The sequence below is a fragment of the Salvia splendens genome, chromosome 1 (genome assembly GCF_004379255.2).
Source record: "Salvia splendens isolate huo1 chromosome 1, SspV2, whole genome shotgun sequence".
NCBI classification, from domain to species: Eukaryota; Viridiplantae; Streptophyta; class Magnoliopsida; order Lamiales; family Lamiaceae; genus Salvia; species Salvia splendens.
In genome coordinates, this window is record NC_056032.1 from 32,085,432 (window position 1) to 32,157,520 (window position 72,089).

Here is a 72,089-nt window from a genome sequence, read left to right on the forward strand (position 1 = left end):
AGGTACCGGCTAATTTCCATTTTGGATCCAAGACCTTTGCAATAAAAAACACCGTTGGAATCTCACTGAAATACTTAAGTCATTTCTCAATCATATAATATAAAACACACATCAATTCAGGTGAAGAGTAAGCATTTTTCATTGCAGTTTTAAAACCAAGTGATATATACATGCAATGCTCTAAAACACGAACAACAGTGCAATAATAAATACCCGATAATTCAACAGTTGCATTTTTGAAATATTTGAACAATTTAAATAAAGCCACGCTATGTTTCCAACAACTATGCAAAAGATATTAATCATTAAATGGGATAGGTTCTAAAAAAATCACATAAAGAATCTTTATGCGTCAAAGTAGAATTCAGACAATCATATGTCGAATTTCATCTACGAGACACATCCATAGTAAAATTCGTATATCTTACATTCTTTTGATGGCAATATTTCTTCTAAGCTTTGCCAATAGCTGGCTTTTGATGGATTAATCTAACTGCAGTTCTAATAGGACTAACATGTTTTTGCCATAATTTAAGAGCATCTTGTACACATAAATTTAAAATATGACATATGCATCTTTGATGAAAATACTTACCTCCAATAACCGGAGCACAAGCCGCAATCAAATCACTAATACTTGCAGTGTTAGCAGTTGCATTATCAAAACCAACAGAAAATATCTTATTACATAATTGAAACTCATTCAAAACTTGATTAATTAAAGAAGCAATTTCGGGTGCAGTGTGTGGTGTCTTAAATTCTCTAAAACCAATTAAACGCTTGTTCAAAGTCCAACTATTGTCCACAAAGTGAATCGTAATACCCATGTATGAATGCCGGTTAAAACAATGAGTCCATACATCTGAGCAAATGTTCACTTTGTGGCCCAAGTTAAGTAAATAACGTGATAATTCAACTTTTTTTCTCTAAACATTATCTAATGGTAGATCGTTGAACGGTCATTCGACCAACTCTTTTGATAGTTACGTTTAAACCACTTTGCATAGTAACCTCAAATTTTTTATCATCATAAACATTAAAAGGAAAATGCTTCATTGCAGCCCATCTAGTCATAACGTCAGCAAAAGTTTTTTGATCATATTTAAAAAGAGGCGTACCTGACGAACCCGAGCCACCGGGTTGGAAGTTTAAATGGGTTTGGGTAGAGGTAGTGCCACATTCTACCGGATGCTTTGTCACCAAATGACGACGGAGGGTGCCATATCCCCCACCACTCGCAAATTTGTAGACTTTATCATAATAGTTACAATATGCATGAAACGCCGATGTCTCTTCTTGAGAGTGCGGATCATGAGGACTTGGAATCACCACCTGGACCTTCTTGTAGTGTTTAACAAAAATATCAGATTTTAAAGCTTTTGTAGTGTTAGTGGGTGGGGGGGAGGAGGCATCTCCTCATTTCCACCGGTGCTAGACGGAATACGAGAATGAGATCTATCATCATTGTTGTCCGAGTCCGACGATATAGACACGTCGTACTCGTCATCCTGTTGTTGGGAACCACCGCCCCCGCCCCCACCTTGATGCATTTCAGCTTGTAGCATGGCCATCATATGATCTTCTTCTATCTATAAATATTATATAAGTTGAAGTTATAAGTGGGAACACAAAAAAATTTAAAAACTCAATCTTATGAAATTATGAATTGTAAAAATAATTTTTTAGAACTTACTTGCATGCGTTCAGCCGCCACTCGGGAAACCTCTTCCATAACTTCTCGACGACTAGGTCACCTAGATTTTGAGGGATGACTACTTTGATCTTGGACAATTCCTTTGCCCCGATCACCATGTCCCGGTCACCACGAGAAGAAGACATAGTGATAAATGAAAGTAGTATGGATGAAATATGGAGTATTGAACAAATGGTAAATTACGAACATAACAACAAATATAGTAGTAAGTAGTAACTAGTAAACAACTTGAGCAATTAGAGAGAATGATGAGAGAATAGAGAAATGAAGATTGAGAAAGAAATCCTTGTTAACACAAGAATGGGGTGAGTAAAAATAATGGGGGAAGTGGGGTATTTATAGGAGTAAAATTGAAAGAAATAAAAAAAATTCAAATTTCAAATTCGGCTGGTTTACTGCCTGAACCGGCGGTTCAGAGCAAAAACCGGCGGTTCAGTCCACGGTTTCTGATGGAAACCGGCGGTTTCTGGCAGAAAACCGGCGGTTTCTGACCGGTTTCTGACCAGTTTTCAGGCCTATACACTGCCACCTACGCTCTGCCACTTGAAAAAGCACCGGAACCGTCGGAAACCGCCGGTTTTTCTGCACACCTCGCCTGCAACCCTATGCCCTAGCCGGAATCTGCCCGTTGGGACCGTTGAACCGCCGGTTACGGTTCGTCATATTCCCGAACCTGAACCGGCTCGCTTGAACCGCTGAACCGTCGGTGCCGGTTATGGTTCCGGTTCATGAACCGGAGGTTCCGAACTGCCGATTAACCGCCGGGCCGGTTCGGTTTGTGCATGCTTACATACCAGAATTATACTACCGACACCATTCAATATATAGTACTACTAGTGTTAAAAATGATATTTATTCATTTGTAGTGTAGATGTGTTAGGGCATCCAATATAAGGTGGACACTTCCAATAGCCCCGCCCATTTTTGTCCACAGCCTCAGTTTATTTGTCCGCACCCACAAAAAAAGTGTCTGCGGCTATAAGGTGGACACTTCCAATAGCTCCAAAATTTTTATCCACTTTTCATTTTATTTTTTTTCATTTATTTTAAATCAGTTATAATTAAAATTATCGGAATGTAAATAATTAGAAAACGAGGTAATTGGGACCGAATATTCGTTGTACTGGAAACGGTAAAATTATACAACGAACATTTAAAAATAATACAAATAAAAATGCCGCCACCCGCCGCCACCGTCTACTCGGTGGCGGAGTCGGATTCCTCCTCCTCTTCCCCGCTGGCTCCCCCGCTGCCGCCTGCCGCCCCTGCCAAATCCTCATCAGACAAGCCTAGCCGGCGCTGGATCCGACTTATGAGTTTCCAGTATATACCCTTGATGACCGGGTCGGTTGCGGTCTCGTAGAAAAGGCGGGTTTCCTGCAGTTGTTTCATCAACTGCACATCTAGGTTCTCCCTCAAGACCTCGTGGGGACCAGGGGCCATGGGTTGCGGTATAGGGGCGGGCTGCGGGATGCGCGATCCAGATGCGGCCGACAATTTGCGGGAGGAACTTCCAGCCACTCTAGCGCTTCGGATAGAGGCATGTTGTCCCGGAGGGCGTGGGCGCCTAGAGTGTGTAGCGGAGGGCTCTTCGGTTTGCTCGTCGTTGAGGTCGAATGATTGCAAGCCGCTGCCGCTGCTGTAGTCCCCGGTAATGTTGTGTCTAATACGCTTCGCCCCAGGAGCTCCTGCCCGCTCTTGCGCACAGATGGCCTTGTATTTCGGACAGTGCTCGAGAACAAGATATTCCTCCCACATGGTGAACTTCGGCCAGCCTTCCGTGTTGAATTGGGTCATAGACAACGCCTTCACGTTGGCTTCGCTTCGGCAACTCTCAGCACTGAGCAGGTTGTTCTCGTATATGCCCGCGAACCGCTCGGTGGCATGCAGAATCCTATACCACTTTTTGCGAAGCTGTTCCCCGTCACGCGGTTTGGCGCCTCGAGGTTTGAACTCGTTGTATGCCAACAGGGCGCGCTTCCAAAAGCTCCACTCGGTCTGATCGGTGCCCACTATGGGGTCCGATGCGACAGCATCCCACGCCCGTGCCACAGCAATGGACTCCGCTTTGGTATAGTGTGTGGCCCGTCCACCACCGGCTATCGGCGCCGCTGCCCTCACCGCCACCGCCACTACCTGCGCCGCTGGCACAGCGGCTGCAGCCTCTTCCGCCGCCCCCGCCGCCATGTTTCCACCCGCCCCACCGGACCCACCGACTCTCATCGAAACAGGCGTATCCACGCGTGCAGCCGGCGTATTCGGTACGCCCGGACTGAGCAGACCCATCATCGTCTCCAGTGCATCTCAATCTGCATCGGTGAAAGGAGATTGGCTGGAATGGAAAGGGGTCTGCGGCCGCGGATGGTTAAGCTTGCCACGTTGGGTCTGTAATCTCCAAACGCCGAGCAGCTCAAATTCCTCTGAAAAGGTTGGGGCGTGGGACTCGACCTCCACGGCTGAGATGGAGGAGGAGTTGGATTCGATCCCCACGGAGGTGGAGTTTGACTCCAACCCTACGGCTGGGAAGGATAGCCGCAATATCCCGATTCGTCAGTGTCTGGTGATTCGTCATCTCCACCAAGCATATTTTGAGAGTGAAAGTGTAGAGAGTGAATTAATGGAGAGTGTTTGAAAATGGTGTAAAATGGGTGGTGGAGGAATGGTGTTTATAATACAATTTTAAAAAATAATTCAAAAAAATTTCTGGGGGCGGCTGGCGCACTGATGACCGGCGCGTCCTCGCACTGTTATTGCCGGATGGCCTTCCGCCCCAAAAATGGCGTCCGCCTCGGGGCGGATGCTCCATGCACTATAGATCGGTGGGGCGACGGCGGATTGGGGGCGGCCGGCGCGCCGCCCTATTAGTGGATCCCCTTAGAGCACCCGCAACGCATCCCGCGGGTGTCTCTTATCTCGTCCCTCCGAGACGAGACGGACGCGAGACGCATAAGAAAGAAGTTAGAGGATTCCTAGGTCATGCGGGTTTCTACAGAAGATTCATTAAGGATTTTGCGAGGATTGCCCAACCACTCACCCATTTGTTACATAATGAAGTTGACTTCGTTTCGACGAGGGGTGCAAGGAAGCTTTTCATCTACTGAAGGATAAACTAGTCTCTGCCCCTATTATCAGGGCGCCTGACTGGAGTTTACCATTTGAAATAATATGCGACGCGAGCGATTACGCAGTGGGGGCAGTGTTGGGTCAAAGAATTGATGGGAAAAGCTATGTGATTTTTTATGCATCAAAAACACTCAATCAGGACCAGAAGAATTAAGACACCACAGAGAAGGAAATGCTGGCGGTAGTATACTGGTTTGAGAAGTTTCGCCCGTACTTGCTGGGGTCGAGGGTGATAGTCTTCACTGACCACGCAGCTATCAAGTAATTGCTGGCGAAGAAAGAATCCAAGCCAAGATTAATCCGTTGGGTGTTGCTATTGCAGGAATTTGATTGGGAAGTCAGAGACAAAAAGGGGACAGAAAACAAAGTAGCTGATCACTTGAGCAGGATTTTCCAAGGAGAGACAGATGAAGCTATACCTGATGCATTCCCGGAGGAGCATTTGTACTGTATAGGAACATTTCCTAGACCCATCTGTTGGGAAATGGTGATGGAAACAACAGGTCTAGGAGATTCTGAGAAAGGAAAATGTCATCTAAACGCTGAACCTTGGTTCGCAGACCTAGAAAACTACTTGGTCACTGGAGAGGTACCAAGCTCTCAATCAATCACCCGGGCCCAGAAGATGAAACTGAAAAGCGAAGCCAAGTATTATTTTTGGGAAGACCCATATTTATGGAGAATGGGAGTCGACCAAGTAATTAGGAGGTGTATTCCAAAATGGGTGCAGAAAGATGTGCTTAATCATTGCCATGCCCTAGCGTGTGGAGGTCACTTTGGACCGAGGAAAACAACAAGGAAGGTGTTAGATAGTGGCTTTTATTGGCCTACGTTACACAAGGATGCCTTCGAATTCTGCCAAAACTGTGAAAGATGCCAGCAGACGGGAGGAATTTCAAAGAGAGATGAAATGCCGCAATTCCCAGTAATTGTTTGCGAGATTTTCGACGTTTGAGGAATGGATTTTATGGGTCCATTTCCATCTTCATATGGGAATACTTATATACTTGTGGCTGTAGATTATGTTTCGAAGTGGATAGAAGCAAAGGCCACCACGTCTTGTGAGGCCAAAGAAGTGGCCAAGTTCCTTAGAGCCAACATCTTCAATAGATACGGAGTGCCGCGTGCCATTATTTTTTACCAAGGGACGCACTTCCGTAACAGGACAATAGAGGCTCTGATGAGGAAATACGGGGTCCACCATAGGCTTTCTACCCCGTATCATCCTCAGTCTAATGGACAGGCCGAGATCTCCAACAGGGAGATAAAGGCGATATTGGAGAAGACGGTGAATCCGTCAAGGAAGGACTGGAGTAAGAGGCTAGGAGATGCATTGTGGGCCTACCGGACAACATACAAAACGCCTATCGGAATGTCACCCTACAGATTGGTTTTTGGCAAGATGTGCCATCTGCCAGTAGGAGTTGAGCATAGAGCATACTAGGCGGTCAAGGAGATTAACATGAACCCTCAGGCTTGTGAGGAAGAGAGGAAACTACAGCTTCAGGAGCTGGAGGAACTAAGGCTTGAGTCTATGAATCTGCGATGTGGTATAAGGAGAAGACTAAGCTTTGGCATGACAAAAATCTCCGGGTCAAGGAACTACAAGTGGGGCAGAAAGTTCTCCTGTTTCAATCCAGGCTCAAGCTGATGCCTGGGAAACTGAAGTCCAAATGGGTTGGGCCTTACACTATCGTGAGTCTTCGAGCAAACGGAGTTGTGGAGATCTAGGGAAGTGCCTTAAACTCTACTCATTTTCTTGTTAATGGTCATCAGGTGAAGATTTTTAGGGATAATTCTGAGTTGTGTGTAGCGGAGGAAGTGCCACTACGCGCACACCCTATTATCGCTTAATTGGTCTGGGGGGAATACTCTCGATGAATTCCTTGGTCAGGTAAATTGAAATGTTTCTTTTCTTATCTTTTCACTGAACCAGGGAATATAGAGAGTGCTCAATTGAAAGTGTAAATATTCAGCTGTTTTTATAAAAGAAAAAAATACCAAACAAAGAGAAAAAAATTAATCTTCCAAAAATATTTTCGAATCACCAGACTCCTTAGGGAAATTGTTTTGTCACGTTTTGAATCCTTGACCTGGGAGACTGGTGTTTCATTTTCGTTTGTTTTTGCCTAAGTGTGGTATCGCGGAGAGTAGCATTTACATGGGGCAGAGAAACTTAGGTTGGGAGGGAAGTGGTACAGTTTTGAAATTCAAGTATTACTTTATGGGAAGGCGAACGGTTTCTTACATCACGCATGCAACCGTCTGCAAAACCGTACGTGCCCTTGCCCATTTTTACTTCTTTCGTCCCATACGCTTATTTCTTCTAAAAACAAATTCTCTCTCTCACAACAAAAAAATCCCTAATTCTTCTCTCTCGCGATACCTAACATTCACTAACCCTAACCCGTAAATTCTTTCAAAGTTTTTGAGGAATTTTCAGATTCAGGCAATGGAGAACACATCAAATGCAGGAAGCACCGCCGGATCTGCCGATTCTAACTCGGCGACTTTCATGGCAGAATTGATGCAGAAATTTGGCGGTCCGGATGAGGCAATGAAAGCTTTCGCCCTGCTCACGACAATGATGGGGAAGGCCACGCCCGCCGCATCGACATCCACCACGACCACCGCACCACCACCGCCGCAAGTTCCAGAGGATACGATTTCCCGACCATCTACCGTACATGCAGAAGTCGACCCGTTTACTGGCGAACCGGAAAAAGAAGTCGTGGTGGGCGAAGAGCAGGAACAAGGGGCAGATCTAGTTGTGGAAATGGAACAGATGACGGTTGTTGAGGGGGAAACCCCTGTTGTTTCTGCTGTTGGTGATCTTGAGGAGGAAACCCCTGTTTCTGTTGCTGGGTTGTCTGAGGGGGAAACCCCGACTGATAAGGTTGAGGGGGAGATCCCTGTTATTTCTGGTGAAGTTTTGGAGGGGGAAACCCCGACTGATAAGGTTGAGGGGGAGACCTCTGTTATTTCTGGTGAAGTTTTGGAGGGGAAAACCCCGACTGATAAGGTTGAGGGGGAAACCCCTGTTGGTGAGTTGGAGGGGGCGACCCCTGGTATTTCTGAAGAATTTGTTGGGGGGAGAACCCCGGAAAGGATGGCGGGCGGCGATGCCCTAATTTCTGAGAAGGAGGTTGCTGAGGGGGAAACCCCTATTTATACTGAGGGGACAACCCCTGGGTTGTCTGGGGAAGCAGATGCCCCCATTACTGAAGAAGTACACGAACCCGTTGAGGACGAGGTTAATCTCATTGTGGATCTTACAGATGTCCCGGAGGGGACGGAATTACCGTTGGACAGACGTGAATCCAGGAGACAAGCTCGCCGGAGCTTGTTGGACGAAATTGATAACTCCGACCAGCAAACTGCAAGGGAAGTGCTGGGTCCAGCAACCACAGCAGCCGAGAAGGGAAACTTTCCTAGACCCGGCGAAGAAGAGAGTGCCGAGGAGGAATGCCGTCTGGCGGCCTAGCGGAAGAGGAAGGGAAAGGGAAAGCAAGCCGCTGCTTCCCGGGTCAAGAAAGCTAAGCCTACCACAGGAAGCAAGTCTGAGGCAGCTTCGCTCCCAGACCCAACTAAAGTTCCCTTCACCAAGGAACCTACCGCCCCTCCTTCGTCTAGTGAATCTGAAGAGGAGCAGGAGGAAGAACTAAATTTCGAACCTGCGGAGGTATGGATTATGAAGGGTTTGCTTGACGCGATGCGGAAGTTTGATGACCCCAAACAGGCGGCGACCTACAAAGAACGGAGTGGCCCGGGTAAGCTCGCCAAGTCTGGCAAACGATATGATCCCGAGGAGTTAAAAGAGATTGGTTCTGATGAAGAATTCTGACAGTTCATTGACGCCATTGGTTTCGATTGGTTGTTGAAGCACAGTTCTGTGGAGGTCCCGACGGCGCTGGCACCGGAGTTCTTTTCTACATTCCGTTTGAAATCAACCACTCACTTGGACGCCGATTCCATCACCTTCCGTCTGTTCACCGAAGAGCACGAAATGAGTATCCGCAAATGGTCCCTACGAATGGGACTGTTTACGCGTACGGAGGATGATGAGGGGCTATGGAATGATCGGGTGGTTGGAGCGCCGAAATTTACGCCTGGGTTCAAACCGCAATCAGCTTGGGAGTTCATCACCCACCCGAAGGTGGGACAGTTTAAGACAAGTATTTCAAAGGGGTTTCATATAGAGAATCGTATACTTCGATTTTCTTAGACCTTCATCAGCTACAATCTCATGGGGACTGCCAACTCGGCCTTGACAACGACGGATTTATACTTTACTTGGTGCATGTCTAAGGGAGTACGGGTGCATTTAGGCTACTGGTTAGCCTAGGAATGCCATCAAATGACCGCCAACCCTTCCCGACACATGTACACGTGTCACCTTTTAGGGGCTTATCTTCAGCGAAACACGATACTGAAGATCGCCAAATCGGCCCCTGAGGTGGTTATGTGTGAGCCTCCCGATATCTTCAACGTTGACTACTTTTTTAACAAGGGATTGTTGTACACGCACGGGAAGGAGGTGTGTTTCTACGAAGTCGGCCGAGTGGAACCCCAGGTCAAGCGAGAATCGGAAGTTGTCGAGTCTACAGCCAAGATTGAAGTTGAGGAGATGAGAAAGGAGATGAGATGGATGAGGTCAGAAATCAGGATGGTCAGAGAAGAGATGGTGGCCCTACGAGGTCGTGTGACTGAATTGGTGGGGAAGTCGTCGGCTCACAGCGGTCAGATGAAGGAGGTTGTCGAGTTAATGATGATGATGTCAAAATGGATGAAGGAGAACTTCTCCGAGCCCCAGGCGAAACTGCCTACTGGACCCAGCAAGGTGTCCACCCAGCCAGGGCAAGGAAGTGCACCTCCCCAGCATCCTCCGCCCGCGTCTAAACCCCTGCTAGCCCCGTCGGCATCAAAGACCCTGATTGTGAAGAGGACATTTACCAAGAAACCGAGTGAGGACGTGACAGAGAAGCCGGATTCGCCGGCAAGGAAGAAAGCAAAGGTGACCCGACCCTACGTACCGCCCCAGTCTGGCTCCCGCGGGGGCCAGACTCCGAATTGAATCCCCCATGATCCAGTAACTTTTACTTTTATGTTTTTCCTTTCTTCTTTCTTTTCGTTTATATATGTTCTTTTTCCCAGCATGCCATATTTTGTATATATTTGCCTGTGATTATGTCTTCTTCCACTTAGCCCAATTTTTGGTCTAAGTGTGAGATGTTTGTGTTTCTTTTCTGGCATGTTTTGGTTGTTATGCTGTTGTACTTTCTCCCACTTAGCCTGGTGCTCGGTCTAAGTGTGAGAAGTGTGTTTGTTTTTTTTCACGTTTGTTGTTCCTGATGTTTTTTTTATGTTTTGTTGTATTTTGTTTGTTCTTCCCTGTTTCCTCCCTTCACTGGAATTGCTTGGGGACAAGCTTGAGTGAAGTGGGAGGGGGAGGGAGTCGTATAGTTGTGTTCTTATGTGATTAGGTGTCTTTAGTTTAGGTTTAGTTTCTTTATGTGTGACGCATGAACCAGTGAATATAATAAGGCAAGATCCCCTTAGTGAGAACAATTGAAGATAGGATGCATATCAACTTTGAGGTCTTTTCCCTTAATAAGCTGAATTCGGTTTGAATGAAGTAAGGACGATAGAGGATGCCTTAGATGACCTAGTTGTAAAGCCCTACCATAAATGTGAGTTATAAGCTTATACATTGTGAGCTAACTTGTATAAAAGGGGCCACCACTTGATGCTTAGGGAGAAGAGTCGTAAGGAGAAAAATAAAAATTGGGTTCTAGAGGTATAAGCTGGACGAAGTCCAGAGGAGGAATTTAATAAATAGAATTCAGAGGTATAAGCTGGACGAAGTCCAGGGGAAAATATAAAAAGGGGGGAATAGATAAAGAAAAAATTACCTAAGGGCAGGAAGCAATAGTAATCTGACCCAGGAATTTAAAGAGAAAGGAGAAACTCTCATAACCCGACGCATCAGTGGTGTAACATTGACTTAATAGTGATTCGATCCTAACATTCTTGGTGAGGAATGAATGATCGAGTGAATCTAACAAGTGGGAAATCAATAGGCTATCTTGACGAACTGACAGACCGATTAGGTAGAAGAAGGAAAAGGGAGGATTTGGAGATTGTAGACGAATCAGATAGACCTTAAACTTTTGGGGATGGCTGCTTAAAAGTTGAAGCTAGTTCATGCCTTTGTGTTTTCTTTGTGTTTTCTTTAAAAGTTTGTTTTCTCTTTATGAGTCTGTAGTATGTCTAGGTCTAGTAGTTTGTGTTTCGTTCGTGTCTTGTTTGTAGAGTCGTTCATGGGAACTGTGCATTGAAATTCGCCTTATATATTTTTTCTTGTCTTTCATGCTTGAGGACAAGCGTGGTTTAAGTGTGAGCAGTTTGATAAGGCTAATTTCATGCATAGGTCTAGGGGTTGAATTAATACAATTATAGGGCCTAACACATGTTTTAAGCCAGGTGTGCAGAAGAATTCGCCAGGTCGAGGAACAAAGAAAATGAATTACAAGGACCATGCAAATACGACGAATAAGTGAGCAAATTCGGAGGAAAATGACTAGACGGAGGGATCGTGAAACTGAAGGGCTGAATGGAGATTTCTGCGAAGGTTTCTAGAAGATCCTACCGCATCTATATAAGGAAGAGAGCATGCAATGCTCGGTGACTTTTGGCACTTAGGCCTCTGGTTCTTAGCTCACACACTTCTGCATACTTAGGGGATTTTCAGAGTTTCGAAGGGGGTTTCATTTGCCGTCACTGTTGCTTTCTAATTCTCGACATTTGTGGTGTAATACTGTCCTTGCAGAGGGCGAAGAAACAATTTCCCGTTTTTATTTTAGGGACTGCTGAGGATTTCACCGAGCTTCGTCGTTCGAAGCTCGGCTCTATTTTCGGTTAAATTTCCGTAGTTTATGCAATTTCTATTTTCCGTATTTGAGCTGTTGTTGAGTTTTGGTTATGGATGTTCATTATTTTGAGTTTGTCGTGATTACTGAGTTGGATGTTTGTGTTTCGTGTTGGTTGCTGAGTTTGGGTGGAATCGTTGGAATCTGGGGTTATCGAAGTAGATCTGGGTGAATCGGGAACTATGGAATTAATTTTGGTTGCTGTTGGGTTCGGTTTGCTTGGATCCGGAGTGGATTGAGTTTCCGACGTTGGATCTGAAGAGTGATTGAGATTTATGCCTAGCTTTCGTGTTTTCATTTCATTCCGCCTAGTATACGTAGATCTGTTTTATTTCCGGTTGTTTGCAAGTTTCCGACGTCCGAATTTTTACATTTTGTTCGAATCCCGGTATGTGCTCTGTTTTCTTCATCGTCGTGTTTGATTCAGTTGAAGTTATGCATGTCATTGTTAGTTAGGTTCTTAGTTTGTTAGTTGCAGCTTTTCTTCCGTACTTGATATTTCTGGAAGTTGGTCCCCATTTCTATTTGCGTTCTGTTTAGCTATAGTTGGTAATTGTTTGCTTGGTCTAGGAAGTAAGTTTAAAATTACGTAGATCTAAGGATGTTCGATGTCTGCATGCTGTTTACAGTTTACTAGGTCTAGTGTTTAATTTCGTGCTTAGGTCTAGAAGTAGTTATATCTCAACCCAAGTTTGCGTGGCAGCAGCCGTTTTCTAATAAAATATCTCTAGATGCTTTCTTACGTGTCCATCTTCGTGGGATCGACCCCTTGCTTCTATATACTAGTCTATAGTATAAGGATCTTTGAACGCGAGAGTTTGTGTGTCCATCGACAGAGTCTTCCGCGTCGCCTTGAGTTCCTAGACCTAGTGTTTAGTGGATTCATTTGACTTGGCAGCTCGATCTACAAGTTTATTATACACACACTCACACTAACGACAAGCGTGTTTCACCGCGCCGCCCCAACGACGCTCCCGTATGTACATCCATCGTAACCGGGAGGAAGCCGCCGCAAGGTTAGTACGTGACTACTTCTGCGATAACCCGGTTTGGGGAGATACGTAGTTCCGCCCATACCCAACTCCAAGAGGATCTAATTGAGCACATTTGGGCAAACTTTGGCAGATGAAATTATTAAATTGTGTACTTTTATTTTTTAGGAAATTATTAAATTATGTTTTTGTTACGAATTTTATGTTGTAAGTTTATTTTATTTAATGAAGGGTGTTTTTTAATTGAATTTGGTTGGAAATAAAATTAAAAAATGAAATTGAATGAATAGTAATTTAAGGAACGATTAAGGGACGGATAAGGAACGGAGGGTTGCAGGTTCCGTTCCTTAGTTAAGAAATGGAGTTAACCGCAAATAGTAGTTTAAGGAACGGTTAAGGAACGGTATAACAACAGCGTTGTGGATGGCCTAAGAGATGAGACGGTTAAGAGACGGATAAGAGAATTCGCTCCGGATGGCCTTATGCAATTTACTATATACAGCTGAGTACCAATAATTGGATTAGAGATAATAAGTGATAGTGAATAAAATAAGTGATTAAATTAGAGGGGCAACAAAATCAGATGGTTGAGAAGCTTTTATTTCAATCGATCATATCATTCTTTAATAAAACATCGTAAGAAGTGATACACTATAAAAGCAACTGTTTGGCGGATAGAGTGTGGTGGTGCCCAAACTCAGCCTTAGTTTTTTCACTCTGTCGTCACGTGCGCTTCCACCACCTATATTCTTACGCTAATCTAAATCAATCATTTTACGATTAAGTATTTAATTATTCCACTTCCACACTCATATATTCATACTAGTACTTAGTTTTTTTACTGAGTTCGTATCAGTTTCATTATTTCAAGAAGTAGAATATAGAATTGTAATACTACTAGATTTTACAATTGTCACTAATGTCACAATTTTTAAAATTGAAATTGTTAAATATAATGTGACAACAAAACCACATTATTTCAGAAAAATCAATATTGTTACTTAAAGTTGAATAACATTGTATTATCAAAACATCCATATATTGTCGCATTATATTTGATTTTATCATTGAATTTCTATTTTGACCACTACGAGACACAATGCGAAAAAATAAAATTTTAGTTGAATTTATCATTGAATTTTATCATTGAATTTTACATTATATTTATCATTGAATTTTATCATTGAATTTATATTTGATTTTATCATTGAATTTTACATTGTAATTTCAAAATTTATGAATTGACCACAAGTAAAAGCAAAAATTGTATGGAATTCTCATTATATACAGTGCTAGTATATCTTACTTTTTTTTTACAAATTTACGTGATTTTTATGGGGCATCATATTAGAGCATTAACAACATCAAACTCAAGGTAGAAAAGAATTTCAAAATTTATGAATTGACCACAAGTAAAAGCAAAAATTGTATGGAATTCTCATTATATACAGTGCTAGTATATCTTACTTTTTTTTTACAAATTTACGTGATTTTTATGGGGCATCATATTAGAGCATTAACAACATCAAACTCAAGGTAGAAAAGAGCATGCACAACCATACTCACACGACACTAGCTATAACAAGATGAGCATGTAGCCATTGTACGCGCATAAGTACTTAAGGGCATCAGCAGTGGTGCGCCCTAAGGCGCGCCCTATGGCGCGCCACGTCATCAGTTTTATCCTCCTACCTCTCCACCTGCAGTGGGGCGCCCTATGGCGCGCCACATCATCATTTTTTTAATATTTACAAAATCCATACGAAGTTAAAAAAAACTTAATAAATTAAAATACGAATTTCAAAAACTTCATTTCATTTAATAAAAATTAATACATTACAATGCGAATTAAAAAAAACGCAAACTCAGCGACGGCGGTTACGAGCCCACACTTCTTCAATCATGTCGCTCATGAGCTGCGCATGATCCTGTTGGTTGCGCATTGAGGCCTGTCTAGATAGAACCTCATTGAAGCCTAACGGTAACCCTCTATCGGGTGTCTCGGTCGACGTGCCGGACAAGCTAGATGCACGGTCATCTTCATTCCAATCGGTGATGCTTCCGCCTTCATTCTCGACTATCATGTTGTGCATGATTATGCACGCATATATGACATCGGCGATGACTTCCTTGTACCAGGAACGAGCTGGCCCTTTAACAATTGCCCACCGTGATTGGAGCACACCAAATGCCCGCTCGACATCCTTCCGCGCCGACTCCTGCTTTTGCTCAGATAAAACCCTCTTCTCACCAATTGGGCAGCTGATCGTCTTTAGGAAAACTGGCCACATTGGGTAGATGCCATCGGCCAAGTAGTACCCCATAGGGTATTGGCGTCTGTTGGCAGTGAACTCGATGGCCGGGCCGTTGCCGTTACATTTCTCGGTGAAGAGGGTGGACGAGTTGAGGACGTTAATGTCGTTGTTCGACCCGGCTACGCCGAAGTAAGCATGCCAGATCCAGAGTCGATGGTCAGCGACGGCTTCGAGGATCATCGTCGGGTGGCTGCCCTTGTATCCACTTGTGAATTGGCCTCTCCACGCCGTCGGACAATTCTTCCACTGCCAGTGCATACAGTCGATGCTCCCGAGCATCCCAGGAAACCCGTGCGCCGTCTCGTGCATCTGCATCAGACCCTGGCAATCAGTGGCAGTCGGCTTGCGCAAATATGTGTCGCCATAGGCCTCTACTATCTCCCGACAAAAGCGCTTCAGACACTCGCGGCCTGTAGAATCCCTGCAGTGGAGGTACTCGTCAAAAAGGTCCGCCGTGGTGCCGTATGCCAACTGACGAATAACAGTCGTGCACTTTTGCAATGGTGTAAGGCCGGGTTTGCCGATGCCGTCCTCCCGAAACGTGAAGTATTCATCACGTGAAGACAATGCCCGAACAATGCTGAGAAAAAGGTACCGCGACATTCTAAACCGGCGGCGGAAAACAGTCGGGCCCCATCGTGGTTGATCGGCAAAATAGTCTTCAACCAGACGTCTGTGAGCTTCCAGGTGGTCGCGTCGGACATACGTCCTACGTCGAATAGGCCTATGGACTTGCTCAGCCGCCGCCTCCTCGCGCTGCATTGCCGTATAGCATGCCGCAATGGCCTCTTCAACGGCTGCATCTAATGCTTCTGACGTCGAACTACCGGACTTAGACGAACTAGAACTATTGGTGTCGTCGCCGAGATTCATTTTGGTTGGGTGTTGAGAGAGAATATGTAAAGAGATAGTCGATATGTTCGTATGTACAAATGAATGAGAAACGAGATTTAAATAGAAAATAAAAAACGCGTGCCATCGTCTGCGTAGCCCACAGTGGGGCGGCCGATGGCGCGGCCGATGGCCTATCGTCGGCGGCCATCGTCCGCGTAGGCCGCAATGGGGCGGACGATGGCGCGGACGATGGATATCGTCCGCGCTATACTCCGCGCCCTTATTATAGGGCGCGACGATCGTCCGCGGCCTATGTCACGCACCCGCAATGGGGCGGGCAACGATGCGCTCCATCGGACGTGCCATCGTCCGCCCCATTACGGATGGCCTAAGCACACTCTTCATGGGCCTATCTTAGGGCGTCACTCATATTCAATTCAAAATTGTAAATTTAAATCGATATATTACTCCAACTTTCCGCTTCATTTATCTTACCTTCACATGCTCCTTTTTTTTCTCTACAACAATTTTCAATTTTAATTCTCTATTTACCTTCACATGCTCCTTTTTTTTCTCTACAACAATTTTCAATTTTAATTCTCTATTTTATTTTTTCAAATTCTCCCAATAAGTTTGCAATTTCTCGATCAACTTATATACAAAACGACTTAAACCAAAGTACAATCATTATCATATTTAAGCTTCAATGGCTTGGTAATCGTATCTAGGTGGTCGGGTGATACTACCGAATTCATGTGGATGTCCTACTCTAATTTTTTTGTTTATATCAATTATATAAATTTTGGTATTTCTGTTTATTCGTAGACCAACTTAATTAAAATTTATAAATAACAAAGAATTAAAAAATAGAAAATGTAGATAAATGGTATGGCGCCTAAAACTTTAGTGCTTAATGGTTGTGTTTAATGGCAATGACCATGTGAATAAAGTGATGATCATATTGATGTGTTTAGTGAAATTTATCTAAGATAGTCTGTTATCAATTTATGTGACATTTAACGATGTATGTAGGATTTAATAGTTAAAAAATCTTGATATATTTTTCTCATATAAGCCTAGTATTGTCATATTACTATACAATTTTCTATGAATGTAAATTATGTAATAGTCCTACTAGCGAAGTATACTACGGAGTAGTAGTATTTATCATTTGGTCACCGTATCCGCTTTAGGATTTTTATCATAAGAGGGAACATCATTTTTAGTCCACGAATTTTGTGACATGCAAGAAAAGATCTTTATTCAATTTTTTATTATTAAAAAAAGTTCTTTTATTCAATTTAAAAAAAAAATTAATATAGAAAATTGAAGAAGCAATTTTACTTGCATGTCATAAAATTAAGTGATAATAATATTTAAGGTCAAATTATATTTAGAAAATTTGTCAAAAATATATTGTAAAGATATTTATAAAAAATTATGAGTATATGATAAATTTATTAAAAATATATACACAAGGTATTGAGGGTATTTTCGTCCAAAAAAACTTGGAAATAGTAAAAAGTACCTCAAATGATACTAACTCAAAGTTCACGGACCTAAAATGATATTTTCAAAGTTTACGGACCTAAAATGATACTTTGGCAAAGTTCGTGGACAAAAATGATGTTCCCTCTTATCATAAAATGGGATTAGTTACTAATAAAGTTAAATCCCTATATTTATACTATAGTTAGTGAATTTGAATAATTAAAATTACTTGTTGTATATACTCCCTAGACATCTACTATTAAAATTTTAATTATCAATTTTCAATGCAAACACACCCTGCAAGCTCTAAGATTTTTCCTCCCACTTATTCCTCTACCGCTCGCTCTACTTCCAAATTAAATTATATACTCCCTCCGTTCCATAGTAGTGGGGGCATTTCTTTTCGGCACGGAGATTAAGAAAGTAGAGAGATGAAGAGAGAATAAAGTAAGAGAGAGTAAAGTAAGTGAGAAGAAATGTGTTAACTTTTACTAAAAAGGGAAATGACTCTACTACTATGGAACGTACCAAAATGGCAAAATGACTCTACTACTATGGAACGGAGGGAGTACTAGAAATAAAAAAAAATACTCGTGTTACAATTATTAACTCATTATTATAGGTATAGATACTCATACAACAGAAAGGAATAAAACTTGTTGCGTATCCATGACCAGTGTTCCACTTTTTACATTAAATATCTAAATCAAGAATGACAATTTACAATCGATATACTAGAAGACAATCTATTTTCATACACTAGATTACATTTCCATGACAATAAAAAAAAAGTGTAATGGATTTTATAAAAGTATGGAACAAAATTTACATAGATTAGATGTTGTAGTGAAACATCTTTACGTAATAATTACGACCGCGTTTCAGTGTAAGAGAAAAAAAGGCATGGCATATGCCTGCATGATTAATACTACTCCACATCACTGTCTCAAACACAAATACACCCACACCCTCTCTCTCTCTCTCTCTCACACACACAGTACACATAGTAACAGTACTCTACTGTTGAACGTCGGAACTGTATGGATTTTGTCTGCTACTCCACGAGATAGAATAGAAAGAAAGTTATCACGGTTGGGGGGTCTCCCTCTCCCTCTCCCTCTCCCTCTCCCTCTTTTAATTTCCTCATTTTATTTATTTTTATATAATGAAACATTTTCCATTTTAAATTGTTCTGTTATATAAAAATATAACGTTTCTTAAAATGAAAATAACAACATTTCTATTTTTTTTCTATTTCTTACTTTACTCTTTCTTTATTAATTCACAAAACAAATACTATCTCCGTCCCTAAAAGTTTGTCCCATTTTTTCATTTTCATCCGTCTCCTAAAGTTTGTCATATTTCACATTTTACCATTTTTGGTAGTGGACACCATCTTCCACATACTCTTTCTTACTCACATTTTATTATAAAACTAATATATAAAAGTAGGACCCACAATGCACTAATTTTTTCAACTCACTTTCCATTACATTTCTTAAAACCCGTGCCGAATCAAAGTGATACAATATTTGGGGGACGGAGGTAGTAGTATATAGTAATATATAGAATCTCATATTGAAAACCAAATACCCCTTTCATTCGCGAATAAGAGTCTCATTTTTCCATTTTAATCTGTCCGCTAATAGGAGTTCCAGTTTACTTTTACCATAAAATATGATAGGGTCTCACATTCGCGAATATATAAGTGGACCTATATTCTACTTACTTTTTTCCACTAATTTTTTTTTAATATTTATTAAAACCCGTGTTAATAAGAAATAAGACTTCTAATGACGAATGGCGGACGGATAGAGTATTTCATATTTATTTGGAAAACAAAGTAAAAATGAGAGAGGAGAATCGTATATACTGAGAAAGATTAATATGATGGCACTGGCAGCCTCTCATTTCATCATCACCCCATCTCTTTCACTGTTACTCTCTTTTACTCCCCTTTAATAATAGTAAACTCTTTCTCCTCCATCTCTCTCTCTTTCTCTTTCTTATTACATATATATACAGTATAGGAAGAGAAAAGAGAGATTGTGTGTAGAGTAATGGCTGAAGGATTTGAAGCATATCATGTCCCACAGCAAAGCAGAAGAGATAAGCTGAGAGTGGGATGCGTAGACTCCTTAATCCCTCTCTACGATCCATCTCTAATCTTCAACAACCAGACCTTCAACAATCATCATCACCAACACATCTACGCCAACGCCGCCGCCGATCCCGCTATTCAAGACATCAGCCTCGTTTTCGACCATCCCGCCCAGAGCCTCTCCCTCTCCCTCTCTTCGCACCTCCCTCTCGAATTGAATCCTCCGGCGCCGGTGTCGGTGCCGCTGGGGCCCTTCACCGGCTACGCCTCCGTGCTCAAGGGCTCGCGCTTCTTGAAGCCGGCGCAGCAGCTGCTCGAGGAGCTTTGCGATGTCGGGAGAGGCTTGTATGCCGACAAGGTTGGCCTAATTGATTCCGAGCACCCTCCGCCACTTGACTCCTGCACTGGGGCCCACGACTCACTCCACGCCGCCCACCAGAATAGGAACAAATCCACCCTACTCTCCATGCTTGATGAGGTAATACACTAAAATTGTCACTATTTCTTTGCTCTTCATCTTCATAAAACTAATTGGGGCTTATGTTTTCATTTATACAACTGTTTAATTGCTGTACTTGTTTGGTGCTAGGCAAGAGGTTTTGTTTCTCAAAAATATCATTGGCACAAAAGCATGTACAATAATCAATAATTAAGTTTGTTTGTGTGTAGGAGAAGAGAATGGATGTTTTTGTGGCTGAGATCTAGATTCTTGTATGATAGGGGCATCATAAACAATGTGATATTTGTAGGAATAGGGAATGGTACGAGAAAAAAGTGATTTGACAACCTCCGCCTCATCCAATTTGGTTTGGTTTGGTTTGCATCTTGCGTTATAAACTCATTATTTATTCTCTAATAAATCTAGAGTTTTAGGCTGCCAATGCCTAATATTAATGTAGTATTTTATTACTCCTATCTTTCTTTTTTGTATTCAAGTGGAAGAATATGATTCTGTCTAATATAATGTGCCTAACTTAACAATGCTAGCTAGACATGCTTCTTAGTGAAATTAATGTAAAAAAGATGCCCCCTTCCGTGTTCTGCCATAAGCGAGACATTCTTTTGGAACACTAAATTTAAAGAAAAATGATGTTTAATATGTAGAGAAAATAAAGTAGTATGGGATAAATAAAATAAGAGAAAATAGATGTATTGTTTTTTCTAAAGAGAGGGGGTACTATATAATGGAGCGAGCAAAGAAAGATTAACTCAGCATACAACCAATGTTAATCCACTTCAGCTTTTAGCCTATCGAAAATACAACATTACTCGATTAGTGAGGAAATTCGTTACTATATTATTGCAGTCAAGAGATCCACTTACTGATGTAAAAGGTTAAGATGGAACTTGTGCTTAATTCATACTCATGTTGGATGTAGTTGCAAACTTTGGTTTGTGAAAAAATTTCTAGTCAAATACAAATTGCAATTTGTTTTGGTATCCATTGCTCCTGATCCTTTGCTCAACCAAGATATATATCCAATCCAATGTGGAATCTTAGTTTTATGCATATTTCTTGTAATAATTACTACATCAAGTAGTATCAAATTCGAGACTTAAGTGGAATATCATGTAAGAGTATATTTCTCTGATAGGATGGAGAAAAGTCTGGAATGTATTCCCAATTGAGTGTTTCTGTTTTAAATTTTTGTCGTCTTTGATGAAACCATTTCCAATTATGATCAATTATTAAACCTGGTAACAGCTTTTGCTTGTCCAACCCAGCGTCCCCTATATTTCAAAATTAATCCGTTGATGAAACTCTTTTGACTGTTGGAATTCTCTATTGCTGAATCTTTTATGTCATCAATTAAATGAACAAACCATTAATTATCTACTGCTCTTAATTTTTAATATAGCCATTCTAGTAAACTCTTAATTTGATCCATGATGTCCAAATTCAAGTATTACAGTTTTAATGATTTGAACTTTGCAAAATCTCTTAAATATGTATGTAGGTTTACAAGAGGTACAAGCAATATTACCAGCAGATGCAGGCTGCTGTAGCTGCGTTCGAATCTGTTGCTGGACTGAGCGGCGCAGCCCCTTTTGCGAATCTGGCTTTGAAGGCCATGTCGAAACATTTCACAACTTTGAAGAATGCTATTACTGATCAGCTGCACTTCACATCCAAGTCTCACGGCAAGATCAATGTAGACAGAGATGAAACGCAACATGTCGAGAATTCAAGCCGAGGTGGGTCGTACGGCCAGAAACCGTTTCATGCTGGATTTGTCGATCAACCCATCTGGCGCCCTCAAAGAGGCCTCCCTGAGCGCGCTGTCACTGTCCTCCGCGCTTGGCTGTTCGAACACTTCCTGCATCCGTAAGTGTATTGTTTCTACCGTAAACTGAATACTCCAGTTTGATCTATAATTCACAATCAAAGCGCTATTGCAGTTATCCGACTGACACTGACAAGCTAATGCTGGCGAAACAGACGGGCCTCTCGAGGAACCAGGTAAGTGTGTGTTATCTTGCTTGATCATGATCATGAGATTGAATAGATCTTTATTTTACATGCTCGTGTTGCTACGGCCCCACCAGGTTTCGAACTGGTTTATAAACGCAAGAGTGCGGCTATGGAAGCCGATGGTGGAGGAGATACACATGTTGGAGACGCGGCAGAGCCAAAAGGGCTCACAGAGAGAAGAGGTAAGCGAGCATCTCCCCACGAGCTGCTCTATCGAGGGAGAAAACGCGTCCACCTCGATCCAGAGAAGTGGAGATTTCCCCTTGAAACGCAGCCGGGAGGACCCGACTGAGGCTCCCGGAGGGCAGCAGATGAAAATGGCGTACGACAATCTGCTGCATAATCCCCAGCATCATATGGGCGTTGGTTTGAGTGGTGGTGGTGGTGGTAGCGGTGGTGTTTCGTTAACTCTGGGGCTCCATCAAAACAGCGTGGGATTGGGAGATGCGTATCCGTTGAATGCAGCACGTCGTTTCGGGCTGGATTCGCATGGGGAGGGCTACGTGGTGAGCGGGTTCGCAGCGCAAAATCGACAGTTTGGGAGAGACATAATCGATGGACAAATCATGCATGATTTTGTTGGATGAGAAGTAGTAGTATATGGTTTCTCATCACTTAAGTTATTGCTCAAAGAAGGCTTCTGCTTCATAATTTCGACCATTTCTTCTTCTCTCTATTTTTCATCTGCTATTAGTTCTATAAAAAAATTTCTTCACTCGTTTGTATGTAAAATTCAACCAGCCACGCCTATGACTTGACGATAACTGTATAATCCATGAAAGTAGCAGTTTTGTGGATGCTGCATGAAAATTGTTATATAGTTTAATGCGGTTTATTTGTTTTAACAATTTTGGTGGGCTAGAATTTGTATTGTGTATATGCAGGGCAGGGTTATACTTATTTGTAAAATCCTTTTTGTAGTACTATAGTACTAAACTATGATTTATTATGTGATGAATTCGTCTTAAATACCATTGAATTCATTATTGATAATCATAGATTGAAGATTAATTCTTATTTTATAGATTGGAAATGGTTCTTATTGAGACAAAGCTCGTGTAAGCAATACTATCAGTGCAGATCCTTTGACCTGACTCGACCTCCATAATATATAAAACCAAATTAAATGGAAGAGAGAATTCAAAAACCCTTCTCATTAAAATTGCTTGTGTTTGGATTTGGATTTGATCCCAATTGCTAATGGTTGGTTGATGACTTAGTTAAAGAAACATTCCTTAAAAATCAACAGCATATTCTAATTTACAAGATTTGATATGCCAAAAGAATCATAGTATAAAATAAAACTTTATTGGCCATAAGACTTCAGCTGCACCAATGCAATCCATTGAATTGGATAAAAAAAAGTGCAGCCATTAGTGATGTTTAGATGGATTTTGACTTGAGATTGTGATTATTTGTATGCAAACCAAGAAACTGAAGGATGCATTGCCACAACATGGAAGAGAGTGATGTTCCCTCGCCCGCACTAAGGGTTTGAAGGAGAAGGTGCAAGAATTGGTTGAAGCCACGAAATCAATCTTGTTTAATAGAGACGATAGCAAGGTTGGGCTCAAGAAAGACATGCCATGGTTGCTACATAGATTTTTCAAGATTTGCAGAAGGCATACAAATATGTTATCATAGCATAGCTTCTCATCTGTTTGGATATGAAATATAATTTCCATGATTTGGAGTGTATTCAGATGAAATGAAGCCAGAAGACATATACAGTATATCAAAACAAGCTAAAGAATGAAACACAGTATGATGATCACCTAACAAATACATATAGGTAAAACCATGGCGACAAGCTATCAAGGATGGGTGTATCAGTAAGTTTCATGAAGCTTCTAACTGAACAATGAGACTAGTGCTCATATGAAAAACATCTACAGACACAGATAAAGATAAGTTCAAGTATCAAACTTTGAAAGTTAAGGTATAAGCAAAACTAAGACCATCTAAATTCAAGTAAATGTGCCCCTAAGGGCATCAGTAACCCCGTCCCCATTTCCGGCCCCAAGTCCCCTCCACGTCATCATTCCTCTACAGTTGCGGCCCAGACCCCAACTGCTGTAACCCTGCAGGTTGCGGCCCGGGCCGCAACTAATAAATGACACTATTCACAACTCCAACCTATTTTGAAAGTAAAATAAAAAATGCTGTAAATTTATAACACGGAAAATTTAATTTCATCGAATACTGCAAAATTACAACATATAAATTTTCAAACTGAAAATAAAATACATGAAAACATAACGTCAATGCTGGAAAACGTTGTTGCGAGTCCAAATTTCTTCAATTAGATCGGCTTGGAGGCGAGTGTGTTGTTCCTCTTGGCGCATCGCAGCTGAACGAGCCATGACATTGCAGATGTCGTGAGGAAGGCCCTGCACGGGCGGCTCGGTGACAACGTAGTTACTCCCGGTGCTGGCGAGCGGATCGTCGCTCCACAAAGTGACGTTATCTTGTTCGTCCTCAACGATCATGTTATGCATTATGATACATGCATACATTGTGTCGGCGATGTTTGACCGCTGCCAACCACGGGCCGCTCCCTTCACGATAGCCCACCGCGCTTGGAGGACTCCGAATGCACGCTCGACATCTTTCCGAGCCGCCTCTTGCCTTTGGGCAAACATTGCCCTCCGATCGGTTGTCGGAGCTGTGATAGTCTTCACGAACACGGGCCATCGAGGGTAGATCCCGTCTGCCAGATAGTACCCCATACTATACCGACGGTGGTTGGCCGTGAACTCTACGTTCGGTGCTCGCCCAGCACACAACTCGTTGAACAATGGAGACTCGTTCAACACATTGAGGTCGTTGTTGGACCCCGCGAAACCAAAGTAGGCATGCCAGATCCACAATCTGCAATCGGCAACGGCCTCCAACACAATCGTGGGATGTGTGCCCTTGTGCCCGCTAGTGTATTGTCCTCTCCAAGCCGTTGGACAATTCTTCCACTGCCAGTGCATACAGTCGATGCTTCCAAGCATCCCCGGGAAGCCGTGGGCCTGCTCGTGCATGTCGACCAACTTGCTAACGTCGTCGGTCGTTGGCTTTCTCAAGTACGTATCCTTGAATGCTTCGACGACTGCCCGACAGAATCTAGCGAGGGACTCCCGTCCAGTAGGCTCGCTTACATGGAGATACTCATCGAACATATCTGATGTAGTTCCGTAAGCGAGTTGACGAATGGCAGACGTGCATTTCTGCAACGTCGATATACTTTCCCGGCCCACAGAATCGGTAGTTTGGCAGAAATACGGGTCACGAGCTACAACGGCGTTGACAATGCGTATGAACAAAGGCCTCCGCATCCGGAACCGGCGACGGAACATCTGATCACTCCATCGCGGATCTCTAGAGAAATAATCCGTGAAAAGCCGCAAGGCAGCTTGTTCACGGTCTCGGTGAATATACATCCGAGTACGTGGTACCCGGGTTCGTTGTTCGTTCCGAGCTTGAATAGCAGCTTGGAAGCGTTCAACTTCGTTGTTCATTTCTTCTTGGATTGCCGGTACCGCCTCTCCTAACACTCGGGTCAATTGATCTTCGAATATTCTTTGACGAGGAGGCATTTTTTCGAATTCTAGGAAGAGATTTGAAGTTGAATGTGAAGTTGAATGTGTATGAAAATGGTGTAGTATTTATAGAAAAAAATTTTGAATTTAAAATATAAAAAAAAAAAAATTTGGTTGCGGCCCGGCCAGTCACCGTGCAACGCTGGGCCGGGACGCGGAACTTGCGGCCCGTCTCCGTGCAACCCCGTCCCGGGCCGGGACTCGGGACGCTCCCCAGGCCGGTCACGCGTCACCGGGACGGGCCTGAGCCGTGCTGCCCTTCCGTGTAATGCATGGGACGGGCCGGGACTCGCAATTTGCGGCCCGGCCCCAAGGGTTACAGATGCTCTAACTTTCGTTATCTTTTCCCGTGCCTTAATTTTTGTTCATCTTTTTTCTGTTCCCAAAAAATTAGATCCACTGATATGCATTACCAGTTGCATTCATCATGCTGATGACAAAACCATCAGTAGCAAATTCCAGATTATCACAATGCACAAGGTTATCACATTTGAAATAAAACCAGCCTTCTTTCACACATGGAATTGAGTAACAAGAATTGATTAAGTTGACTCATAGCCCTACTATCCAGTAATATGATCACTCACGCACTCAAATAAATGGTCCGAAACCTCAAAAAGGAAACCATCAAATTCAAATATGTACTTACAATTCAACACAGGTATTTGCAGAGCATCAAAATCAATATGCATATATACTAAATGGAAGAAGACAATTAGTTATCATGGATACCTGACCAAGCAAACTCAATCAGATCTACCTCAACTCTCCAACTTCAAACCCATCATTTTGCAAACTCATATCAAATTCCACATTCTGACCCTTCTTTACACCATTGCTACTCCTAAATTCTCTAGAAGAATTTCCAAAACTCAATCTTTCCGATTCGGCACTCTTGTACATGTTCCTATTTCCCTTCTTCCTTAATTTCCCCTTCATGTTCCGATTTTCGCCATCCGACCTTCCCACTCTCGGCTCCATTCCTCCTTCATTCACACCATCTTCATTAATCCCCAAATCCTCTTCAATAGCATCCGATTTCCCCGATTTTCGATAGGGTTGAATGCTATGAACAACCCCTTTGGGGAAAAATCGGGAAGAGGGGAAGTCATTGTCGGGGCGGAACAATTCCGAGCCGTCCCTCTCAGACCACAAATCAAGGCCGCCGGGCTTCTGAAACCTATCCGCGAGGACCTTCAATTGGTCATCGGCGCTGATGGAGAACAAATTGGGCGGCTTTTCGACGGCCTCCCAGGGGCGTTCGAGCTCGGAGACGGCGGCCTTTAGCTCGGCCCGCTTCCTCATCTCGTAAATCTGGCGTTCTCGGTCCAAACGGGCTTTGAGCAGCTGCTTGGCTTTCTTGGCCTGCATTCGCTTCCACTGCCACTTGGAGACCCCTCCCGGGTAGGTTCGGGGCCCGCCGCCCATCCTAATCGGCGTCGTTTTGAGGGAGAGGTGCGAGAGTTTGTTGGTGAGGCACAGTGAATGGCCCCATATCGGGTTGCCGGAGAGAGATTTTGCAGATGACAGAGATTGCGGCATTGAGAGCGACTACGGCAAGATTGACATGCTTTGCTAATCAAATTCTTGTGTTCAAAATGTGGAGCACTATGGATTACCGATTATGTAGTGAATTTTGGGCTTTGATTTTATTTGGATAAATTGGGTTATTGTGCAAATTTATCCAAATATTTAAATTAAACCCCAATTTAATTAGAGTTTTAAGGAATAACCAGTGTCATTATCATGACTAATATTGAATCATCATTTCAAATTTAAATTACATAATTTGTGGTATTTTAAAATTGATTTCATGTGTTTATTTTATATTCATCGATTAATCGAGCTTATTAACTAGCTCAATTTAATTAATCTCTTTTAATCAAGAGTGCTAAATACTATTTGATAAGCTGGTACTACAAGTGCATTTGAACAATCTAGATTTCTATACAATAAATCCTTGATAAGGACTTCTTTTATGGACCATATTAATTCTCACGAATCGAAATATTATTCTATAAAGTAACTATACTACTCTTCTTAAATATTGATCACCATACCATAATATAGGGTGACGGAATAATCCACATATATTAACAAGTCAAAGTAGCAAATAACTAACACTGTATGCTCAATATTGCACAATATTGATTTAGAAATGAATCACTTCTAGGATCTCTGTACTTAATTTATACAACAAGAAGTATACATCTCAATGTGATCCATTAAGCGTTATACCACACCCAGTATCTCTAGTCATCGAAGAAAGGAAGTGACTTTGAATCAACACTAAAAACCGTTCACGATAGATTATCCACATCTATCAAAGTTGAGAATGACTTATACTTACTTTTAAAAGGTGTAGATTGAAAGTTCTTTTGTAACCATGAGTTTACCAATTAGTCTACACTCTACAATGTAGAAGAAAGAACTATTCATTCTATTATCAATTATTTTTCTGTGAAATGAATCAACAAATCAGGACATATGACAAACCAAGTAATAAATAAATTTAATCTCATATTTGCAGGAAATTAAATACTCCATTCGTTTTTTAAAAATAGAATCTATTTCCATTTTGGACCGTTCCTTAAAAATAGAAACTTTAGAATTTTTCTATTTTAGGATATGGATCCCACAATCCACTAACTCTACTTTCACTACTTTTTCTCTTCCTCTATCTTACTTTACTCAATTTTCCTTTCATCTCTCTTACTTTACCAATTCTTCTCATTTACTTTACCAATTGTGCATTAAAACCCGTACGGTTTCAAATGTTTCTATTTTTTGAATACGGAGGGAGTACAAAGCAACATAAATCATAATTTTAGTATAAACCCCAACAATCTCTCACTTACACTCAAAACTGTTAGATTACGAACCTATCCCACATCGGATGAGTGAGAGAAGTTGGATTAGTATATACTGTTGGTTTCTGGATTACAAGAGATAAAAGCCGGGCGTAATACAACCCAAAAGAAGGTATACAAAATGGAAAATTGAAACTGAATTACAATGTAAAATTCGAAACAGATAAACCGTGAAACAGTAGTTAGCCGAGTCAAGGAGGCCTCTTTCCGCAAGACGAGATACGCCCCGGTAGTGCTCTCGGGTTGGCGTGTCGTCCCCAAAGATGAAACGGCTACGTCTCTGGTGAAGCAGCACCGCTATCAGCAGAGCTCCGGCGAACTGGATGGAGGAGAGGGCAGAGCTTTCGACCGAAAAACAATGCAGGAGAGGGAGAGCTTATGATGCAGAATGCTTGTGTATTATATTCTAAAGATGCATGGAATGGCTAGCCTATTTATAGGCTCAGTCCACTGCTGGGGGGTCAACAGCCATGAGTGTAACTGTCGACCGTTACAAACCGTTACGAGAGCTTGTGGCAGGAGTGTGCCTTTCGCGTGTGGATTTCTCACGTGTCAGCCGTGTAGGCTTTGACTGTGCCACGTTTAACGATGTGTCATGCCACTTGGATTGCTGACTCAGCGGTGGTCTAAAAAGATTAAGTTTGGGCCAAGCACCAAGCCCAAGGACCACCCAAAGACCAATTGCCAAGATCCAAGATCCAATTCCAATTCCAATTCCAAGTCCATGTCCAAGATCGAGATCGGGACTGAGACCGAGACCGATGCCCGCGGTCGGGGCCCCGAGCCCGAGCCCGAGCACGGGCTCAGGCTCGAGCGGGCGGGCGGGCGGGCGGGCAGCGCGCGCGTGTGGGCTCTTTCACCCATCTTGGTCAACTATAATTATTAAGTAACATAAAGTCACTTAATTTAAGCACATTAAAATATGTGTTACTTCTCCTATGTGGGATAATTAACACTAGTTAATTATTCCCTAAGCTCAAACTCCAAGCTTTAATTAAAAGCTAATTATGCCCAACTTTAATCCACTATTTCTCACTCACCGGAAATCGGATTTGAGAAAGTGAATATACTACATTCATCTACGTAAAATGTAGGTCGACGCTATATCATTTAATTTCACAAAATTAAACGTCTCGTCACATTTATTATTTGGTCAAAGTCTATTGACCGGGCATATTTAATCCATGATTTTTACAATTCCCCACATGAGTGGAAATAGCCGAATGCATATGCATGCAGACACAAGCTCAACTCTCGAGAGGTATATAAGCATAAGGATAGGTAGTTGTTGGCTTTGAACCCTCCATAGTCGACACCATCGGATACACAGGCGGCCTAGTAGCGCGATGCTTTGAACTAATCCCCCACGGCGTGCACCGAGACAATGGTGTTAACGCTTAAACACCTCAACCTCATCCGTTCTCACGTTTTGTGTCCATTGCGGTCTTGGACACCACTTTGGATTCATAAGTGCGTTTTATGAAGCTACCACACTTCGCACTTATATAGGTGATTCTTAGTCAAGTACCTTGCCATACTTGGTCTCTTTGAGAACTCCATCTCTTTGAGATTCTTAAGAACCATTAAAAGTCATAGACTTAGCCTTTACCATTAGGCAAGTTCTCCAACACTCTATTGCTCTCTAGGGAATAGATATAGTTGAGTGTTTCTCATGAACTCTCATAGCTTAGTTGTCCCTTTGAACCAAGTTCTTGGGATCTCCAGTGTTCATGGTTGGGTTGCCACTATGATAATTCTTTAATTTGTGGATTTCAATGTAGTTACCATCATGATGTCGGTTCTTCATCTAACATAAAAGCAATGTAGTCAGGACCAAATGTTTTTGGTGTTCTGACCCTACTACCACGTCTTAGTACTGTATCATTTGGATCGGGCCTTGCACGCTTGCGCGATTTAGGTTCCTCATCCACTGATTTAGAACTAGTCGCTTCAATCTCCACTGGTTTTGAACTAGTGGCTTCTTTTTCAATTCTTGTCTCAGAATTGGTTAAGACTTTTTCCTTGTCTTTGCAAGGAAATGTATTTTCGAGAAATACAGCATTTCTTGACTCAATTGTTGTTCCTACAGTAATAGTCGATATTTCAGACTTGTGAACAACAAATCGATATGCACTACTATTAAGTGCATATCCAGTGAAGAAGCAATCAACCGTTTTAGGACCGATTGTAACTTCTTTGGGCGGAGGAACCATCACCTTAGCCAAACACCTCCACACTTTGAGGTATTTGTAGGATGACTTCCTTCCCTTTCACAACTCATAAGGAGTAACATCTTTTCCTTTGAGAGGGATTTTATTCAAGATATAGTTGGCTGTCAGCTTCCCCCCACATGTTATGTGGTAATCCTGAAGTCAGAAGCAGTGCATTCATCATCTTTTTTAGAGTTCGATTTTTACGTTCTGCAACACAATTAGATTGTGGTGAATATGGTGCAGTCGTTTGATGGATTATACCACTTGCGTTGCATAACTCCTCAAACGAGGCTGCATATTCGCCTCCTCTATCGCTTCGAATCATTTTGATTTTACAACCAAGTTGATTCTCAACTTCGTTTTTATAATTTTTTAACGCTTCTATTGCTTCATCTTTACTTCTTAAAAGATAAATGTAGCAATACCTTGTGCAATCATCTATGAAAGTGATAAAGTACTTTTACCACCTCTAGGTTGCACCATCTTTAAATCACATACGCCCGTGTGAATTAATTCAAGGAGTTTTGTGCTTCGTTCCACCGAGTGAAACGGCAACTTAGTCATTTTTGCTTCAAGATAAATTTCACATTTATCTTGAGTATCCACTTCATTAGCCTTTAGTAAATCTAAATTTACTAATCTTTTGATGGCTTTTGAATTTACATGTCCCAATCTACAATGCCATAAATTTGAACACTCAGTCAAATAAGAGGAAGTAGATGCTTTATTATTATTAGCCAACGGCTTTGCAACACTGCGAGTTGCTACAATAAGCTTGAAAAGTCCATCGGTTACATAACATTTTCCGAGTGACTTTCCAAACTTGTACAATGCAAACCTATCAGACTCAAATACAAGTTTAAACCCCTTATTAACTAGTAATGATCCTGACACTAGGTTCTTGCGGATGTCCGGGACATGCAGCACATCCTTCAAAGTGATTGTGACACCAGACGTCATCATGAGAATCACGTTGCCAACCCCAAGGATTTCGGACGATGCTTGATTCCCCATGTTGATCTTCCTCCCTTCAGCAGCAGTGTAGGAGGCAAACTTGCTCCTATCTGAGCAGACATGAGCAGTAGCGCCGGTGTCGATGTACCAGCCACCCTTGTTATCAACAAGGTTAACCTCTTCAGTGACCACAACAATGAGGTCGTTTTCATCCCAGTCCTTGAACTCCTTGAACTCCTTCTCAACGACGTGGGCAGCCGGCTTCTTCTTCTTGCTGCGGCAGTCCTTTGCAAAGTAGCCCGGTTTGCCACATTTGTAGCAATCGCCTTCAAACTTCCTTGTAGGCTGCTTTCCCTTCCCTTTGTCGCTTGGACGATTTGGGCGAGGGCGTTTGTTGGAGGGACCGCCTCGCTCCAACAGATTGGCTTTGGCTTCAAGTGGGGTGAAGCCCTTAGCATTTTCGTCGCTTTTGCGCACATCAGCCTCAATGCGCAATTTCACGATCAAGTCTTCAAGGGTCATCTGCTTTCGCTTGTGCTTGAGATAGCTCTTGAAGTCCTTCCAACTAGGAGGAAGCTTGTCAATGATCGTGCACCTTGGGAATTTGTCGGGCAAGGTCATCCCTTCAGCCACTAATGCGTGGATGATCATTTGGAGCTCTTGGACTTGCTTCATAATGGGTCGAGAGTCGACCATCTTGTAGTCCATAAACTTGGAAGATACAACTTGTTCAGTACCTGCAACATTATCTATGCTATACTTCTTTTCTAGGCTTTCCCACATTTGTTTAGATGTGGTTACATTGGAGTATACATTGTACAAACTATCATCTAAAGCACTTAGAATACGATGTTTACAAATATAATCTCCTTTCCTCCAAGCTTCATAGTCCGCCATGACTTCGAGCCTAGTCTCTTGATCACTTGGCGCGGGCGGCTCGTTTTCCGTGAGGAAGTTGGCGACGCCCAATGTTGTCAAGTAGAACAACATCTTTTGGTACCACCTTTTGAAGTCAGATCCTCCAAACTTTGGTGGTTTCTCGGCAGGTGGCATCATTCTTGGTGCCAAAGGTGCCGAGCTTGGTCCATGGAAAGAACCAATTCCGTTGCCCCCGAAGGAGCCAACAACATGGTTGGGCACAGAGCCCCCACCATTCATGTTGGGCATAGAGCCCGCCATGATCGTACTATCCCCGAAGGGACTAGCACCCGCATGAGATCCGAAGGCCCCAGCATTCGTGTGAGACCCGAAGGCCCCTGCACTCGATCCATTAAAGGATCCGAAGGAACCACTAAAAGTGGAACCAACCGATCCACTCGAGGTGGATCCACCAGTGTGCCCAAGGGGGTTAATAAACTCCCAAGGGGTTGTTTATGAAGATGGATAGTGCCCGGGATTAGGCATCATCGTCGGAATCGACGAAGTGTTGACAGGTCTAGTGGTCGCCATGTTGGAGGAAATGGCGGCGGCGGAGGTGGCAGCAGCGGTGTTGGATTCAGTCGACATCTCCAGCAAAAGGTGTTTTTAGTTTCGAAAGTTTTAGTTCAGTTTTATGGTCCAAATTCCTTCAAAGGCAAGTTATCTCGTCTTGCGATTGTTGGTTTATGGGTTACAAGAGATAAAAGCTGGGCGTAATACAACCCAAAAGAAGGTATACAGAATGGAAAACTGAAACTGAATTACAATGTAAAATTCGAAACAGATAAATCGTGAAACAATAGTTAGCCGAGTCGAGGGGGCCTCTTTCCGCAAGACGAGATACACCCCGGTAGTGCTCTCGGGTTGGCGTGTCGTCCCCAAAGATGAAACGACTACGTCTCTGGTGAAGCAGCACCGCTATCAGCAAAGCTCCGGCGAACTGGATGGAGGAGAGGGCAGAGCTTTAGACAGAAAAACAACGCAGGAGAGGGAGAGCTTATGATGCAGAATGCTTGTGTATTATATTCTAAAGATGCATGGAATGGCTAGCCTATTTATAGGCACAGTCCACTGCTGGGGGGTCAACAGCCATGATGGTTGTCATCATCGCGAGAGTGTAACTGTCGACCGTTACAAACCGTTATGAGAGCTTGTGGCAGGAGTGTGCCTTTCGCGTGTGGAGCGTGTGGATTTCTCACGTGTCAGCCGTGTAGGCTTTGACTGTGCCACGTTTAACGATGTGTCATGCCACTTGGATTGCTGACTCAGCGGTGGTCTAAAAAGATTAAGTTTGGGCCAAGCACCAAGCCCAAAGACCACCCAAAGACCAATTGCCAAGATCCAAGTCCAAGATCGGGACCGAGCCCGGGCCCGGGCCCGAGGCCCGCGACCACGAGCACGGGCTCAGGCGGGCGGGCGGCGGCGGCGACGCGCGCATGTGGGCTCTTTCACCCATCTTGGTCCACTATAATTATTAAGTAACATAAAGTTACTTAATTTAAGCACATTAAAATATATATTACTTCTCCTATGTGGGATAATTAACACTAGTTAATTATTCCCTAAGCTCAAACTCCAAGCTTTAATTAAAAGCTAATTATGCCCAACTTTAATCCACTATTTCTCACTCACCAGAAATCGGATTTGAGAAAGTGAATATACTACATTTATCTACGTAAAATGTAGGTCGACGCTATATCATTTAATTTCACAAAATTAAACGTCTCGTCACATTTATTATTTGGTCAAAGTCCATTAACCGGGCATATTTAATCCATGATTTTTACAATCCCCCACATGAGTGGAAATAGCCGAATGCATATGCATGCAGGCACAAGCTCAACCCTCGAGAGGTATATAAGCATAATGATAGGTAGTTGTTGGCTTTGAACCCTCCATAGTCGACACCATCGGATACACAGACGGCTTAGTAGCGCGATACTTTGAACTAATCCCCCACGGCGTGCACCGAGACAATGGTGTTAACGCTTAAACACCTCAACCTCATCCGTTCTCACGTTTTGTGTCCATTGTGGTCTTGGACACCACTTTGGATTCATAAGTGCGTTTTATGAAGCGACCACACTTCGCACTTACATAGGTGATTCTTAGTCAAGTACCTTGTCATACTTGGTCTCTTTGAGAACTCCATCTCTTTGAGATCCTTAAGAACCATTAAAAGTCATAGACTTAGCCTTTACCACTAGGAAAGTTCTCCAACATATACTATGTGTCATCCATCCCTAATTAGTCTGAGACGTTTTGTAGGTGATCTAAAAACAAATCCGTGCGGGCTTGGCTCCACCCAAAGCGGAAAATATCAAACTAATGTGTTGTTGATGATTCCAACAAGTGGTATCAGAGCTGAGGTGGCTTTAGTGACCAAAGGGTCGGGCCTGGATGACCCATGTTCGAGTGGGGCCAGGATGACTCATATTCGAGTCGTGCCCGTAATGTTTCGATGTATCGACTGTGTGTTCACGATGTGGTCTCGGTTTGAGGTGAAGTTTATTGAGTTACAAACCCATCCCACGGAGGAGTGAGGGAAGTTGAATTAGTATATAAGTGCTATCCACCCTTAATTAGTTTGAGGTCTTTTCCGTGCGGGCTTGGCTCCACTCAAAGCGGACTATATCAAACTAATGTGGGGTCGACGATCCTAACAAAAAATGCTTCGAGTATACTACCACCGTCTTTGAAAAGTAGAAACTTTTGAACAACACGAGTTTTAATGCGCAATTAATAAAGTAAGAGAGATGAAGAGAAACACAAAAAAAGTAAGAGAGATCAAGAAAAAAAGTAATGGAAGTAGTGCTAGAGGAATATTGGGCACACTTCTTAATATAGAATGTTTAGAAAGTTTCTGTTTTAAATGGACGGACCAAAATGAAATGGCCCAAATTCTCCCACTTCTATTCTAAGCAGGTACTTGATAACACCTAACATTCATCACTTCCACATAAAGAGTAAACATCGTGTCGGGTAGGCTCTTTGTTAATGGATATACTAGGTTGTGGTCAGATGCAATCTTAGTTGCTTCAATGTCTTTGTATATTACCATTCGAAAATTGATTGAAAAAAAATAAGTCCAAAGTTATCTGTATATCTTTTCAGCATCCCACACCGATTATAATTAGAAAGATAAAGAGTTTATTAATACTACGATAAAATATTTATGCCAAATTAGTTATATTGTGTATTTCTCGAAGTTTGGGCTAAGATTTGATATGAGAGTCCATGGCTTTTCGTATTAAATTAGTTTTCGGAAGTTAAAATTTAATTTAAAGTTTGGTTATTTATCGATTAATTCAGTTTAACCAGTTGATTATCTGTTATAACCTGCAAATTATTTGCCCAAAACTGATAATTGAGTTCGAAATCAATTTTCAATTTGATTATCGGTGATACACCGAATTGTCGATTCCGAACAGTAGTATAAAACATATATGAAGGATCCACATATGAGGAGACGTATTAGAATAGACATAAGTTTGCATAGATCAACTTAAATATCTAGTAAGTTAGTTCTCTTATCACTAATTATTTTAAGATGAAACTTTATTAGAATTTGATTAGCCTCTCCTTTACTTATAAGGTAGTACAAGAGATTTTTTTTTTCTAGGGAACTTTAATCATTCCATAAAATGGGTATTTTTTTTAACTCCCACACAGGGATTGATGCATGTCCGTCATGCGTCTCTGTTAGGGTTAATTCTTTTTTAGTGCTAGGGTGTTTTTCACATTCCATAAGTGTACTGAGTTTTTTTTAAATTCCGACTTAGAGAGAGACGCATGACCCACATGCGTCGCCCGTTAATGAAATGCGTTTTAGTGTAAGACGCATGACCTTAATGCGTCTTACAATTTTTTTTATTTTAATTAAACGAAGCATGACGCACATGCGTCTTAGGGTAAAACGCATGACACACATGCGTCTCTCTTTTAAACATAAAGTGGGAGGTCAGAAGGAGTTTGTGCTAGTCTCCGAACTAGGAAAAGCTGCAGGCGTTGCCACTACAAGCTTATCACCTAAAGTAGATCAAAAAAGCAGCCCGTCTCCTCCGCCTGAAGCAGTTCAAAAGAGTGGCCTGCCATCTCCCAGTGTTCGTAAGCAAATTGGCCAGAAACGGGCGAGGTGTTGATGCTGCTGTTAGTCGTCGTAAGTAGGACATCTCTTTGTGGTGGTGGATTCTACCTTTATTGGGCTTATTTTGTGTCTAGTAGAAGAAAAGAGTGACGATGAAAACTTGTACTACTACTGGTATTTTGCACTGTTTCCTTAAGGCTTATTGTTGTTCATACCTTTTTATCCACACTAAAGAGAAAATCAGAAAATGATGATTTTAGTTGGCATTAAATTAAATCACAGTCCGTTAGCAAAATTCCATTGGCACCATTAAATAATATAAAAATGTCAGATAAAGTTGTACTAGTAATTAATTAAAAAAAATTATAATGGGGCTGTTGGGATTCGAGCCCAAGTCTCCACGGCCACAACGTGGAATTCTTACCACTAAACTACAATTACTTTATGTTTAAAAGAGAGATGCATGTGTGTCATGCGTTTTACTCTAAGATGCATGTGCGTCATGCGTCGTTTAATTAAAATAAATTTTTTTTTGAAAGACGCATTAAGGTCATGCGTCTTACACTAAAACACATCACGGTCATGCGTTTCATTAACGGGCGACGCATGTGGGTCATGCGTCTCTCCCAAAGCTAGAATTTTTAAAAAAAATCTATTACACTTATGGAAGGTAAAAAACACCCTAGCACTAAAAAAGAATTAACCCGGCTCTGTTATTGGAACGCATCACGTGACTTGTGCATCGCTTAAAAAACACGTTTTTTTTAAAGACACATGTAGCTCATGCATTTTTATGAGAGACGCATGTAGCTCATGCGTCTCTCTCTCGCGCGCTCTATCATGTTCTAGATTGAGGGTGATTTATTTCGTTAAGAGACGCATGAGCTACATGTGTGTCTTATAAAAACGCATGAGACTCATGTGTCTTTAAAAAAAACGTATTTTTTTAAGCGACGCATAAGTCACATGCGCCTTATAGAGACGCATCACGGACATGCGTCACTCCCAAATTAAAAAAAAAAACTACCCTTTTATGGAATGATTAAAATTCCCTAGAACAAAAAAAGAATTTTCTCGGTAGTACCAATCCGTAGTAGTATATAACAAACTCTAATACAACTACTCCCTCCGTCCCGCTTTAGCAGTCCCGGTTACTATTGTGCACTCATTTATGAAAATGATAATAAATAGTTAAAGTGGAGAAATGGTAAAGTAAGATAGAGAATAATGTAGAGAAACAAAAGTAACCGGGACTGCTAAAACGGGACGGGACGGAGGGAGTAATATATTTGGTTTCCTTAACCATTTTTACGTATTATTTTTTTATGTGTTTGCTCGCCATCTTCTTTTTAAGTAAAGTAAATAGCTATAATTCTTATGATAGTGAATAATGAAATAAGTATATTTAATTATTATAAATTCAGATTAGAAAGTCACTATAAAATTAAAGTTGAGGTTATTTTTTACAAAATCTTTAGATATTATTAATGGTAGTTTCACAAATGCACGGTCGAAACAGATTTTGGAGCAACTAAGACAAAAGACCAGAACCAAAAATAATTGTAATTAATAAAAAAAAGATAATTACTTCAAGAGAAAAATAGAGAGAACATGAGATAGCATGATGTTTAATGGAGTACATATAATAATGAAAATTTATAGTCAACTTATTATAACTTGTCAACTTGGAATTTTGCCTCTCAACGTTGGCGAATGGCATAATTGATCTATGACTCTGATTATATAAGATGCCCATATATAATAAGCGCATTTGAAATTGACCAAATAACATGGTAAAACACCATTGAATTTAATGATTGATATGAAAAAGGCAACTAGGACAAATTAGAGATACAATTATATGAGTTTGAAAATTTTAAAAATAATTAAAATTGAGGGTGAAAAAAATCGTACTTAAGTTGAAGATACAATTGTCAACTAAACCTTATAATCTGTTAATTTTATAGAACAGTTATGACGCCCCGGAATTTCATTCCCTTCTTTCGAGATAAATCGGATTTATTAGCTTAATTAAATATCATCTATAGAAGCCGTGTAATCGTAGAATCCTAGTTGTATTTTCAATTTTGGGATAATCTAAGTATTTTCATTGGAAGAAATGAAGTGCAAGGAAATTAATATTTCAAGGATAAAAGTAAAGGATATACATTTATTAGATAAATACTTGGAGGAATTAAATACAAGTAGTACATGCTTACATAAGAAGATTTCCTACAAACATACGTTCTAGCCTACTCTTAAAAGAGGCCACACTTGGAGCATCCACAACGGCGACCGCCCCGGCGGACGTCCGGCCGACGTTAAGGATGTCAATGTAGCTCGTAACCCGTGGGCTGACCTGAATAGCCTGCCAAATTTATAGGGTTAGGGCTGGAAATTTCTAACCCTATAAAATCAAAACCCGATTAGCTCGCACCCGATTAGGGCCAGACCCGAAAACCCGATAAAATTTCTATTATTCCATTTTTTTACTACTAATTCGACACTTCATTTATTAATTTTAACTAAAAAATAACTTTCAATTTTATATTAAATATACAAATTATATATTAAATTTTTATTAATATAATAATTGATAAATAAATTAAAAACATCAAAAAATATTTAAATTTCTAAAACATGCATTAAAATTCCACGAAATATACCAAATATTAGTATTTGATCATGTTTATGATTGAGTTTAAGCATATATCTCAAACATATCATAATTAAATGTTTTACATTGTATGAATATTAGTAAGTTTAATAATTATTTATTGGATTGATCGCATGTTAATATTATCGGTAACAACCCGATTACCCCGCTGGGTTAGCCCGAAACCCGAGCTTTTAGGGTTAGGGTTGAACTTTTATAACCCGAAAAAAAAATCACAACCCGATTAGCCCGCACCCGATTGACCTGTAACCCGAGTAGGGTTGGCCTGAAACCCGACGGGCCGGCCCGATTGACATCCCAACCGGCGTGCGGGACGTCCGCCATTAGGCGTTGGAGGGACAGATACGGACATCAACTGCGGACACCGGAGTTTCGCGGCATTCCGACGACGTCCGCCATTGCGGGTTCCCGACGGACGTCCCGAATTTTTATTTTTTATTTTTTAAAAAAACTTTATATATATGGCTCGTTGAATTTCATTTCATTCGCACCACTTGTTTTAACGAGTTTCTCTCTCTCTCTCTACGTTTATTTTATATATCAAGAATGGTTAGTGGTAGTGGTAGTGGTAGTGGTAGTGGTACGGGTGGTAGTCGTGGAATTTCTGATGACGTAGGTAGGCGAATTAGAGAACAGTTGCGGGCTGCTAAGTCCAGGGAGATAAATCGCGCGATACAAGCGTCCTTGCAGCAGCAGCAGCCGACGGTACCTCGACACATCCATCGTCGAACTATAGTACCCCGGGACCACATCGTTGCACATCGTCGGTTGTATGAGGACTACTTCGCTCCGGAGTCACAGTTTGGGGAGAACATGTTCCGGCGACGTTTTAGGATGCATCGTCCACTATTTCTGCGTATCATGGGCGCTTTAGAGCGTCGATACGAGTATTTCATGATAAGGGAGGATGCGGTTGGTATACTCGGCCACACGCCCATACAGAAGTGCACTACCGCAATCAGACAGCTGGCATACGGAGGTGCGACCGACATGTTCGATGAGTACCTCCACATCGGCGAGACGACTGTCCGCGATTGTCTGAAGTATTTTTGTGAGGGCGTTAAGGAGATATTCGGGGATAGGTATCTTCGGAAGCCTACCCCCGAAGATTGACAGACTTTGATGGATATGCACGGGAGTCAGCACGGGTTTCAGGGAATGTTGTGCAGCATAGATTGTATGCATTGGGAGTGGAAGAACTGCCCCACCGCCTGGAAAGGGGTGTACACTACCAGTTTCAAGGGCAAGAATCCCACGATGATCCTTGAAGCGGTAGCTGACTACTGGCTGTGGATTTAGCATGCGTATTTTTGAGTAGCCAGGTCGAACAACGACATCAATGTCCTCCAGTCATCGTCCCTTTTCAACGACCAGTGTATGGGTGTTGGTTCGGCTGTCAGTTTCGTCGCCAACGGCAACCAGCACAACATGAGCTATTATTTAGCGGATGGGATATACCCTATGTGCCCGTCTTTGTGAAGACGATCAGATGCCCCACAGAAAAAAGAAGGTCTATTTTGCGGCTCGTCAGGAGGCAGCGCGCAAGGATGTGGAGCAGGCATTTGGTGTGCTCCAGGCTCGATGGGCGGCAGTGAAGGTCCATCACGCCTGTGGTATATTGACAGCATTGTTCATATCATGTACGCATGTATTATCATGCACAACATGATTGTCGAAGATGAAGGTCCAGCACTGACTGATTGGGCCAATGATGAAGTTGATGATGTCGGTCCAAGCCACAGCGTAGCCACCGCCAATGTACGTATGTGGATACCCAATGAAGAGGCCGATCGAGTCCGTGCATTTACCGACATGCGCCAACGACAAGCTCATATTCGACTACAGAACGATATTATTGAAGAGATATGGACGTGGAGGGGTCGTCGTTGATATTTAGAATGTAATTTGTTTAGACTTTTTTTAGTTGAAATGTACTTTTTTTATTTTTTTTATTTAATGAAATTATCATTGCACTTTCTCCGTCCGTATTCGTGTCAAAATTTTAATTCCGTAAATTGTTTACTTTGGTGAATTTGTGAATTTTTATTATTGTGGATGTCTGTCGGGATGCCCTTGGGGATGTCCGTCATTGTGCAGTGCGATGTCCTTATGACGTGACAGTGTAGTGCGATGTCCTTATGACGTGGCAGAAGGTGTTTTTGGGAAGTCCGTCGGGATGTCTGCCAGGACATCCGTCCCACTTTGGATGCTCTTAGACAAAGAAATTTCAAAGCTACATTCAAGTACAAGGCTAGGACTTAGCTTTTATCTACATTGAGAAACAACCAATAGAGATGACATGAGAAAAATCTTCATCTTCTACCCCTCTCGATTTTCGACCTCCACAAAGCTCCAAAAGATGACAACCCATGTACCTACAAATTAGCACCAAAAGGGGGTTAGAAACTAGCAACAAAAAGGAGCAAGAGTTGAGACTTTCATAAATTAAGTAAAGTGGGATATGCAAAGCAACATCTTTCTACCAAGTCCAAGGAATGGACAAAAGACCAAGATATTTCATCTTTCCCAAAGAGGGAATAGAGATATTTGGTATGTGAATGAGAGCTCTTTTGGAAGCACCAAAAGAATGTAAAAAATAGGATCCATGAGATCAGCCATAGAGACCAGCCATAAGTTACACCAAAAGGGGCATAAATAGCCTACTTACAAAGCTCAAAAAGGAGCAAGCTGGCCGCTCCAAAATAGGAGGCTTTGCCCCTAAGTTTTCAGACACAAGAGGCATGCCTATATAAGCTACCTTCCCACCCTTTTTCCTCCACCACTTTGACACCCCAAAATTTCACAAACATAAGAATTTCAGCGAGGAGAGGCAGTGGCAAGAGGCAAGGGTGTGGCAGCCAAGAAACTAAGGATTCACCAAGTGAGGTAATTCCCTCAACACCAGTGTTGTTAGGGTCGCGGGGCGCACCGAGTCGATGAGGTAAAAATTAGGGTCGCGGGGCGCACCGAGTCGATGAGGTCGAGAGACCCACAAATCTAGGCTAATTTTTTTGCCTTTTAATATTAAATAAAATAAATATATTGCTCTAATGTTTATAATATATCAAATAATATAAATGTAGACGCAGTTCATATGAATAGAGATAAAGTGGAAAATAGAAATGATCAAAATATCAAAACAGTTCATAAGTCATAACACAATAAATAATTGAAACCATTGTCTGAAAATATCAAAACAAAGGAATATATGAAGGGTGGCAGCAAAAGATCTTTGAATTGTTTATTTGTTAAGGAGTGACGAGGCCGAATTCTAAAGTGTAGAAAGTAGGTTTGAAAAGTTTGATGTGGTGCATGCTTATATATAGAGAATCGTGATTGAGAGAGTCAGAAAACATGTGAGAGATTTGAGAAAATCAAAGATAGCATGTGTTTAGGGCGACCCAGGCGACCCACTCGACCCAGGCGACCCAGCGGCGACCCTGTATCTCGATCTACCCACCCATTTTGGGGCGGTGATGGTCTCGACCTAGGCGACCCGGGCGACCCGAGCGACCCGAACGACATTTTGACAACACTGCTCAACACCCCATACCCTTTGCATCATGATAGGCAATCATAGATACTCAAGAACTTAGAACCATAAATGCTCAAGAATCAAGGTTGAACTTAGCAATATCGACTATCCAAGCCCCCTAGCTCAAGTGGTTGAGAAGGGTGGCAAGGATATGGCACCATCCTGGAGGTCTTGAGTTCGACTCCTGGATGGCGCGACTTTGGGATTAATTTTCCTGTGGGCCTGTTCAAGCGACTTTGGGATTAATTTCCCTGTGGGCCGGTTCAAGGTTGTTTCCTTGGGGCTTGGCAAGCTTTCGAGCCAGGACGCGTCTGAGGGTGGCGGGTAGTCTACCGGGGCTGAACTCGTCGGAGGGAGTGCAGTCTACAAGCCAACATTGGCTAGTTCACGCCCGAACCCGTCGGAGGGAAGCTAAAGTATTCGAGCCACTAGGGGCTGTGGCGGGCTAGTTCGCTTGCCGAATGTATCTCGAACTCTTATGTATGAAAAAAAAAACTTAGCAATATCGACTGCCAAGACCAAACAATAGAAATCCAAATTTTGAACAAGTATACTGATGGTTTGGCGAATTTTTGATGGTGATGAATGCAGGAAAATACAGACCACGACACAGAGATTTACGTGGTTCGATTTACTGAGGTAAATCTACGTCCACGGGAAGAAAAGAGGGCAGAGTTGTATTGCTTGATCTGTTTTCTACAGCTTACAATACAGACTTGCTATTTTATCTTTGATCTCTAGAGAACTTAACCCCTTTCTATCTGATCTAAGTTCTATTTATACATTGAACTAAGATCGTGGCTTGCATCACCACTAATGATGGTTGTGGATGTCGTGGAGGTCATGGAGATCCTGCATGGGTCCACTATCTTGCATGAGATCTTGCATGAGTCCACTATCTCTGTACTTGGTCCACTATCCTGCATGTGATCCTGCATGAGTTGACTATCTTCCAGTTCGGTCGAATACTGAGACCGAACTGCTGAACTATTGCCGAGCAGCTTTAGCCGATCTGAGAGTAGAGCTTGACTGGTCGGCTTTTACCGAGCTGTAGGCTGGGGCCGAACTCTTTGGTAATGCCGAACTGATACTCTTCCTTGGGCTTTGGGCTGATGGGCCGTCACTGCTGTTGGGCTTGTTTAGTCCGTACCCCATCACTACCCCCCCCGAAAAACGAAGTGAATCACTTCGGCGAAGCGAGTCACTTCGGTATTTTGATAAAGGTACGGGGTAAGTTGATGTTTGTCCTCGGTCTTATGAAGTAAACTCTTCTTTGACCGGACTTGGTTTGTGTCCTAATTTGGCGAGTTTTATCGCTCGGATCGGACTTTCCGTTGTCCTAATTTGGGGATCGGACTTTCCCTTGTCCTAATTCGGCGAGTTTTATCGCGTGGATCGGACTTTCCCTTGTCCTAATTCAGGCAAGTTTTATCGCGTGAATCGGACTTTTGTTGCAGTTCGTTTCAGACGAAGTGCTTGATTCTTAAGCCGAATTGTGGTCTTGTATCCTCTTTAGAAGCTTGGACTTCACAATCGTTGGCTTATTGCAGTTCGTTTCAGACGAACTGCTTGTTTAAGCTGAATTGTGGTCTTGTATCCTCTTTAGAAGCTTTGACTTCACAATCGTTGGCTTATTGCAGTTCGTTTCAGACGAACTGCTTGTTTAAGCTGAATTGTGGTCTTGTATCCTCTTTAGAAGCTTTGACTCACAATCGTTGGCTTATTGCAGTTCGTTTCAGACGAACTGCTTGTTTAAGCTGAATTGTGGTCTTGTATCCTCTTTAGAAGCTTTGACTTCACAATCGTTGGCTTATTGCAGTTCGTTTCAGACGAACTGCTTGTTTAAGCTGAATTGTGGTCTTGTATCCTCTTTAGAAGCTTTGACTCACAATCGTTGGCTTGTATATGTTCTAAGAAGGGGATCAGCCTTCGAAGAACAAGATACCTCAGTAACATTTGTAAGAGACGACACGCACAGAGACAGACAAAACACATAGACAAAACGCACAGAGACAAACAAAGACCAAGCAAACCAAAGAAAGCACATTGACCGAACAGGACTCAAGACTGACTGACCGGACTGTCTCTTACAAATGGAACTTCTTGAGGTTGGAAATGTGCCATGTTCGGGGTACCTGTTCTCCTGACATGTGAGCCAATTTGTAAGACCCTTTGCCGAGGACTTCTGACACCCGATACGGACCTTCCCATGTGGGTTCGAGCTTGCCCAGCTTTTCTGCTCGGCTTACTTCGTTGTTTCTCAAGACGAGATCTCCCACTTGAAATTGCAGCTTCTTCACCCTTTGGTTGTAATACCGGGCTACTTGCTCCTTGTACTTGGCTGCTTTTATGCATGCCAATTCTCTTCTTTCTTCGGCAAGATCTAGCTCGGCTCTCAGTCCGTCGTCATTCATTTCTGCTGAGAAATTTAGAGTTCGGGGACTGGGTATGCCGATCTCCACCGGAATCACGGCTTCAGTGCCGTACACAAGACTGTACGGAGTTTCACCGTTGGAGGTTGTGGGTGTAGTTCGGTAGGACCATAGGACTTGAGGGAGATTTTCTACCCATTGTCCTTTGGCTTGTTCTAACCGAGCTTTTAACCCTTTCACCAGGATACGATTTGTTACCTCCGTTTGTCCGTTTGCTTGTGGATGAGAGACCGAAGTGAACCGCTGTTGAATATTCAGCTCTTGGCACCAATTCTTGAACGTCTTGTCGGTGAACTGAGTCCCGTTATCCGAGATGAGGATGTGGGGTATGCCAAATCGGCACACTATGTTCTTCCAGACGAAATCCAATGCCTTCGAGCTCGTTATCGTAGCTAATGGTTCAGCTTCCACCCACTTCGTAAAGTAGTCCACGGCAACGATTAGGAATTTTATTTGCCGAGGAGCTTGTGGTAGTGGTCCTACTATGTCTATACCCCATTGCATAAAAGGCCAAGGGCTTTGCATAGTGGATAGATCGGTCTGCGGCATCCTTGGGATATTTGCATGGATTTGGCACTTCGGGCATGTCTTGACGAGCTGCACTGCTTCTTGTACCAAGGTTGGCCAATAATATCCCCATCTTAGAACTTTTTTAGCTAAAGCTCTAGCTCCGATGTGGCTGCCGCACGATCCTTCATGAACTTCTCTGAGGATGTAGTCCGTCTCTTCTGGCCCTATACATCGTAATAACGGCTGAAGGTAGGACTTTCTGTATAAGACTCCTCCATGAAGTTCGTACCGAAGTGCTCGGCATGTGATTTTCCGAGCTTCTCTCTTATCCTCGGGCAGTTGTCCTTGATCTAGATACTGTAAGATCGGCGTCATCCAGTTCGGCGAGCTGGTTACTGAATGTACCTCAGCTTCATCAATGCTTCGATGCATCAATTCCTCCACCTTTGAGCTTGGACATGCGGCTAACTTACTTAAAGTATCTACTCGGCTGTTTTCTGCTCTGGGAATGCGGATTATCCGAAAATAAGAGAAACTTCGGCTAATGCTTTGCGCTTTGTCTAAATATTTCCTCATCCTCTCATCACGGGCTTCACTTGTACCCAACATGTGATTCACTATGACTTGTGAATCACAATGGATTTTGAGAGACGTGATAAATAGACTTTGCGCTAGCTGGAGTCCGGCAAGGAGAGCTTCGTATTCGGCTTCGTTATTAGTAGTTGGGAATGAGAACCGAAGTGAATAGGTTACCTCGTGTCCATCGGGAGCGATAAGCAGAATACCAGCTCCACTTCCCGTTTTATTCGAAGCTCCATCTACGAATCCGCTCCAGCAGTCCGGCGGCTCTTCTTCGGATTCCAAGGGCTGTGCTAGTTCGGCATTGGCAGAATTTTTCTGTTCGGCAATGACAGGGATTGCTTGATCGAACTTGGCCTCTGCAAGAAAATCTGCCAAGGCTTGTCCCTTGATGGCTTTCCGAGGTAGGTACTCGATTGAGTGTTCTCCCAGCTCTATGGCCCATTTGGCGATTCTGCCTGATGCTTCTGGCTTGGTCAAAACTTGCCGAAGAGGCAGATCGGTTAAGACGCATACCTTGTGAGCATAGAAGTATGGCCGCAGTCTCCTTGCTGCATTTACTAACGCCAGAGCAATTTTTTCCAGAGGTTGATACCTTGTTTCTGGACCTCTTAATGCTCGGCTTGTAAAGTAGATGGGAAACTGCTTTAGGCCTTCTTCTCGTACAAGCACCGCGCTAATGGTTTGATCGGATGCCGCTAAGTATAAGAAAATCACTTCGGCATCTGTTGGAGCAGAGAGAATTGGAAGCTCGGCTAAATAACTTTTGAGCTCGTCAAAAGCCTTTTTCTGCTCGGCTCCCCACTCAAACTTTGGTGCCTTTTTTAACACTTTGAAGAACGGCAGTTGCTTTTCGGCTGCTTGGGAAAGGAATCTATTCAATGCGGCTAGACATCCAGTTAGTCTTTGCACATCGTGTATGGACTTCGGCATCGCCATGTTCTGAATAACTTGAACTTTTGAGGGATTTGCCTTGAGTCCGTCCTTTGAAACCCAACAACCCAGAAATTTTCCCGAATCTACCAAAAAGGTACATTTTTGGGGGTTGAGTTTGAGGTTGGCTTTTCGGAGCACGTCGAGAGTGGATTTGAGGTTGTCTTCGTACTCCGAAGTGCTTTTGCTTTTGACAACTATGTCGTCGACATACACTTCAACCTGTTTTCCGATTAGGTGCCGAAAAAGCTTGTCTACCATCCTTTGATAAGTGGCTCCGGCATTCTTTAAACCGAACGGCATCTTTTTATAAGCAAAGATGCCGAAGTCAGTAATGAAAGCCGTTTTTGGAGCATCATTCTCATCCATTAAGACTTGGTGGTAGCCTTTGTATAAATCAAGAAAACAGAAAATTTCGAAGCCGATCAAAGCTTCTACTTTTTTGTCTATGTTCGGAAGGGGATAGCAATCTTTAGGACAGTGCTTGTTTAGATCGGTAAAATCTATGCACATCCGCCATCCTCCTTCTTTTTTCTTGATCATCACAGGATTGGCCACCCAAGAGGGATATTTCACCTCGAATAATACATCCGCTTTCAGTAATTGGCGGACTTCGTCATGGATGACTTGATTTCTTTCTGCCGCAAAGAGTCTTTGCTTCTGTTTTATAGGCCGGACTGAAGGATCAATATTTAACCGATGAGTGATTACCTCGGGGGGCACTCCGGTCATGTCCAACGGAGACCATGCAAAGACATCTTTGTACTCCTTGAGGAGCTGAATGGTCTTTTCCCGGAGTAGAGGCGTTCCTGCGAAACCGATCTTGACCGTTCTGGATGGATCATCTTCGTATAATTGAACGGTCATTGAGTTCGGCTTTGAAGTGACTTCGGTCATCTCGCTTGCCTCTGACTCCGGTTGCTGTGATTGCTATGCTTGATGGTGCCGAACTGATTGCTCGGCACTTTTAAGCGCAATCTGCAGACATTCTTTTGCTCTCTTTTGATCACCTCGGATGACCGCTATCCCACCTTTAGTGGGGATCTTGATGGTGAGGTGATAAGTAGAGCAAACGGCCCGAACTGTGTTGAGCCAGTCTCTCCCCAGGATGATGTTGTACGGGGACCGAGCTTTCACCACAAAGAACTCGATCATCGTATTGGAGCTTGTAGGCGCTTTTCCCACCGTGATCGGAAGGCTGATAATACCTTCAGGGCGGGTGTCCTCCTGGGCGAAGCTCTTCAGGGGAAGCGGAGCCGGGCTGAGCCGAGCTGGGTCCACTTCTAGTTTGTCGAAGCACTCTTTAAAAAGAATGCTGACTGACGCTCCTGTATCCACAAATACTCTGTGGATCAGTTTGTTTGCCACTCCGGCTTGAATGACAATAGCGTCTTGGTGAGGAGAGATGGCTGGGACGGGATCGGCATCTGAAAATGTAATCACTTCGTCTTTCTTCAGCCTTTTATGTGTTGGCTCCTCTTGATTGGAACCTCTGCGTTCTGCTTTTAGGGACGACTTAGTCTTCCCGGCAGGGAGAGCATCAATAGTCTGGATTACTCCATCATATTGCGGCTCGTCGTCGTCTTCGGGATCCTCATGCCTTTTCAGATCCTGAGGATTGCAGTTCGCACCTCTCTGCCTTTTGTTCTTTTTCGGCTGCTTGCTTTGGTATTTTTTTAACGTTCCTGTTTTCACAAGAACATCAATACCTGCAGCCAAATTTCGGCACTCCTCGGTATCGTGACCGTGGGCTTGATGGAAGGAGCAATATTGATCCTGAGGTCGCCGCGCGGCTGATTTCGTCATCCGCTTTGGTTTTTCGAACATATCGGAATGTAGTTCGAAAATTTCCGCTCTTGACTTGTTTAATGGTACGAACTGAGCGGGCGGCTTCTCAGGATTGAGACGTGGCCCCAATCTGCCTTGTACCGGTGTCCTTTGAATTCTTTCAAAAGGAGTTCGGCGAGGAAGCACCTGGCCGCTTTGATCGGGCTTCTTTTTCTCTTCTCGGGATGAGCTGTCTAAAGACCGTTTTCGACGGTCTGCCTCATCCGCACGGGAAAACTGGTCCGCAATGTCCCACATTTCTTGAGCTGTTTGCGGACCGCACTCCATGAGCTTTCTGTAGAGAGCTCCGGGCAGGATTCCATTTTGGAATGCCGAAATGACAAGTAGATCGTTGAGATCATCTACTTGTAGGCATTCCTTGTGGAATCTCGTCATGAAGTCGCTGATCTTTTCGTCGCGACCTTGACGTATAGAAAGCAGCTGAGCCGAAGTGATCCGGGCTTCCGCTTTCTGAAAGAACCTCCTGTGAAAAGCATCCATTAGATCTCGGTAAGATCTAATGCTGCCTTGGGGGAGGCTATCGAACCACCTTCTCGCGTTCCCGATAAGCAGCTCGGGGAACAGCTTGCACATATGGACCTCATTGAGACCCTGGTTCGCCATATTATACTGATAGCGTCCCAGGAAGTCATGAGGATCCACCAATCCGTCATAAGTCATCGACGGAGTTCGGTAGTTCTGTGGAAGGGGAGTTCGGGTGATGTCGTCCGAGAACGGAGTCTTCAATGCTCCGTACATGGCGAACCCGGCATCTCTTCGGTGTGGAGGAGATGGAGATCTCCTGTGATTCCGGTACCGAGGAGGAATAGGAACATGTCGGGGTTGAGGATTCTTCTTCCTGGAAGACACGGCACTACTGCGGTAGTGACTTTCATGTCTGGATGAGGAAGGAGAATCCACCGTTTTCGTCTTCGGTTCTTGGCTCTTTTGCAGGAAGGCTAAGAACTCATCCTGCTTCTCAGCCAAGAACAGCTTGACAGCCTCATTCAAATCAGGCTGCTGGGAAGACTCGGTGTGTGGACCTTTTGAGCGGCTTGTTCCTTCATCGTGAAAACTGGAAGTAGATGTCTCCCGAGGCTGTTTTCCGGACCTGCGGGCTGGACTAGCTTCCTCATGGTTTTCACGAACGGTATTACGGGTAGTATGTGATCTGGTATGCATTTTTTTTGGGGTGGAAAAAGGGTCAAAAATTCGCTTTATCACAAATTTGGTTCTCTGGTTCCCACAGACGGCGCCAGTGATGGTTTGGCGAATTTTTGATGGTGATGAATGCAGGAAAATACAGACCACGACACAGAGATTTACGTGGTTCGATTTACTGAGGTAAATCTACGTCCACGGGAAGAAAAGAGGGCAGAGTTGTATTGCTTGATCTGTTTTCTACAGCTTACAATACAGACTTGCTATTTTATCTTTGATCTCTAGAGAACTTAACCCCTTTCTATCTGATCTAAGTTCTATTTATACATTGAACTAAGATCGTGGCTTGCATCACCACTAATGATGGTTGTGGATGTCGTGGAGGTCATGGAGATCCTGCATGGGTCCACTATCTTGCATGAGATCTTGCATGAGTCCACTATCTCTGTACTTGGTCCACTATCCTGCATGTGATCCTGCATGAGTTGACTATCTTCCAGTTCGGTCGAATACTGAGACCGAACTGCTGAACTATTGCCGAGCAGCTTTAGCCGATCTGAGAGTAGAGCTTGACTGGTCGGCTTTTACCGAGCTGTAGGCTGGGGCCGAACTCTTTGGTAATGCCGAACTGATACTCTTCCTTGGGCTTTGGGCTGATGGGCCGTCACTGCTGTTGGGCTTGTTTAGTCCGTACCCCATCATATACAATCAACACAGTAGGTCCAAGTTAAGACATCAAGCTCTCAATTAAGCTACTGCCCAAAAGGGGTTTCAATATCATCAATTAGAGGCTAATTCCTCGGTAAGTACTTAGCAAGGCAAGAGTTATGCAATAAACCTCAATGAACCAAAATAAGATATCAAGCTCACTCCTGAGCCTTCACAATCAGCCCCCACAAGTTCAGATAGCTCTCAATTGATCAAGTAACAAATTTCACATAGCTGCTGCCATAACTCAAGGAACTTGAGTAAAGGGGGAAGGGAAGGGTGACTTAGCTTAATTGAGAGGTCGATGGCGGCTGCGAGGGCGGCAGCGATGACGGGCCCGAGGCGGCGCGTGCAGCAGCGCTGCTCTCTGGAAACTTTCGTGCCGTCGCGAAGAGACGGCGGAGGGAGAGAACTCGATGGAGGAGGGAGTACGCGACGACGGGACTCCGAAATTCCGTCGAGATAGCGGCGATTTCGCTGGAGAAGAAAGGGGCGCAGCTTCTGACTTCTTAAATTAGGGATTTGAGTTGCAGAGAGAGGAGGAGCGTTGCTCTTCTTCAATTAGGGATTTTCCATTTTTTGGTGTTGAATGTGGAGAAATGGGAGAATACCGTGAGTATGTAGTAGGCGAATTGGGCCCTAAATGTATTGAAAGAAAGGGACAGTGGGCTGTCCATTTGTATTGGACTAACTAACTAGGACCCATTTTAATTTAGTAGTAGGCCACTTTAATTAGTTAAGAGGCTTGGCTTATTCAATTAATAGTGGGCTGTTCCTTTTTAATTTGGACTGCCGGGTTTGGTTTCATGAAGGCTAAGGAATTAATCAGTGGAGTTTGAGCCGGATTAAATTGTTTATGCTTGGTTTGGAATTTTATTAGTGGACTAAGTTCGGGTCTACTAAATTATATTAGTTGGGCCGAGTAAATTATTTTGGACTAGAATTAATTATGGAGAGGAGCTTGGAGCTCGAAAATTGATGAATTAAATTTCCGAATAATTTACTAAGTTTCCGAAGATGGAAAATATTGATGTTGGAGAAGCGAATGGGCCGACCGGCGTCGCCTTAAGCAAAATCTGAAGAAAAAGGATTTAAGAAGAGATTTTCCAAGAATCAATATTTTATTAAATAAGTACCCAAATATTTATTTTAGAGAAAATAGAATTTCTCTAAAGTTAGTAAAGTGAATAAATAAACTCTGCAGAGTAGTGAAGCCCGAGATAGGATTAAGAAAAATCCTATAAGACGAGACTAAGATATAGGTGCTATCCAATAGGTTGCATGCATTCTTTTCTCAAGAGAAATAGTTCAAGAACTAGTTAGCGTGCTACGCTATTTATTTTAAAGGATAAATTGCTCAAGGGCAAGTGAGGCCAAAGCGAGTAATTGAGTTGAGAGATAAGCAAATCAGGTGGGCTTTCTTTTAATATCCATCACATTAGTGTTGATATAAATCAAATACTTGTGAAATTATGAAATATCATATTTTCTCAAAATGGAGCTGTGATTATTTTAAAGTTGTTGTCATGCCATAAAATGTTTGTTTTTGAGGCCTATCTGTTGGGGCTATATGCCTTGGGTTTTGGCGACGCCAAAGCTATGTAACGAATTCGGTTCCCAATGGGACCGCAAATCTTGTTCGGAATAATGTGCGTGAGGGCTGTGAGCCATCCAAGGTTGGCCGGCGATGGTGTCTGCTGAAGGTGGCCACCTTCACGGTACACGACTCTCAGATATGGTATGAGGTTTTTGAAAGAACTTAGTCTGAAGACGAACTTTTAAGATCACAAAAGAATTCAGTATGCTCGGGCCTTTTAAGAAAAATCCTCGTGCGATACTTTAGATGGATGACAACTATATACAATGTATGTTTTGCTTTTCGGCATGTGTCCACTGAGTACTCTCATACTCAACCCTGCATGTATTTATAAATGTGCATGTTGAACGTCAAGAGGATGGAGTAATGATCGGAGTCGATGTTATTAAATAATCAAATGGATCTTCCCACGATTCGTGTCTTCATACACGAAGTCGTTTAGTAAGGACTTATTCCGCTGCTCTTTTGTGAAGTGAGAAATCTTAGAATCTCACCATCGAACTCTGATTTATTGATGTGATGTTTATCTATTTCTAAGACCATGTAATGGTATACTTGGCTTCTATTCTATGATATGAATCGACTTGGGATTTGTGCAAATTCTCAAGTTCTTCCCCTTTTCTTTCCCCGCTTCTTTAATCCCTCCTATTAGTCGCGGTTTATCCGCTTTCGCTATCCTTAGCAAAATGCGGTTGTGGCAGAGTGGTATCAGAGCCCCAGTTTCTTTCCTGCTCTGAGATCCAAACTTTTCTTCAGTCAAGATCTAGACTTGTTCACTAGATCATTTCAAGTAATCGACTTGATCATCACTCCAAGAAGTTCAACCAAGTTGAAAGTTGAAGAAGTGGAATTTTCGAAATAACTGAGACAAAGTGTAATAAGAAAATTTCTCCCAGTCAAGGGAATGAAAGAACCTACAAGAAATAAGAGTTTCCCCGAAGAATGTAGTTCAAATTAGGACTACGAATGATGAACTATAAATCATGTAAATGCTTTCCTGAGCAACAATTTTGAAGACGATGCTAGACAGAGTTAGGCACGGAAGCGTGATTGAAACGGCCGCTTGTCGTGTGAGTATATGTGTAATGAACTTCTAGGTCGAGCTACCAAGTCCAATGAATCCACTAAACACTAGGTCTAGGAACTCAAAGTGACACGGAAGACTCTGTCTATGAACACACAAACTCTTGCGTTTCAAAGATCCCTCAACCCGTTATACTATAGATTAGTATAGAGAAGCAGGGGTCGATCCCACAAAGATGGACGCGTAAGAAATCATCTAGAGACTTTGGTTTAGAAAGCGGCTGCTGCAACGCAAATTTGGGTTGAGGTATAACTACGGCTAGACCTAGGCACAAAATCAAACACTAGACCTAGGAAACTGTAAACGTCATGCTGAGATCGAACATCCTTAGGGGTACGTAATTTTAAACTAACTTCCTAGACCGAGCAACAATTACCAACTATAGCTAAACAGAACGCAAATAAAAGTGGGGACCAATTCCTAGAAATAGCAAGTACGGAAGAAAAGCTGCAACTAACTAACTAAGGATTTAACTAACAGCAACATGCATCTCATCGGCTAAATCAAATACGAATATGAAGAAAATATAGCACATACCCAGATTCGAACAGAATATAGAAGTTCAGACGTCGGAAACTTGCGACTAGCCGGAAATAAAACAGATCTACATATACTAGACGGAATGAAATGAACACACGAAAACTAGGCATGAATCACGATCACTCTGTTTCAACTTCAACGCCGGATGCTTAATCCACTCCGGATCCAAGCAATCCGGTCCCAACAACAACCAGAATCAACTCCATGATTCTTGATTCAACAGATGTGCTCCGATCAACACTAGATTCCAGCGAGTCTACTCAAACTCAGCAACTAACACGAAAATCAAACATCCAATTCAACATTCACAACTAGCTCAAGATAAATGACATCCATAATCGAAATCAACAACGACTCAAATATGGAAAACAGAAATTTCATAAACAACGGAAATTCAACAGCACACAGGGCCGAGCTTCGAACGACGAAGCTCGGTGAAATTCACGACAGTAAAGTAAAATGAAAACGATTAAATTGTTTCTTCGCCCTCTGTAAGGACGGTGTTACCCACTACTGACTAGCAAAATAAACCCGAGAACACCCCCCGATTTCCCGATTAAACCCAAAGTATGTAGAAGTGAGTGAGCTAGAGCTGCAATCTGGTCATAAGGCATCCACTGAGAAGGTCCCCTCTGATTGCATGCTTTCTTCTTTATATAGATGTGGACATAATCTTCTAGAAGCCTTCGTAGAAATCTTCATTCTACCCTTCAGCCCCTTGATTTCCTCCGTCTTGTCATTTTTCTTCAAATTGCTCACTTATTCGCCAGTTTCCTTGGACCATGCAATTGTCCTTCTCTATTCCTGGATCTGGCGAAAACCTTTTACATACCTGGCTTAAACACATGTGTTAGACCCCGCAAATGAATGAGTTTCACCCATGTATCTATGCATGAAATTAGCCTTATCAAACTGCTCACACTTAAACCATACTTGTCCTCAAGTATAAAGACAAGAAAAAGAAATAAGGCGAATTTCAATGCATGATTATCCTATGACCAACTCTAAAAAAACAAAAACTCCTAGACCTAGACATAAAACAGACTCAAAAAGAGAAAACAAACACTTAAAGAAAAACACGAAGAAAAATACATATGCATGAACCAGCTTCAATTTTAGGCAGCCGTCCCCACAAGTTTAAGGTCAATCCGATCGTCTACAGTCTCCAAATCCTCCCCTTCACCTTCTTCTACCTAGTCGGTCTGTCAGTTCGTCCAGATAGCCTATTGACTTCCCACTTGTTGGATTCACTCGATCACTCATTCCTCACCAGGGATGTTAGGATTGAATCGCTCTTAAGTTAATGTTACACCACTGATGCATCGGGTTATGAGAGTTTCTCCTTCCTATAGTCCTCCTTTCTTTTTCCTTTTAATCCCTGGGTCAGGTTACTATTGCTTCCTGCCCTTAGGTATCTTTTTCTTTTATTCCCCCATTTTTATATTTTCTCTTGGACTTCGTCCAGCTTATACCTCCGATTTTTTTATTTTATTTCCCCTCTGGACTTCGTCCAGCTTATACCTCCAGAAACCATCTTTTTTCTCCTTTAGACTCTTTTCCCTAAGCATCAAGTGGTAGCCCCCTTTTTTTACAAGTCCGCTCTCAATGTATAGGCTTATAACTCACTCTTAAAGTGGGGCTTCAGAACTAGGTTATCTAAGGCATCTTCTATCGTCCTTACTTCATTCAGACCTCATTCAGCTTATTAAGGGAAAAATGCATCAAAGTTGACATGCAGCCTATCTTCAATTGCTCTTACTAAAGGGATCTTGCCTTATTATATCCACTAGCTCATGCGATACTTAAAAAAACTGAACCTAGAGACACCTATACAATACCCTCCCCCTCCCACTTCACTCAAGCTTGTCCCTAAGCTATCCCAGTGAAGGGGGGAAACAGGGAAGTACAAAACAGACTACGACGAAACACATAACCAGCAAAATGCACACCCAAAACAAACTTCTCACACTTAGACCGAGCACCGGGCTAAGTGGGAGAAATTCCAACAAAACAAAACCACACATGCTTGAATAGAAACACAAACTTCTCACACTTAGACCAAAGACTGGGCTAAGTGGGAGAAGACAAGTATAAGCGCAAACAAACATATACAGAGCATGCCGGAAAAAAAACACACAACACAAACATCAAACAAACAAACGTAAGACTGAAAGAAAATAAAAGAGAAAAACTAAAAGTAGAGTTACTTGGTCAAGGGGGGTTTATTTCGGGATTTGGCTCTCTCGGGAGCCAACTTGTGGTGGAACGTATGGGAGGGTTACCTTTGCTTTCTTTCCTGTCGGCGACTCCGGCTTATCTGTCTCCTTCTCACTTGAACTGGACACTGTCTTCTTAACTGAAATGGGCTTTGAGGCAGACGGGGCGGTCAAGGGCTTTGACGATGGTGGGGGATACTGGGGAGTTGAACTTCCTGGCCCTGGCTGGGTAGGCATGTGGCTAGGCCCAGCAGGCAGTGTCGTCTGCGGCTCAACAAAGTTCACCTTCAGCCATTTCGTCATCATCATCATTAACTGGACGGCCTCTGTCATCCGATCATTTTGCATAGATGACTTTCCCACCATGACAGTGACGTGCCCCTTGAGGGCCTACATCTCTTCCCTAACTCCACCGAGCTCTGTCCGTATCTCGGCTATTTCTTTCCTGGCGTTGCCGAGTTCCTTGCTCATCACACCCATTACCTGTCTGAATTCACCCAATTCTTTGTGCATCACACTCACTTCTATTTTCATCTCATCCACATCCATACTAGCTTTCAACTCACCAACATCCTGCTCTAACTTGACCTGGGGCTCCAACCTGCCAACTTCGTAGAAACAAATGTCCTTCCCATGCATGTACAACAACCCTTTGTTGAAGAAGTAGTCTACGTTGAAAACCTCAGGGGGCTCACACATATCTACCTCGGGGGGCAGATTTGGCGATCTTCATTATCGTGTTGCGTTGAAGATAAGCCCCCAAAAGGTGACATGTATACATATGACGGGAAGGGTTTGCGGCCATTTGATGACACGCCTGGGTTAGCCAGTAGCCCAAGTGCACTTTGACGTCCTTGGCCATACACCAAGTAAAGTAGAGATCTGCCGTAGTCAAGGCATAGTTGGTTGCCCCCATAAGATTATAGCTGATAAAAGTCTGAGCAAAGCGAAGAACTCGGTTGTCGATATGAAACGCCTTCGAGTGACTAGTTTAGAACTGGCCCACCATAGGATGGGTCACGAACTCCCAGGCTGTTTGCGGCTTGAATCCGGGCGTGCACTTTGGAGGGCCGACCATCCGGTTATTCCAGATTCCCTCATCATCATCCTGGCGAGTGAACAGTCCCATTCGAAGAGACCATTCCCGGATACTCATCTCATGTTCTTCGGTGAATAGACGGAAAGTGATTGCTTCTGCATCCAAATCTGTAGTAAACTTCAATCGGAAAGTAGAGAAGAACTCACGCGCTAGGGCCGTCGGTACTTCCGCAGTGCTATGCTTTAACAACCAGTCAAACCCTATAGCCTCGATATATTGCCGGAATTCCGCATCACAGTCTATCTCCTTTCAGTTCCTCGGGATCATAACGTTTCCCCGAATTAGCAAGTTTACCCGTGCTGCACCGTTCCTTATAAGTCGCCGCCCGCTTGGGATCAGGGAACTTCCTCATCGCGTCTAGCAATCCTTTCGTGACCCATACCTCCGCAGGCTCGAAGTTTAACTCCTCCTCTGGCTCTTCAAACTCAACCTCTTCAGATGCACTGGACTGGGCAGGGTTAACTGGTTCCTTCGCGTATGGCACCTTCGCAGGATGAGGAAGTGAGGCTTCAAGAGACTCGCCCCCAGCGGTTTTCTTCGACTTCTTGACCAAGGAAGGGGCTGCTTGTTTACCCTTCTTTTTCCTCTCTACCGCTTGGCGGTGCTCCTCCTCGGTGCTAGGTCCAGGAGAATCTGCTTTCCCGGTTTCCGTATGCGCTAGATCCAGTACTTCCCTTCCAGTAGGTTGGGCTGTATCATCTATCTCGTCCAACAGGCTTCGCCGAGCCTACCGCTTAGTTTTTCGTTTGTCCACCGGTGAATCTGTCCCTTCCGGAACATCTGTCAGATCCACCACTAGCTGCACCGCACCATCGACGGGTTCCGGTGTTTCTTCAGTAACGAGGCCAGCCACTTCCTCAAACAATTCAGGGGTTGCCCCCCAAGGTAAATAGGGCTTTCCCCCACCTCCAATCGTTGTTCCACTAGGGCTTCACCGCCCACAACCTGCACAGGGGTTTCCCCCTCCAAACCTTCGACAAGGGTTTCCCCTTCTACTACTCCTATAACAGAAACAGGGGTTTCCCCCTCCAAAACATCACCAGAAATAACAGGGGCCTCCCCCTCCAAAACATCACCAGAAATAACAGGGGCCTCCCCCTAAGATAACCCGGCAGCAACAACAGGGGTTTCCCCCTCAACCACAAACACCGACCTTTGGTCTCCGACCGCTAAATACTCTAACCCAACCGCAAGATCTGCCTCACCCCTTGTTTCTTCCGTCGTGTCCGTCACGCTGGTGGGCGGCTCTGTTGTTGTCTGCAAAACGGCGTGCTGAGTCGCCAAGCTGTCGGGAATAGTGGGTGGTAGTGTTGAAACGGTAGTTGCGGCGGACGGTGTGGTTTGCCCCATCATTGCTGTAAACATGGCAAAGGCTTTCATCGCCTCCTCAGGACCGCCGAACTTCTGCATTAGGTCGGACATAAACGCTACCGCACCGACGTCGGCAGATGTGGTAGGTTTCCCGGCTGACGATTTGTTGTCCATGACTTGAATCTGAAAAAACACAGAAAAAAAAACTTGGAAGAAAATTTTAATTAGGGTTAAAGAAAGGTGGGTTTCGCGAGAGAGAGAGAACTTTTGGGGATTTTTAGAGTGAGAGAGTGTTTGTTTTCAGAAATAAAGAATAAGGAGGGAAAATAGGTATTAGATAGGAATGGGAGCGGTTTGCAGGTGGTTGCAGACATGAGGTCAGCAACCGTACGCCTTCCCATAAAGTGCAAATTTGAAATTCGAATTGTACCGCTTCTCTCAAATTAAAACTCTCTGCCCCATGTAAACACTCTTCTCTGCCACACCACACTTAGAGAAAAACAACAAAAATAAAACGCCAGGTTCCCAGGTCAAGGATTTAAAATATGACAAAACAATTTCCCTAAGGAAATCTGGCATTCCGAAAATATTTTTGGAAGATTAGAATTTTTTCTTTGTTTGGAAAATTTATTTAGGAAAGCAAGTAAATTATTTAAACATTCAATTTGGCACCCTCGAGATTCCCTGGTTCAGTGAATAAATATAAACATCATCCCAATTTACCTGACCCAGGAATTCATCGAGAGCACTGCTTGCTAAACTAATTAGGCGATAATGGAGAGTGCGCATAGTGGCATTTCCTCCACTACACACAACTCAGAATTATCCCTAAAAACCTTTACCCTGTGACCATTAACAAGAAAGGGAGTAGAGTTTGAGGTACTGCCCTGAATTTCCACAGCTCCGTTTGCTCGAAGGCTAACAACAGTGTATGGCCCTACCCATTTAGACTTTAGCTTCCCAGGCATCAGTTTGAGCTTAGATTGAAAAAGGAGTACCTTCTGCCCTACTTGGAGTTCCTTGACCCGGAGATTTTTATCGTGCCAGAGCCTTGTCTTCTCCTTATACCACATTGCGGACTCATATGACTCCAGTCTCAATTCTTCCAACTCTGGAAGTTGCAATTTCCTCTCTTCCTCACAAGACTGGGGTATCATGTTAATATCTTTGACCGCCCAGTATGCTCTATGCTCCACTCTTACGGGCAGATGGCACATCTTGTCAAAAACCAACCTGTAGGGTGACATTCCAATAGGCGTTTTGTATGCTGTCCGGTAAGCCCACAATGCATCTCCTAGTCTCTTACTCCTGTCCTTCCTTGACGGATTCACTGTTTTTTCCAATATCGCCTTTATCTCCTTGTTGGAGATCTCGGTCTGTCCATTAGACTGAGGATGATACTGGGTAGAAAACCTATGGTGGACCCCGTATTTTCTCATTAGAGCTTCTATTGTCCTGTTACGGAAGTACGTCCCTTGGTCAGAAATAATTGCACGCAGCACCCCGTATCTATTAAAGATGTTGGCTCTAAGGAACTTGGCCACTTCTTTGGCTTCGCAGGACGTGGTGGCCTTTGCTTCTATCCACTTCGAAACATAATCTACAGCCACAAGTATGTAAGTATTCCCATACGAAGATGGAAATGGACCCATGAAGTCCATACCCCGAATGTCGAAGATCTCACATACGATCACTGGGACCTGCGGCATTTCATCCCTCTTAGAAATTCCCCCTGTCTGCTGGCATCTCTCACAACTCTGACAAAACTCAAAAGCATCCTTATGCAACGTAGGCCAGTAAAAACCGCTATCTAACACCTTCCTTGCAGTATTCCTAGGTCCAAAGTGACCTCCACAAGCTAAGGCATGGCAATGATTCAACACATCCCTCTGTTCCCATTCTGGAATACACCTCCTAATCACCTGGTCAGCTCCCATTCTCCATAGATACGGGTCGTCCCAAAAATAGTACTTGGCTTCACTTTTCAATTTCATCTTCTGGGCCCGGGTGCTTTCTTGAGGACTGGGTACTTCTCCAGTGACCAAATAGTTTGCTAGGTCTGCGAACCAAGGCTCGGCGTTCAGTTGACACTTCCCTTTTTCAGAATCTCCTGGACCTGTTAACGCCATCACCATCTCCCAACAGATGGGTCTGGGAAATGTTCTTATACAGTACAGATGCTCCTCCGGGAATGCATCAGGTATAGTTTCATCTGTCTCTCCTTGGAAAATCCTGCTCAAGTGATCAGCCACTTTGTTTTCTGTCCCCTTTTTGTCTCGAACTTCCCAATCAAATTCCTGAAAAGTAACACCCAACGGATTAATCTTGGCTTGGATTCTTTCTTTGCCAATAAGTACTTGATAGCCGCGTGGTCAGTGAAGACTATCACCCTCGACCCTAGCAAGTACGGGCGAAACTTCTCAAACGAGTATACTACCGCCAGCATTTCCTTTTCCGTGGTGTCATAGTTCTTCTGGGCTAGATTGAGTGTTTTCGATGCATAAAAAATCACATAGCTTTTCCCATCGATTCTTTGACCTAGTACTGCCCCCACTGCGTAATCACTTGCGTCGCACATTATTTCAAACGGTAAACTCTAGTCTGGTGCTCTGATAATATGGGCAGAGACTAGTTTATCCTTTAGTAGCTGAAAAGCTTCCTTGCACCCCTCATCGAAAGCGAAATCAACTTCATTATGCAAAAAATGGGTGAGTGGTTGGGCAATCCTCACAAAATCCTTAATGAATCTTCTGCAGAAACCCGCATGCCCTAGGAATCCTCTAACTTCTTTCTGATTCGTAGGGTAAGGCAATTTTGAGATCACATCAATCTTTTCTTGATCTACCTGTATACCCCTCTCTGAAACTACATGCCCTAGGACAATTCCTTCAGGGACCATAAAGTGGCATTTCTCGAAATTTAAAACCAAATGCTTTTCCTGGCACCTTCTCAATACTATATCCAAACTTGCTAGACAGGAGTCAAAAGAATTCTCATACACAGTGAAATCATCCATGAAAATTTCGATACAATCCTCCAAATAAATCTGAGAAGATACTCATCATACACCGTTGAAAAGTGCCTGGCGCATTGCATAGACCGAACGACATTCTTCTATAAGCATACGTGCCAAAGGGACACGTAAATGTAGTCTTCTCTTGATCTTCAGGATCTACGTAGCTCTGGAAGTATCCACTGTATCCGTCAAGGAAACAGAAATATTGCTTGCCTGCCAAACGCTCCAGCATCTGATCAATAAAAGGTAAGGGAAAATGATCTTTCCTCGTCGCTTCATTCAACTTTCTATAATCGATGCACATCCTCCACTCAGTAACTAGTCGAGTGGGCACCAGCTCGTTCTTGTCATTCTTGACCACCTGTATTCCTGACTTTTTAGGTACCATATGGACCGGACTAACCCATTCACTATCAGGTATGGAGTAAATGATTCCCAGCGAAAGCAGCTTCAAAACTTCCTTCAAAACTTCCTCTCTCATGTTCAGATTTAGCTTGCGTTGTGGATCTCTACATGTCTTTGCACCTTCCTATAGCCTAATGTGGTGCATGCAAAGATCAGGACTGATTCCTACCAAATCGGAGAGAGTCCATCCTATGGCTTTCTTGTTTCTTCTGATTACATTCAGCAATTCATCCTCCTGTTCCTTGGTCAAGTTGCTGTTGATGATAACGGGAAAAGTCTCATTCTCTTCTAGATAAGCATACTTGAGGCCTGGTGGGAGCACTTTCAGTTCTTTCTTCAGGGTGTTTGCCTCTTGGGGCAAGGGATTTTTCTCTGTTCCATCAGATATTATTTCTTCCCCTGACCTAGAAGAACCTTCCACGCTCGCCACGTGAGGTGTCCTCCTTGACTTAGCTACTCCTGGATTTGTACAGAACTCTGAAATAGCTTCGGCAAGCTCATCATCTGTCAAATCTTTTGTGTTCATTGCCTCGCACCATCCAGCTACCTCTCTGTCAATAGAGTGACTTAATTCTGAATTAACCACCTGCTCCTGCATCAACTCAGTCTCAAGATATTCCTGGACCAGGGGGTTAATAACATCGATAGCATGCAAATTTTCAACATCTAAAGGTTTCTTCATTGCTTCATCGATGCAAAATGTATAGTTCTCCCCATTATAATCCAGGCATATGGTCCCATCAAAAACATTAATTATGGTCTTAGCGGTACGGAGAAAAGGTCTTCCTAGAAGCACACCGCTAGACTCAGCAGATTCATTATCACTCATTTTAATAACATGGAAATCGGCCGGATACAGAAAATCATGCACTTTGACAATAACATTTTCTAAAAACTCCATCTGGACAAATGCACGACCGATCCGCCAATTGGATTACCACCCTTGTATCTATCATCCCTACTCCTACCAGCTTCTTGTAAATGGAAAGCGGTAAAACATTTATCGATGCCCCTAAATCACACATAGCATGCTCAATTCTGACATCCCCGATTGAAATGCGTAAGGTGAACATACCTGGGTCAGTGCATTTTGATGGCATCCTTCGCTTCTGAATCACTGCTGATACATTTTCTCCAATCAGAATCTTCCCGCTGGGCCTCGTCTTTCCAGCTATAAACTCCTTAATGAATTTGCTGAAGACCGGCAACTTCAAGACTTGTAGAAACGGTAAATTAATCTCCAACTTCCCGAAAATGTCCATGAAGTCTACCGGTTCTTCCTTCTTTTTCTTAGCTTCCCCTCGACTCGGGAATGGTTTCAGTAGTTTCCCTGCTCCAGTACCAGTTCCTTTTCTCACCTCCTCATTCTCTACTTCCGGCTCTGGATCTATGAAAAATGGCTCTGCTTCTTTAGGTAATGGCTTCTCCAAATCTCCTGCCCTAAGGTCATCTGGTCTAACGAAACTGCTTCCCTTTAAGTTCCCAGGTCTAGAGGTTGTACCCTTTTCGTCCCTGCTTTCTGTGGGGTTTGTCTCCTCATTCGTCCTCATCTCTGGACCTTCATACCCCTTTCCGGATCTTAAAGTGATCAGACTAATGTTAGCTATATCTGGCGGCCTTACTGAGGCAGGGATCTTCCCTTCGTTCCCTCGCATCTCGCTCAAGGAAGTTGCTATCTGAGACAGTTGCTTCGCCAACATATCCATTGCCGCCTTTTGCTCCTGTTGAGCATCCTGAAGCTTGTAGACGACGCCATTGTTTGATTGCAAGTTGTTCTGCATATGCTGCTGAGAACTGACGAGGTCATGCACCATTTCATCTAGATTCCTTGGTGGTTTAGAATTAGACTGGCCAGGACTTGGTCCTGGACCCAGATGCGGACCACTTCCTTGATTCTGGCGGAAGTTTCCTTGATCTCCTGAATTGTTGTTATACTGATTTCCTGGCCCTTGGTAGTTGGTTTGGAAATTCCTTTGGTGCGGTGGTACATAAGAGTTCTCTTGATGGTTTTGGTTCATGTTCCCCCAATTCGGATGATCTCCCTGGTTTCGATTATTCCAGTTGCGCTGCCCCTCTTGACTCCTTCCAGACCAGTTACCATGCCTCTCGGGCTGAGGTGCAAACTGGATACTCTATTGTGGTGTTGGCTGGCTCTGTTCGTTGTCCGACCATCTAAAATTGGGATGGTTCCTCCAGGGTGCGTCTCTTTGACTTCCTGGATTCCAACTTCCGTCGGGATTCCAACTTCCCATCGCATTAGCTTGGGCCTGGTACTCTCCTTCCTGAGGTCCATAATATTGCTGAAGTTGACTATCTCCTAGACCCGGAGGTTTTTCCTTCGCTTGTGGGGTTGGTAGTTTGGTCTTCTCGATTGCGTTCAACAGTGCTTTCTCAAGCATGTCGATCCTTGCCTCTACATTCTCATCATCTTGCTCCCTCATCGCATTCACTGATCCTCTCTTCACAAAATTCCTTGGGTTATCGTATGCTTTCTTGGCATCTATCAATTTCCCCAGGATCTCTCTTGCTTCGCTTCCCTTCTTCCTTGTAAAATTTCCCCCGCTCGAGGAGTTCATTAAATCCTTTGACTCAGGGTTTGCTCCTTCATAGAATAGATAATAGGTCTCTGCCTCTATCATCCTGTGATTTGGGCACGCATCCAACAACCCTTTGAACCTCGACCAATATTGACTTAACGACTCGTCGTAGTCCTGCTTACACTCCACTATTTCTTTCTTCAAAGCATTTGTTTTGTTGGAAGGGAAAACGTAATTAAGGAACTCCAGTTTGAAATCCCTCCATGTGCGGATAGAATCCGGGGGTAACCTTAATAACCACGTGTTGACTTCCCCCTTCAAGGGAAAATGAACCGCACGCAGGTGATAGTCCTCCTCTGTTGCATCATTTGGCCTCTTCTGAATGCTACACAATTTGCTAAATTCATTCAAGAACTCGTACGGGCACTCATTCCTACGTCCAGAGAATGTGGGTAGGATACGGAGCACGTTCGTCTTGATCTTAATGGACCTCTGTCGCGGATTCATCACTATGGCTTGAGCTGGCTCTCCATCTAGATGAGCAGTGAGCGAACCGATCTCCGGATCTGGATCGATTATGTTCGCCATGTCCTCTATTTCTTCCTCCTCTGTACTTGTTTCCGAAGACGATTTAGGATCCTCCCTTCCTGACGAGTTCCAATCCTCTTCACTTTCCAAACCAAACGGAAATGGATCTCCCGTAGATAATCCCGATCTGGTGGTGACCGTAGATGCTGTGTCCTTGACCTGCCAACTAAACTGATCGTTCCTCCACTCAGATGAGTCACCACAGTGTCCAAACCGCGAGCCTCTGCTCATAAACTGAAAAATAAAGAAAAAAAGAAAAAGAAATTAAAACTATGTACGCCAAAATCCTCTAAACACAATAACAAATTTCGCAATCCATCCCCGGCTACGGCGCTATTTGAAACGGCCGCTTGTCGTGTGAGTGTATGTGTAATAAACTTCTAGGTCGAGCTACCAAGTCCAATGAATCCACTAAACACAAGGTCTAGGAACTCAAAGTGACACGGAAGACTCTGTCTATGAACACACAAGCTCTTGCGTTTCAAAGATCCCTCAACCCGTTATACTATAGATTAGTATAGAGAAGCAGGGGTCGATCCCACGAAGATGGACGCATAAGAAAGCATCTAGAGACTTTGGTTTAGAAAACGGCTGCTGCCACGCAAATTTGGGTTGAGGTATAACTACGGCTAGACCTAGGCACAAAATCAAACACTAGACCTAGGAAACTGTAAACGTCATGCTGAGATAGAACATCCTTAGGGGTACGTAATTTTAAACTAACTTCCTAGACCGAGCAATAATTACCAACTATAGCTAAACAGAACGCAAATAAAAGTGAGGACCAACTCCTAGAAATAGCAAGTACGGAAGAAAAGCTGCAACTAACTAACTAAGGATTTAACTAACAGCAACATGCATCTCATCGGCTAAATCAAATAGGAATATGAAGAAAACAGAGCACATACCCAGATTCGAACAGAATATAGAAGTTCGGACGTCGGAAACTTGCGACTAGCAGGAAATAAAACAGATCTACATATACTAGACGGAATGAAATGAACACACGAAAACTAGGCATGAATCACGATCACTCTGTTTCAGCTTCAACGCCGGATGCTTAATCCACTCCGGATCCAAGCAATCCGGTCCCAGCAACAACCAGAATCAACTCCATGATTCTCGATTCAACAGATCTGCTCCTATCAACACTAGATTCCAACGAGTCTATTCAAACTCAGCAACCAACACGAAAATCAAACATCCAATTCAACATTCACAACTAGCTCAAGATAAATGACATCCATAATCGAAATCAACAGCAACTCAAATATGGAAAACAGAAATTTCATAAACAACGGAAATTCAACAGCACACAGGGCCGAGCTTCGAACGGCGAAGCTCGGTGAAATTCACGACAGTAAAGTAAAATGAAAACGATTAAATTGTTTCTTCGCCCTCTGTAAGGAAGGTGTTACCCACTACTGACTAGCAAAATAAACCCGAGAACACCCCCCGATTTCCTGATTAAACCCGAAGTATGTAGAAGTGAGTGAGCTAGAGCTGCAATCTGATCATAAGGCATCCACCGAGAAGGTCCCCTCTGATTGCATGCTTTATATAGGTGTGGACATAATCTTCTAGAAGCCTTCGTAGAAATCTCCATTCTACCCTTCAGCCCCTTTATTTCCTCCGTCTTGTAATTTTTCTTCAAATTGCTCACTTATTCGCCAGTTTCCTTGGACCATGCAATTGTCCTTCTCTATTCTTGGATCTGGCGAAAACCTTCTGCATACCTGGCTTAAAACATGTGTTAGACCCCGCAAATGAATGAGTTTCACCCCTATATCTATGCATGAAATTAGCCTTATCAGTGATCCACAGTGACACGACTTTTTGCACGAGAAGAGCCGACGCCCAGGGCACGAGAGCATAAGAGGGGCAAATGTTGAAAAGGAAGACGAGGAATGATGCTATAAGGGAATAGCACAAGATAGATCCTCACTGTGGCTAAGCCACTCGATTAGATCCGAAAGAGAATATCGATCCCATCACGTTTCGTGAGACCCTATAGAAACGTTAGATTTGAGGTGTGAACTTAGTTGATGACGTTAGATCACACAGTATAGTGGCTCTAGTTGAGGATCCCTTTGACTTAGATTCTCATGCATCGCTCTTTATGCTACGTTTTCCTGTGAGAACTTCTTTCAACTCGAGATATACCCTTGTGTAGATGGCTTGTCGACGATTTACCTCACGGAAGCGGGTCAGGATGGGTGCTAGCCCCGCAGAGTATGTACGAGCTTACCAGACTTACTAGAGGTGTTATGGTGACTCACTAGGGGAGTTTCTGGTGCATTTTCAGTGCCTATGGTGGGATGCAGTCTTTTATGGCAACGTCACTGGATACGACGGTATAGTCCGTCTTCTGAGCCTTTGTGCAAATTCTCAAGTTCTTCCCCTTTTCTTTCCCCGCTTCTTTAATCCCTCCTATTAGTCGCGGTTTACCCGCTTTCGCTATCCTTAGCAAAATGCGATCGTGGCAACAGTTTCGTTTATGTCCATTTATTTTAGTTGGACACCAATATTAGACACCAAGACCAAAGACGTTTTCCAAATATCGGGTGGTGTATTTAGAAATAAATTAGTGTCCTTAAGTGACTAAAACAAACATCTTTAGATATTTTTATTATAGTGAACACACGACTATTTTTAAATATTTGGATTGTCAGGTTAGGCGGGCTGACCCGTTCGGGTTATTGGTCGGCCCGTCGGGTTGAAGGCTTCTGCACATCGAGCAGTTTTTGTGACGGTCATAACTTTCTCTACAAAGCTCCGATTGAGGCGTGCAATATATCCACGTGAAGCTCTTTCGAAGACGAAGAGAATGATATGCATTAGGGGTTTATCAGACTTCAAAATCGCGAGAAACATTGACTCAAACAAGGCTGTTGCACATCCACATATTTTGTGTACATTTTCTAATCCATTTTCTATCATTTCTCAACAAATATGCAAACATACCAAAATATGAAAATATAATCAAAATCATCCAAGACAACCCTCTAAAACCATGCAAAATCCAAATAAGTCAACCGACTATATAAGATCACGAAAAGTCACTATGTGATTAATGGATTCATAAATACTCGTATATAAAAGCTTTCTTTTAGTATATTTCCAGTATAATAGTGCAAAGTGTTTTTGCGCCGCTTCGTCATTGAATTATGCGTATTAAAACAAAGATAAATTATTATTTGACTTATTTACAGCTGAAATAAATTAAATTTGACTAATCATAATTCACGAAAACTTAAAGTTACTCCAATTAGCTAGCATCTTGATAATTCACTCTTTAACAATTCAAAATATTTTTGTTACATCTACGATGCACCTCTCACGTTATGAAAATTTTATTCAATTTTCTACGAATTGATTTATGTTTGAATTTTAAAACAAAGTGTTGATTTATGTTTTAAATACATAAATATAAACATACTATTGATAGATATTTTATAAATAATTATGTAATAAATAAGTTATTTAAATTTAAATAACTTAATCTTTTTTAAAAATATTAAAGAAAATTAAAAACACACATTTCATTGTTGAATGATTAATTAAAAATATGTATATAATTAAAGAAAATTTAAAATACGTATTATTTTTTTGAAAATATGAAAAGAATTAAAAATACGCATTGGCCCGAATAACCTGGTGGGTTAGCCCGAAACCCGAAGGATTAGGGTCGAACTTTTATAACCCGAAAAAATCATAACCCAAATAGCCCGTACCCAAATGACCCGACAACTCGAACGAGTCCCGATTGACATCCCTACTTCTTCATATGAAGAAATACAGAACCCGTCGTCTCTCTCTATGGTTCTTGTTTCCGTCATTTCCTCTTCATCGGGCAACATGTATGTTTCTTCCCCCAACAAATACATAAATAAGAAGGGGTGTTTTGCAATTTTTCACAAATTATGCAGTAGCTACAGTGTTACCCCATATTTGGGTACCTGTTGTTCAAAAAACGCAAAATTAGGGGATTTGAGATGCGTTTTGGTGTAATTGGGGTTGTTTTTAACTAGAAAAATGGTTTTTTCAAGTATGGCTTCCAATTAATATAGTTAAACCCCTTAATTTTTGATAATGATAAAAATGACAAATTGTCCCAATTTTGGGAAAATTCGTCATCCCTATTTACATTTTGGAAACATTTAACTTACATTTAGTCTAAAATTTGTTAGACTTGAAGAAGAAGAAAGACAGTAGGCGAAGTATTTAGCAACAACACCCAGAATCTACAGCGTAAAGCAGTACGAAACCCTGATTATGGCTACTGAGCAGTCGATTTTGGCGGTGATACGGGCGGCGCGGCCACAATTCCGCACCGCCTTTGATAAGGCAGCGTACGCCGTCCACGCCTCCTTTGTTGCCACCGGATACGTCCTCCACGCCACCGGTCCTCCCGCTTTCACCGACGACGCTCTTTCCGTATCCTGCAAAGGTAATTTACGAGAATTTCACTATTTTAGGGTTTTTCCGATCGCTGATAAATTGAGAATGCTATTTTCCCCAATATCTATATGTTCAATTTGTTTTATGCTGCGGATGTGATTTCGTGCAGATGAAGTTGGGATGGATGGTTGGAACGATGTCGAAGATAATTATGCGTTCGTGTACTCGAACCCGGAGAAGGGTTCAAAAAAGGTGCTCGTGAAGTGCCTTGTGATGAATGATAAATTGATCGTTGATGTTCTCAAGGAAGGAGGCTCCGAGCCTCTGCATCTTGAACTGGAGTAAGTTGAACAAGTATAAGAGCTTTCATATTATCTTTGCTTAAAAATAAAGGGTTTTTCGAGGCGGTTTACTCATTAGTATATCGGTTTGTAGTGCTGGTGAGTATGTCCAAGAGGATGCTGGGAACAATTATGGTTCGCAGTTCAAGAATTTGGGGAAGCTGGTAGAGAATGTTAACAAGGAAGTTTTAAACAAACTGGATGCTTCTTCGGCTTCTAGCTCCTCAGCGAAAAGCTCTAGGTACTCCAGTTATTTATGTTGTTTCATCATTGCTATTTACTTGGTTCTAATGTAACTGTGGTAGTGGCCATGCCGGAGCATTGCTTGTTTAATTTGTGCTACACTTGGCATTTGTTTGAGTTGGTTGAATTCTGTTTGTCTGGTGGTTGTTGGTATATGTATTCCTTCTGTGCTGTTTTGCTTTGTCTGCATAATCTTACACTAGTTTATTATAGGCCTCATGTATCCGTTTCTTAGGTTGCTTTGTTATGTGAATTGTAGTACAGAGGCAAGTATAAGAGAAGAAAGAGATCGGCTCAGGGTAGGACCTGACACGGAAGACCCTTACATGCCCTTACATCCTGGGTAATTTTCCTGATCCCTTACTTAGATGTTCTAGCCTATATGATGTTCGGTGGTAGGATATTTGATAAGCACTTTGGTTAACCTCACACTGTCACTTCCCCCAATATCTTTGAATGATCTGAATTACTTACTTTAGATCCTGCAGTGGACATTTTCAATATTCTTAAAGACCATATATAAGTGGCTCTCCTGATGCTACAGTAAATGCACTCCACAGCAACAAGTAGTTCCGTAATTTTTTCTCTAAACGTACTTTAGGACAACCACTTTTACTTTTCATTTGCTTCAGTAGCAAGATAAAACTGAGTGCACTACAAAATGATAAATTTGATGCTGGTTACAAACTTACAATACTTACTAGACTACTGCATATGACTATGCAGATACGTTGTTCCCGCAATTCCTGGTTTTGGCGGCAGTGACCTCTTTCCTGGCCCAGGGGCTGGAATGTACCCATCCAGGTTTGATTATTCATTGCTATATTGAGATACTTTCGAGTTCTTATGCATGAAATTGAGTTGTGCATTTATTGGTAACATTCATTCCAACTTCTTGCAGGGGTGATTTTGGAGGTGGAAGCATGTTGGTGGGTATGTGTCCGGTGTCGATTGCAAGTCTAATTGGAAATAGCTTATTCTGCTGTCTTAACTTTTCATTGTTTGTTTGCAGGTCCCGATGATCCGAGGTTCTTTGGGGATCGAACTCGTGGCCCTGGATTTCCTGGTGGTCTACCGTGAGTATTGTCTCTCTCTCTCTGACAGATAGTAGTATGTATTCTTTGATGAGCTAACACGCGTATCTTCTGAACAGAGGTGTACCCCCTGGTGCCCGCTTTGATCCTTATGGACCTCCTAATGTACCTGGATTTGAGCCTGGTCGATTTGCCAGGTAGTTTACAATGATTTCGTTGTCTAGTTGAGTAATGAGGAGTACATGTGATTAGCACGAATGCTTGTTTGATGGAGTCCAATTGTCCATGACTATATTTCACCGTAATTTTAATTTTTTTTTCTCTTGATTCTGTGACACAATGCACATTCCTAACACGCATGCTGCATATACTAACATGAATGTATCCAGAAATCCACCAAGATCTGGAGGAGGGTTACATCCAGACTTGGAGCACTTCCACAACGGCTCGGATTTTATATAGGAACAACAAGGCAAACAATACAGGAGAGAAATGGCACACATTACAGGAGAGAATATATCATTTCTGCTTTAATCACATTAGTTTTTTTGTTATACCATCTAAATTTGAAGCATGCTGCCATATGTGGTATAGTATATAGCAATAAAATGGGTGCTTTTTGTTTAGTTGGTATTGTTGCTAGACACCAGTATAAAAAACAATTTCTGCTCTTGTTTGTTAGACTTGATTTTTAGTTTTGTTGTTCCCATTTAT

At 42.8% G+C, this 72,089-nt stretch overlaps 4 protein-coding genes across 4 annotated transcripts; 2 read left to right on the plus strand and 2 right to left on the minus strand.

Annotated features, from left to right (window-relative positions):
• The first annotated feature begins 19,205 nt into the window (after positions 1 to 19,205).
• Positions 19,206 to 22,820, plus strand: LOC121747297 (BEL1-like homeodomain protein 9). Its single transcript, XM_042141310.1, has 4 exons — positions 19,206 to 19,977; positions 21,458 to 21,825; positions 21,900 to 21,960; positions 22,047 to 22,820. Exons 1-4 carry the CDS (start codon positions 19,459 to 19,461, stop codon positions 22,557 to 22,559), a joined length of 1,461 nt encoding a protein of 486 aa, XP_041997244.1. The 5' UTR covers positions 19,206 to 19,458; the 3' UTR covers positions 22,560 to 22,820.
• A 1,026-nt stretch (positions 22,821 to 23,846) lies between these two features.
• On the minus strand, positions 23,847 to 25,091 carry LOC121772446 (the record flags this gene model as incomplete). Its single annotated transcript, XM_042169597.1, has 2 exons — positions 23,847 to 23,861; positions 24,639 to 25,091. Coding segments are annotated over 2 exons (468 nt in total), but the record flags the coding sequence as incomplete, so codon positions are not given.
• Positions 25,092 to 26,048: 957 nt separating this feature from the next.
• LOC121798263 (DEAD-box ATP-dependent RNA helicase 48-like) lies at positions 26,049 to 27,184 on the minus strand. Its single transcript, XM_042197180.1, has one exon. The coding sequence runs from the start codon at positions 27,099 to 27,101 to the stop codon at positions 26,316 to 26,318; it is 786 nt and encodes a 261-aa protein (XP_042053114.1). The 5' UTR covers positions 27,102 to 27,184; the 3' UTR covers positions 26,049 to 26,315.
• Positions 27,185 to 69,475: 42,291 nt separating this feature from the next.
• On the plus strand, positions 69,476 to 72,056 carry LOC121798268 (probable proteasome inhibitor). Its single transcript, XM_042197188.1, has 9 exons — positions 69,476 to 69,806; positions 69,927 to 70,098; positions 70,193 to 70,339; positions 70,601 to 70,684; positions 71,068 to 71,145; positions 71,243 to 71,274; positions 71,354 to 71,417; positions 71,495 to 71,572; positions 71,765 to 72,056. The coding sequence occupies exons 1-9, from the start codon at positions 69,632 to 69,634 to the stop codon at positions 71,835 to 71,837; spliced, it is 903 nt and encodes a 300-aa protein (XP_042053122.1). The 5' UTR covers positions 69,476 to 69,631; the 3' UTR covers positions 71,838 to 72,056.
• Positions 72,057 to 72,089: the final 33 nt, after the last annotated feature.

Excerpts from the sequence above, each read along its gene's own strand:
- LOC121798263 (XM_042197180.1), bottom strand. The coding sequence starts at position 27,101 with ATGCCGCAATCTCTGTCATCTGCAAAATCTCTCTCCGGCAACCCGATA.
- LOC121747297 (XM_042141310.1), top strand. The coding sequence starts at position 19,459 with ATGGCTGAAGGATTTGAAGCATATCATGTCCCACAGCAAAGCAGAAGA. Across the intron at positions 19,978-21,457 it reads TACTCTCCATGCTTGATGAG|GTTTACAAGAGGTACAAGCA; the intron begins GTAATACACTAA and ends ATATGTATGTAG. Across the intron at positions 21,826-21,899 it reads TTCGAACACTTCCTGCATCC|TTATCCGACTGACACTGACA; the intron begins GTAAGTGTATTG and ends GCGCTATTGCAG.
- LOC121798268 (XM_042197188.1), top strand. The coding sequence starts at position 69,632 with ATGGCTACTGAGCAGTCGATTTTGGCGGTGATACGGGCGGCGCGGCCA. Across the intron at positions 71,146-71,242 it reads GCTGGAATGTACCCATCCAG|GGGTGATTTTGGAGGTGGAA; the intron begins GTTTGATTATTC and ends AACTTCTTGCAG. Across the intron at positions 71,275-71,353 it reads AGGTGGAAGCATGTTGGTGG|GTCCCGATGATCCGAGGTTC; the intron begins GTATGTGTCCGG and ends GTTTGTTTGCAG.